The sequence below is a fragment of the Pogoniulus pusillus genome, chromosome Z (assembly GCF_015220805.1).
Source record: "Pogoniulus pusillus isolate bPogPus1 chromosome Z, bPogPus1.pri, whole genome shotgun sequence".
Taxonomy (NCBI): Eukaryota; Metazoa; Chordata; class Aves; order Piciformes; family Lybiidae; genus Pogoniulus; species Pogoniulus pusillus.
Window position 1 is genome coordinate 3,487,411 of NC_087309.1, and position 71,765 is coordinate 3,559,175.

The 71,765-nt window shown below is 45.4% G+C and overlaps 1 protein-coding gene across 1 annotated transcript; it reads left to right on the forward strand.

The window, feature by feature from the left end:
• Positions 1-5,555: 5,555 nt before the first annotated feature.
• EMB (embigin) lies at positions 5,556-48,392 on the forward strand. The gene is made up of 10 exons (XM_064140283.1): positions 5,556-5,918; positions 16,647-16,733; positions 26,377-26,466; positions 30,366-30,540; positions 36,028-36,116; positions 40,421-40,548; positions 42,844-43,126; positions 44,239-44,272; positions 47,241-47,314; positions 47,879-48,392. The coding sequence occupies exons 1-9, from the start codon at positions 5,828-5,830 to the stop codon at positions 47,296-47,298; spliced, it is 1,035 nt and encodes a 344-aa protein (XP_063996353.1). The 5' UTR covers positions 5,556-5,827; the 3' UTR covers positions 47,299-47,314; positions 47,879-48,392.
• The last annotated feature ends 23,373 nt before the right edge of the window (positions 48,393-71,765 follow it).

The following is a 71,765-nucleotide window of genomic DNA, read 5'->3' on the forward strand; positions in this document are numbered from 1 at the left end:
AGGAAAACTACAGAGACCAAGGACCATCCCAGTGGGTGGATCTGGGTGTCCCAGGATGTTGCAATACTGTTGTTTCACTCTGTTTTCCAATATCACAGCTTATTAAGCCAGTGCCTGGCTGATATGTCTCTCCTTTCCTCCCTGCTTCCTCTCCCTTTGCCTCTCTCTCCGGACAGAGTGCATCCCTTCTTATCTTACAGCTGGTGTGTGGGTTATGGCTTCTAGCTGGCAGGGAATTTTGACCTGCATCATGCAGCCTGCTGAGGCCTTGTAGACCTAAAATGGGGGAGTGGGGGTTAGCATTTATGGCCTACTCTCAGGCCTGCCAAGGTTGGAACAGGTGGATGGATGGATTTAGTCTGATAAAATTGACTTAACTTGTGGATGTATCCATTCTGCTTGATTGCCTTTAGCTTTTATCCACAAAGATGCTCAGGAGGACTGCAGCAGCTCTGCTGTGAGGACAGGCTACGAAAGTTGGGGTGCCGCAGCCTGGAGAAGAGGCTTCCAGGAGACCCTGGAGTGGCCTTCCAGAATCTGAACAGGGCTACAGGAGGACTGGGGAGGACTACTGACAAGGTCTTGTAATGACAGGACAAGAGGACAAGGGGTAATGGGTTTAAAGTGGCAGAGAGGAGATTGAAACCGGGTGTTAGGAAGGAATTGTTTGCAGTGAGTGTGGTGAGACACTGGAACAGGCTGCCCAGGAAGGTTGTAGATCACAGAATGTGGTTGAAGATCATATTCTGTGATTCTGTGCTCCACAACCTCCCTGAAGGTGCTCAGGACCAGGTTGGATAAGGCCTTGAGCGACCTGTTCTAGTGGGAGGTGTCCCTGCCTATGGTGAGGGGATTGGAACTGGATGAGCTTTGAGGTCCCTTCCAATCTAAACCATTACATGATTCTATGATATATGCATTAGTAGATAGAATCTCTCTTTGAACTTCCAATCTGTGTGCAGTATTTTCATTCTTACTCTCTAGAGGGAGTAAAAAGTCACTCCTGTCATCCAGTCCTGGTTGCTTGTGGCCTCAAAGTACAACGGTTGGTTTGTATACTGTTTTAGTCATTAACAGAAATAAATGAATGCCAAAGGCTGGGCTTCAAGGACTTGGACCTGACTGCTAGGGGAAAGGAGCTATAAAGGTACACATTACCATCTACATTTTTCTTCAGTCAATAATCAACATCAAAGCAATTTTAAGAGCTTTATTTACTTTCCTTCCACCGCAGAAAGACAGATGTTCAGCCTGAACAAACTAGCAATTTCCCTGCTTTAGAGGGTTTATTAAATGTAAAAAAGTTTTCTTCTAAGCCAGTACAACATATGAGTCCTTGTTCCAAAGTGACTGTCACATTTGCCAACTAATTACCACATGATAATAAATCAAAGTTTCTCTCTGAACGTGAGTGAAAAGAATTAGCTTGGGTGAAGAAAATATGTTGCATGCTAAGAGATGGAGCAGATGGGTTTTAGTATGTAAAATTTAAATAGAGATACTTCTCCTGAGACTCCTGATTACTTGCCAGTCATTGTTCCCAAATGCAAGCAAATATAGCAGCTGATTTTTTTTCTAGTAACACAAATGTTGTGTTTGACTTAGTTTCTTCTCTCTAACCTCATAATTTCTGAAACCTCTCACTCCTGCATTTTAAATCACGTACTGAATCACAGAATCAACCAGGTTGGAAGAGACCTCCAAGATCATCCAGTCCAACCTAGCACCCAGCCCTAGCCAGTCAACCAGACCATGGCACTAAGTGCCTCATCCAGGCTTTGCTTCAACACCTCCAGGGACAGTGCCTCCACCACCTCCCTGGGCAGCCCATTCCAATGCCAACCACTCTCTCTGCCAGGAACTTCCTCCTAACATCCAGCCTACATTTCCCCTGGCACAACTTGAGACTGTGTCCCCTTCTTCTGTTGCTGCTTGCCTGGCAGAAGAGCCCAACACCACCTGGCTACAGCCTTCCTTCAGGTAGAGAGCAATGAGGTCTGCCCTGAGCCTTCTCTTCTGCAGGCTGTACACTCCCAGCTCCCGCAGCCTCTCCTCATAGGGTTTATGTTCCAGGCCCCTCACCAGCTTTGTTGCCCTTCTCTGTTGAGGTATGTCCCAGTACCTCAACATCTCTCTTGAATTGAGGGGCTCAGAACTGGACACAATACTCAGTGTGTGGCATTAGGACTTGGGAGATGATGTAGCACTAGTATAGTATTAGGGTAAGGCAATCTGTGGAGCACTGGAACCTTTAAGGGGCTGTTTGGGTCTTTGATTGATTCTTCTAAATTCTGCTTCATCTTTGTCTTTATCCCTTCCATTGCTTCGTGGCTTCTGTATGTCATGAGCACACGAAAAGACAAGAACAGTTTAATAATTGTTTGCTTTCTTTCCACTGTGATGGTTTGGGTGTCCCCCCACACTTAAGAAAATCACCCAGACTAGACTCTGCCAAACTGGAAATTAGAATGAAGCTTTATATTTACAGCTTAGCACAAAATACAAGCAGATAGTTACAATCTATACAGCTATAGACAGAAATACACAAGTTAAAAAGGCAATGCAGAAACACAGCAGCCCTCCCAGAAAACAGAGTGCCCAGGAGGGGCTCCCAACCACCCTTCCACATCCTTTCCATTTGTCTACCTTATCCCAGACTTTGCCTTACATTTAAGGTGAATTTGGAGGATCAGGCAGGTGGGTTAGGAAGCAGAAGGATTAGTTAGGCAGCAGGGAGAAAAGTGCATGCAGCCAGAGCCAGAGAGCAACTCTGTTATCTATATTTATGTTCTTGTTCTTACCCATCTCAGCAAGCCTCTGAGTGCAGCAGACACCACCATTGTTTCCTTTTCACAACCTATCATCTAATTCTTCTCACCAAAATATTCCAACTACCTCCAAGTAGAATACCCCCTCAACAATAGATAAGCGTGGGATGTACCACTGGGAGATGACAAGCCCTGCAGTTGAGAAGGAATGCTGCAAAGCTGTTCATCATGTCTTCAGGCCGCTTTGATAGCCACCTCAAGATTACTTGGTGGAAAACACAGAAGCCAGCCCTACATAATATCAAGTCATTCAAACAGTGTCTTCAGAACCTCTACAATTTCTACTGAGCTGCATCCTTATTCACCCTGACAAGAATACGGCTAGGACCTAGAGCAGACTGTGCCAGCCAGTTTTTCTGCTAGATGACAGACGTCAGCCTTAAATTTCTACATAGGCTTGCCTCACACTAACCCATCCTTGTGGTTTCCAGGTGAGTAAAATCTGCCCCACCAAAAAGACGCTGCAGACTGAACTGATACATGAGGTGAAGAAGAGGTTTTCTTCACACAGGTTTCAGCTAACTGGAACTGCAAACCAGTCCCTTCATATGTAAAGGCAGTTGACATACCTCTTCCCCTCCCCCCCACCCCGCCAAGAGATAAGTCTCTTCAGGCCTAACTGGTTCAGATAACGCAGGTTTCAAGCTCTTTTATTAGACGCTGAATGAAGATCTTCTGCCATTCTCAAACAGCCTTATCTGAATTGGATTCTCTCCCTGAACCATACTGCCCTGTGCAGCTGTAGCAAACTGCCAGATTAACAAAACTTTGCAGGTTCAATTTGTCCTTAAAACACACTGGTGCTGCCTGGCCATCATATCGCAGAGCTGTAGATTTCAGAAGCAAAAGATTTAGAGCTGTTTAGGCATCACTGCACATTGACTACTCAAGGTCATAGAATCACAGAATCAACCAGGTTGGAAGAGACCTCCAAGATCATCCAGGCCAACCTAGCACCCAGCCCTATCCAATCAACCAGACCATGGCAGTAAGTGCCTCATCCAGTCTTCTCTTGAACACCTCCAGGGATGGTGACTCCACCACCTCCCTCTTATATATGTGACTTCCTACTTTTATTACACAAACTAAACAACCTTAAAAGTTGGAGTACAGAAGGCTCCATCCCATTGCTCCAAATACGTGAAGGACGTTTCATTCACTCAGCAGCAACACTCCTACCTATACATGGTCCTGTTTAGGCAGCAGAAATCCTGACTCTTCCAGAAACACATAGCAAGGGCTTAACAAAACAGTCCTAATGCCAGCCTTCTGGCATTAATTTATTGGGAGCTTTTTATGCCAGAAATTTTTAATCTGAAGGACATGACACTGGTATTGGGGGTTGTGCTAGTTAGAAGCAAGCTGGAATGTTTTGGTAAAAGAACTTGATAACAGGCAGTGAAATGAAAAACAATTGATGTCAACTTCTCTCACAGTCTCGCTGAGAGCTCTGGGAAGAAGAAGAAAACTTTCTCCATTTTGTCCTTTCTTTCTGCCTTTGCCTTCAGACCTGGTCACATCTCATTAACCTTGCTCCTACTAACCTTGCTCCCTAACCTCTTGGCCGCACCTCTCTTCTTCCTGAGAACTGGGGTGAGAGGGCAAGGGGAGGTGTTGGGGTGGTTTTAAAGCCCCTCCTGGGGACTCAGGTTTCTGGGAGGGGAGTTGTGCTTCTGTATTGTTTATCCTTTGTAAATTCTGCTAGCTGTAAATAAATTGCTTCATCTATATTCCCAGGGTCCGTCTGAGTTAGCTGGGGCAAATACAAAGTGTGGGGGGGCGGGTAAGAGCCCAAACCATCACAGGGGTCATGAACAGCAGCATGAACATGGAAATGGATGGAAATAACAGAAATTTCAATGATGAAAATTATGGCAATGATGGAAAAATCAACACACACAGAGCATTTGACTTCTGTTTGGCATAAACTGCTACAGCTCTGCCAGCACAGGAGTATTAAGATGATGCAAAGGCTTAGTTGTAATGACCTTTTTGCATTATTAATGCAAACCATGCACACAATTCAACTTTTGCATCATCTGAAGTAACTGTATCTCTATAGGAAGGAGGAAGCATCAAGCACCCCACCATGGGGGGAGCATCTCCTACAGAGCATACCACCCGGACATGTTTTATACTGCAAAATCCAAATGCAGCTATTTAACAAGCAACAAATTGAAATTCATATACATACACATATGTGCATTTATGCATATATACACACACACACAACTAATGTGTGCGTACATGTATAGGCAAGAAGCAGCAAAGCCCTGAATGGTATTTGCTACAAACAGTGCTCCCTGGGCACTGCTGCCCAAGCCAGGAGATGTATGAAGAGACGTCAAAACCCTCAGCTCTTGTACAGTATAACCCAACCGCCCTGGAGCCACTGACCCTCAAAGCTGGGCCACCCAGATCACCATCCACAGGGCAGAGACCATCTGCCCTCTGCCCTAGGCAACCTTCTCTAGGCAAACCCTACCAAAGCCAGCTGCCTTGGAGAGTTGCTGGAATCGCAACGCTCCCGCAGCGATCTCTGCTTTTGTCCAAAATTCAAATACAGCCCGAACTCCCTACGTGCTGCTGCGGCTGTGCCCATCGAGGCTCCGAGCCGGATCAGCTGCGAGGCCCCTCTCCAATTAGCCCCCGGCGCTCACCCCCGCCCTTCTTCCCGCCGCATAAAGCCCGGCGGGGCCGAGCCGCCCGCCACCGTGCCAGCGGTGCTACAACCTCCCTGTGAAGAGGAAAGGTGCTGCCTGTAGCCGCTGCCGGCTTTTTTTCTGCCGGTGGCTGCCTGACGTCTGTCCTGTTCGCGGAACTAGGGCTGTGCTGATCTAATTTTGATCCCTGTCGCAGCTGCCGACTCTCTCGGGCCCGCTTGGGGCTTCCACAGCAGCAGCCGCCGCTGCCCGCAGGCAGCGCACGGACGAGCCAAGCCAGCTGCCTGGGTGGCGCCGGGGGAGCGGCAGTGGGACTGCGGCAGCAGCTGGGGGACCATGCCTGTCGTCTTTGCGAAACGCTTGAGGCGGCTGCTGCTGCTGCTGTTGCTCTGCCTCAGCCCCAGCCCCTCGGACGAGAGCCCCGCAGGTAAATCTGACTGCTCCCGCGGGTTCTCCCGGGCCTGCTGGGCGGCCGCCGCCCTGCTGCCTGCCCTCCGCCCTCAGCGTCGGGGTGGGCTGCGGCAAGGGGAGCAGGGGCAACGGCCGGGGAGCTGTGACTGAGCAAAGGTTCTCTCTGCCTGGAGCGTGTCCCTGCCTCCCTGGGAGCGTGACGAGGTGCCCCGGCAAGGCGGCTGCTCTCGGCCCTACTGAGGCGTTTCTTCTTCGCAGCAACTCCGGCGCGCCGTGGGGCTGGAGCCCGACAGCGCTGCCCGCTGCTCGCCTCCCGCGGCGGTGGCAAGTGCCGCCCCAGCCGCTCGGTGCTCTCGTCTTTAGCATCAAAAGAAGCATGTGAGTTTCTCGTAGGCCTGCGGGAAAGTTGGATTCCTCCTCTGCTTTTCTCCGGTGAACCGTAACGTGGTCGCTAGCGTTGCCTTCCCGCATGTGTGTGCGGAGGCGCGGGTATGCTGACTGCGGTGCTGAACTGCCTCCTGTCATCGTCCAGCCGCTGCTCTACCGTTTCTCCCTCTTTTTTTTGCCTCACAGTCGGGAGGATTTGTTAGTTCACAGGTGCAGGACTCGGAGACTGAGGCGTAGTGCTTTTCTGCTGTGCTCTCCTTGTCGTGAAAGGCATTATTTTAAGTTCTGAAAAATCCTGGCTCTGTAAGCTGCGTTACCAAAGTATCAGCGTGCCTGGGAAGTTCTGAGGAGTGTTCCTTGTGCGGTGGTGTCGTGTTGCGTGCTTGAACGCGACACAGTTAAAACCCACAAAGGAAGGGGGTGTTCAGTCTTCTGGACTCTGTTCTTCCTCGAGTGGTTTACAGTGTTTGAGGAGTGGGCTCGGCAGCCCTATGGAAATGGGAATCTGCCTCTCAACCTTGCGGTTTCTGTTATTGATCGCTCGTTTTGCAGTGTTGCAGAGCAGTACAGAGCTGTAATGGAAGGAAACACCAGGTCGCTGGTCTTTGCTCTGGGAGATGTGACTGTTAGAACACGTCTTGCCAAGGGAGAAAGCTCTTCCAACGCTTACATGTGAACCTTATTGCTGTGACTAAACTTAATTCAACGATTTAGCTGCTTTTTCAGTGCCTTGGCGAAGCAGTTATGTTTGTTCTACCCTCTGTTGGCATTCCTAATACCAAGAGGAGCAAGGGAGGTTCTCCTTCCCCTCTTCTCTGTCCTGGTGAGACCTCTTCTTGAATCCTGTGTTCAGTTTTGGGCTCCCCAGTTTAAGAGGGACAGGAGGTGGCCCAGCAGAGGGATAGGAGGATGATTAGGAGGCTGGAGGGCATGGCTTATGAGGAGAGGCTGGGGGACCTGGGGTGTTCTAGTCTGGATAAAAGAAGACTGAGAGGGGATTTGATGAATGTTTATAAGTATCTGAAGGCTGCCAGGGCGGGGGGACACACAGGCTCTAGACACTTGCTCCCTGTGATAGGACAAGGAGCAATGGATGTAAATTGAAGCAAAAGAGATTCTGCCTGAACACAAGGGGGGACTTCTTTACTGTAAGGGTCATAGAGCACTGAAATAGGCTTTCCAGAGAGGTTGTGGGGTCTCCTTCTCTTTCAAGGCCTGTCTGGATGTGTTCCTGTGTGATCCATGTTAGAGAGTATTGTCCTGCTCTGGCAGGGGGGTTGGACTGGATGCTCTGCTTGGGTCCCTTCCAACCCCTAACATCCTGTGAGCCTGTGAATGCACCGTGTATGGTGATACCTTCTGTGAAGTTTGTGGTAGTTTCATTATGTGAAAGCACAGAAAATGTGTTCTGCAGTTCTCAAGTTCTCAGGGCTTTTAAAAAATGCTTTTATTTACGTGTGCACACAGAAGAAAACCTGGTTGATAGTTCTTGAACCTTCTTCAAAATGCACGTTTATGCACACAAAGATCTTAAAGTCCCTTAACACCTTCATTGATCAAAACGTTTTGTGACTTTGAACACTGTGGTATTTGTAGTAGTATGTGAGTCACATAATGTAAACGTGGTCTTTTTGATGACTTTTACTCCTGAAACCTGTACCTGATAATTGTTTCACTCACCGTTAGCTTATGTAAAACTGTTAGTGAAATAGTATCCTTTCGGGAGAATGTTGGGTAATTTGGTGGTAAGAAGAGAGCAAGAAAAACAAATAAAACAACCTAAACAAAAGCTCCAAACCCAAAAAACTACTTAAAACCCCCTGGGCAAAATCTTCTTTGTCTTTACAAAGTCTGTGGCGATTTATCTTCCTGAAATGGTGCATAGGTTTGGGTTTTAGCAGCCATATACTTTAATGCCTCCCTTTTATCTCTTAAAGTTGAGACTGTTGGTTTTTTTTTCCAGACTTCTAGTAAATGCTTTTATGTTTGCATGAACGAAAGGGAGGCATTATGCTCTGATATCCACGGTATTTTAAACGTGAGGGAGAGCATTTTGCTGTTCTATTGGCTATTAATCGTGTGTAAAGCTAAACAAACAGAGACTATCTGTGCAAGTGCAACGAAGGCAAGTTCGTGCTCCCTTTGGGGAAGGAGAACTAAAGTTGTCTTCTAGTGAACTCCACCTGTGTGTTCTGGAGGTCTGTTAGTTCAGTGGCATTTTCTAACCAAAAGAAATGCTTGGGGTAGAAGTGACTGAAGGGAATAGTAGGTGCACAAGGTCTGAGCTGCAGAAAAGTGAGTTAGCCTTTTGCAGCTCTTCAGTTAGTGTTAAGGAGGGGTTTGAACCTGGGTTAGGAGTGAATTGTAACGAGGCCGATGCAAAAATTATTCAACAGTTCATTAGTTATACAAAGAGAACTTCCCCAAACTTACTTACAATTAACACAGACAGATGCCATGATGCGGTTGGTAAAACTGTTTGCAGAATGTGATTTTATATATGTACAGTCAAATGATTTAGGAAAAATCTTTAGAAACGTTTATAACTGGAGAGATTTGCAGCACAAACTGCTGATGAAAGGTTAAGCATAAACCTTTACAGAGTTGAGTAAAGAGAGTTGGGGTACTCACTGGCTGCAAGTCTCAATATATGCGCTCCAAAAGCATAAACAGGAAAATACATATAGCCAGGTGGTGGACTTCACATGGTAATGATGCCATGGGGCTGTGCTGCTTGTTCAAATTGAGCACATCGTCTGAGAAGGCCCACGGGCACGAGAGGTCTCCCGTGGCTCTCAGGAAGTCATCAGGTGGTCAGCAGCCACCTGGGCAAAGCAGGGTCCAGGCTTGTGGGCTGGAGCAGTCTGATTGAGTGCTGTGTACAGCAAAGAGTGGGCCCTGGGGTCGATGGCAGGCTGGCAAGTCCCAGTGTCCAAACTCGTTGCTGGGTCATTACCTATCTTTGGGCTCGATGAGGCAGGGTCAGGCTGCCGGTCGTAGTCAAGTCCCCACTTAGGCACGGTGCAAAGTGTGGTGGCACACAGAGGCAGTAAGGCAAACAGGTAGCGAACAAACCAAAAGCAGCAGCACACGAGCAGTTTGCCAGGGGTTTGAAACATTTTGGCGAATGTATTTGAGCAACAGCAACAGATAAAACTACCCCTGGAACCAATCCTGAGCTATCTCTCCAACAAAGGAAGATGCACAGGCCTGGAATGCTGACCTGTGTTTATCACAAGCAAAGCAAGCTGAAAAACAAGGCCAAACACGGGGTCTGTGATAGACTGAGAGGAGCCAGAGCTTTTGTCTGCTTTCCTGCTTCTTCCACCTGGGAAGAAGAAGCAGGAAAGGGGGGGGGCAAAATGGGTACTTGGGCAGGTGTTTAGGGCATGTGATGGGTATGTGTTCTAGCCATAATTTGGACCTTCTGCCACAAATAGGTACTACAGAAGACCTCTTACATTTTCAGAGAATCAGTCAGGGTTGGAAAGGACCACAAGGATCGTTTAGTTTTAGCCCTCCTGCCATGGGCAAGGACACCTTACCCTGGATCAGGCTGGACCTGGTTGAGGCCAGATCTCAGGCCTCAACCAGCCTGGCCTTAAACACCTCCAGGGATAGGCCTTCAGCCACTTCCCTGAGTATTCCCATTCCAGGCTCTCACCACTGTCATGCTGAAAAACTTTGCCTTTGCATCCAGTCTGAATCTCCCCACCTCTAGCTTTGCTCCACTCCCCCTAGTCCTGTCGCTACCTTTTGTTTTGAGAGAAGTAGCTACAAGTGAGTTCTTACTATTACTCTTGTCTTTCCTAAACCAATTAACATGACTAAATTATTGTTTTCTTTTTTAATTGGTTTGAAGGTAATTTTAAAGTGTTTCAGCATAGTTCTGCCTAGTTCAGTTGCAACGTATGCTGCCAGGTTCTTTCAGGAAAAGCAAACCTGCAGCATCTCATCTGCCCTCTGCTGCCCCTACCAAGGAGGTGTACAAATAGAGGATACGACTCATTTCCTAAAGACTTGCTTCTGGTTTGGATTTTTCTGGTTTTCCTGGAGGCTTCTATTAGACTGCTTGGAAGTCTTTCATTTGGATTTTCTGGTATTTCAGAAGAGAGAGCTCAGCCTGCAGCTTTTCCCTGTTCTAGGAGATTGTGGTGGCTGACTTTCAGTAATAGTGAATGTTTGTGTGCTTGCACAGAGTATAAAGTTGATATTCAATTAACTGACATTAATGATGTTAAATTAAGCCAAATTGTGTCTTAACCTTTTCCTGCTCAGTCAGTTTTCTGGGTGAATGTGCAAATAGATTTTTTTAAAACCTGAAATTGCTCTTGTGATGTCAACTGTGAACATCCAGGGATAAACATCCTTCAACATCGACTGCAGTAGGGAGTAGAGATAAACAACAAAAACATATCACACAGTATCACAGTATTATCAGGGCTGGAAGAGACCTCACAGATCATCAAGTCCAACCCTTCACCACAGAGCTCAAGGCTAGACCATGGCACCAAGTGCCATGTCAAATCCTGCTTTGAACAGCTCCAGGGATGGCGACTCCACCACCTCCCCGGGCAGCCCATTCCAGTGTCCAGTGACTCTCTCAGTGAAGAACTTTCTCCTCACCTCCAGCCTAAATCTCCCCTGGCACAGCCTGAGGCTGTGTCCTCTCGTTCTGGCGCTGGCCACCTGAGAGAAGAGAGCAACCTCCCCCTGGCCACAACCACCCCTCAGGTAGTTGTAGACAGCAATAAGGTCTCCCCTGAGCCTCCTCTTCTCCAGGCTAACCAATCCCATCTCCCTCAGCCTCTCCTCGTAGGGCTGTGCTCAAGGCCTCTCCCCAGCCTCGTTGCCCTTCTCTGGACACGCTCAAGCATCTCAATGTCCCTCCTAAACTGGGGGGCCCAGAACTGAACACAGGACTCAAGCCTGGAGAAGAGGAGGCTCAGGGGTGACCTTATTGCTGTCTACAACTACCTGAAGGGTGGTTGTGGCCAGGAGGAGGTTGCTCTCTTCTCTCAGGTGGCCAGCTCCAGAACAAGAGGACACAGCCTCAGGCTGCACCAGGGGAAATTTCGGCTCGAGGTGAGGAGAAAGTTCTTCACTGAGAGAGTCATTGGGCACTGGAATGGGCTGCCTGGGGAGGTGGTGGAGTCGTCGTCCCTGGGGCAGTTCAAGGCAAGGTTGGATGTGGCACTTGGTGCCATGGTCTAGCCTTGGGCACTGTGGTAAAGGGTTGGACTTGATGATCTGTGAGGTCTCTTCCAACCTTGGTGATACTGTGATACTGTGATACTGTGTGGTCTAAGCAGTGCAGAGTACAGGGGCAGAATGACCTCCCTGCTCCTGCTGACCACACCATTCCTGATGCAGGCCAGGATGCCATTGGCTCTCTTGGCCACCTGGGCACACTGCTGGCTCATGTTCAGGTGGGTATCAGTCAGCACCCCCAGATCCCTCTCTGTCTGGCTGCTCTCCAGCCACTCCCACCCCAGCCTGTATCTCTGCATGGGGTTGTTGTGGCCAAAGTGCAGCACCCTGCACTTGGAGCTATTGAACACCATCCCCCTGGACTCTGCCCATCTGTCCAGGCGGTCAGGGTCCTGCTGCAGAGCCCTTCTGCCCTCCAACCCAGTCACATCTGCCCCCAGCTTAGTGTCATCTGCAGACTTGCTGATGACTGACTCCATGCCCTCATCCAGATCATCTATGAAGGTGTTAAAGAGGATGGGGCCCAGCACTGATCCCTGAGGGACACCACTAGTGACAGCTGCCAGCTGGATGTGGCACCATTCACCACCACTCTCTGGGCTCAGCCCTCCAGCCAGTTCCTAACCCAGCACAGAGTGTTACCATCCAAGCCACGGGCTGACAGCTTAGCCAGCAGCTTGCTGTGGGGGACAGTGTCAAAGGCCTTGCTGAAGTCCAGATAGACCACATCCACAGGCTTCCCCACATCCACCAAGTGGGTCACCTGATCATAGAAGGAGATCAGGCTGGAGAGGCAGGATCTGCCCTTCCTAAACCCATGCTGGCTGGACCTGAGCCCTTTGCCATCCCTCAGGTGCGCTCTTATCACCCCCAAGCTAACCTGCTCCATCAGTTTCCCTGGCACTGAGGTCAGGCTGACAGGTCTGTAGTTCCCAGGTTCCTCCATCCCACCCTTCTTGTGGATGGGGACCACGTTGGCAGTTTCCAGTCTCCTGGGACCTCTCCGGTGAGCCAGGACTGCTGGGAAATGATGGAGAGCAGCTTGGCCAGCTCAGCTGCCAGCTCTCTCAGCACCCTGGGATGGATCCCATCTGGTCCCATGGACTTGTGGGTGTCCAGGTGGCTCAGCAGGTCCTGAACTAATTCTTCATGAATTTCCAGGGGAACACACTGCTCTCCGACCCCATCCCCCAGTTTAAGAGGCCACTTGCCCTGAACTTCTCCCTCCTTGCTGTTGAAAACTGAGGCAAAGAAGGCATTCAGGACCTCAGCCTTTTCTTCATCATCAGTTATAGTATTCTCCTCCTGGCACAGTAAGCAGTGGAGGCTCTTCTTGCCCTTCCTTTTAGCATTGATACATTTATAAAAATGCTTTTTGTTATCTTTCACAGAAGTGGCAGCCTAAGTTCTAGCTGGGCCTTAGCCTCTCTAATTTTTCTCCTGCATAATCTGGCTGCCTCCTTAAACATGTCAGGAGAAGCCTTCCCCTCCTTCCAGAGGCGATACACCCTCTTTTTTGCCCCAATTCCTTCAGGAGCTGTTTACTCATCCAGGCTGGTCGCATTCCCTGCAGGCTCATCTTTCGGCACATGGGAACTGCCAGTTCCTGTGCCTTCAGGAACTCCTGTTTAAAGTAGGTCCAACCATCCTGGACCCCTTTGTTCTTGAGGGCTGCTGCCCAGGGGACTTTGGAAATAAGTTTCTTAAGCAAATTAAAGTTTGCCCTTTGAAAGTCCAGGGTGTAGGTTTTGTTGTAGTGCCTCCCTACCTCCCTGCATATTGAAAACTCCACTAACTCCTGATCACTACACCCCAGGCAGCCTCCCACTGCCACATCTCCTACCAGCCCTTCTCTGTTGGACAGCAGCAGGTCAAGCTGAGCTTGACCCCTAGTAGGCTCACTTAACAGCTGGGTCATGAAGCTGTCCTCCATGCACTCTAGAAATCTCCTGGACTGCCTCCTCTCTGCTGAATTAGGTTCCTAGCAGATACCTGGCAGGCTAAAGCCACCCACAAGGACAAGATGTGAAGATCTTGAGACAGCCTCCAACTGTTTGTAAAATATGCCAGGGTGTTGGGAAAAACCGTTCGGTGGAGCGCTATGGAAGATGAGTCTTTGGTCACCAATATGGTTAGATGGTCAAATCCACTTTATTTCCGTGATGCAGTGACTTATATTCACTTCTAGCAATAGGCGTGCTCCACCAAGATTGGTTACAGTCAGAGGGTCCAGAGTTACATGTAAGGCATCAATAGGTCAGCATACCATAACAATCTGAGGGTCAGCCTCTGGGGCTGGCTAAACTCTGCCTACCTGCAGCTGCACTCCACCCCCTACAGCTGCATGTGGGGGGAAGCTACCCTGTGCCTGCTATCTAAACTCCCAAGATGGATTCAAGGACATTCCCAGCATGGGTTGCTCATGTTTATCAATTCTTGTGTGCTCTACTACCAAGAATTTCTCCAACACCAGGGGAAGTATAGGCTGGATGTTAGGAGGAAGTTCTTCACAGAGAGAGTGATTGGCTTTGGAATGGGCTGCCTGGGGAGGTGGTGGAGGCACCGTCCCTGGAGGTGTTGAAGCAAAGCCTGGATGAGGCACTTGGTGCCATGGTCTGATTGACTGGCTAGGGCTGGGTGCTAGGTTGGACTGGATGATCTTTGAGGTCTCTTCCAACCTGCTTGATTCTATGATAAATTAATGGCCTTATTCTCTCACCTCATCAGGGCAACAGGAACTTGGCAAGGTACCACAATGCTGATTAAATCTAGCAGAAATCAATTACAAGGTGAGGCATACAGCCATGACTCAATAGTTTGAGAACTGATTTCACATGACTACCTTACAGAACTGCCTGGCCTGATAGCACTAATCATGCAGTGCTGGGTCATCCTGATCTCAGATGCTGTTCAGTAGGTGTGTATGATAGGAGAATAGAAGCCTAATGCTATTTCTGTGTTGTGTAGTTTGACGCAGGGACAGATAGCAGCCAGGATGTGGAAGCAGAAATAGCATCTCTTGACTTCTTTTGCTTCCCATGTGAACTGATGAAGAAAGCCAAGATGAGAACCATATTAGTATGTAAACCATGTTGCAGGCTATCTGCCTTCCTTGCAGTGAGATAGCAGAACTGCTGTACAGTTTGGCACTGGTACCTTCTATGTTTATTGTCTTTGAGAATTTTAATTACTGTGCTGGTGATGCATCTGCTAAACTGGCATAGTCAGGTGATCCATTGCATCCATATAATGCCTCAAGATGCTGCAGATATAAAAATTCATGAGCCTTTCTTTAACCTCATCATGAATATCAAGTGCATAATCACTCTCTGTGCTCTCAAAACCTCTGTCCAGCAGAGACTCTGTCATCTCAGTTGCTGTGTTATAAACCAGTAGATACTTAGTGCAGTTTTCTTAGGTTCTTTGCTGTGGTGAAGAGTTGGGAGAGAATGCCTGGCTGTGGGACCACAGGACTAATGTGAAAAAGTATGAATAATTAAGAACATGTTGTTGAGAACCACTAATGCTTAATTTTTAAGAGTGTTCTTTGATTAAGTTGCCCCAACAGTGTGCCCAGGTGGCCAAGAGAACCAGTGGCATCCTGGCCTGCATCAGGAATGGTGTGGTCAGCAGGAGCAGGGAGGTCATTCTGCTCCTGTACGCTGCACTGCTTAGACCACACCTTGAGTACTGTGTTCAGTTCTGGGCCCCCCAGTTTAGGAGGGACATTGAGATGCTTGAGCGTGTCCAGAGAAGGGTGAGGAGGCTGGGGAGAGGCCTTGAGCACAGCCCTACGAGGAGAGGCTGAGGGAGCTGGGATTGGTTAGCCTGGAGAAGAGGAGGCTCGGCGGAGACCTTATTACTGTCTACAACTACCTGAAGGGTGGTTGTGGCCAGGAGGAGGTTGCTCTCTTCTCTCAGGTGGCCAGCACCAGAACAAGAGGACACAGCCTCAGGCTGAGCCAGGGGAGATTTAGGCTGGAGGTGAGGAGAAAGTTCTTCCCTGAGAGAGTCATTGGACACTGGAATGGGCTGCCCGGGGAGGTGGTGGAGTCGCCGTCCCTGGAGCTGTTCAAGGCAGGATTGGACGTGGCACTTGGTGCCATGGTCTAGCCTTGAGCTCTGTGGTAAAGGGTTGGACTTGATGATCTATGAGGTCTCTTCCAACCTTGGTGATACTGTCTTACTTTTCATCTGAACTGGTTGAAATATGAAGGACAGATAGAGAAAGGAAGGTGATGGAGTTGCCATCCCTGGAGGTGTTCAAGAGAAGCCTGGGTAAGGCACTTAGTGCCATGGTCTGATTGATTGGACAGGGCTGGGTGATAGGCTGGACTGGATGATCTTGGAGGTTTCTTCCAACCTGGTTGATTCTAGGAAGGGAAATGGAGTGCAGGGTGGGCATGACTGATGTTGTCAGGAGTAACTGTGTCCTGGAGTGGGACAATCTAGTGGGAGAGTGGAGTGGGAGAGTCTGTAGGTTGTCTGTGGTTATAGTGCTGGAATGAGGTAGGAGCATTAGAAGCTTTGTTCAGTAGGAACCGGCAGGATACTTTTCCACAGGGCTGCTGTGGTGTGTATTGATAATGAGGATCATTCTGGCCCAGGTTCAGGACCTCCTCAGACACCAGTTGTGCTTACCAAGGTGATAATAGGAAGGAGGTTGTTCACTGCTTCACAAAACCAGCTAGGCATGTAAGGTTGCAATGAGGTCCTTTAATCTGTTAGTGAATCCCTAATGTTTAAAAGTAGTAAGCTAGTGTCATGAAATGTGATGGTCTTAAGGCCACAAGGGGGACAGAATTTGAGTATAGGTTATACATGTTTTTGTTCTGCTGGAATATTCTGAATAATAGCTGTGCCTGACTGTAGCCTAACTACAGGGAAGAAGTCTGTATACAGAAACTTCAGCTCAAATAAATGCTGCGTCAGTTATTTTTTACCTTTTCTAGCACAAAGAAAGGTAAAAAGACTAATGAAAAATAATTGTCACATTTTGTCTGTGTATTATTTGGTTAAAAAATGGAGGTATTAGGCTGGGGCATGTAGGTTCTGTTTGAACTTTTTTATAAACTGATTTCAACTTAGCCCAATGAAGAGAGAATAAAGTTTCTTTAAATGTTTTGGTTTTTTTTTTCCTTTGTAGACACAGCTATGACAACACAAGATGCAAGTCAGTCTCAGGCAAACTCTATGACTAAGATGCAAGCTGGATTCAATGAGTCATCTCCTGGTAATTGTTTTATTTTCATACACTAAAAGTTACTTTTTTTCCCATAATGATAGTAAGCTACTATGTAGAGTTTACGTTTTCCTACTGAAGTCCTTGGAAAGAAGATGACTACTTTTTGGTAGGAACAGGGGTAAGTACAGGACTAGGGGGAATGGAGTGTAGCTGGAGGTAGGTAGGTTCAGGCTGGATGTGAGGAGGAAGTTATTGAGCATGAGAGTGGTGAGAGCCTGGAATGGGTTGCCCAGGGTGTTGTGGAGGGCCTGTAGGCCTGAAAACAGGCTTGTTTATGGCTTGCCTTGCCTGGACATGTTTTTCTGCCCAAACCAGAGGTAAACACATTAAAAGCATAAAAGGGGTGCAATAGGCCTGGTGTCATAAAATCTGGTCTGCCCAGAACTGCTGTTTGTAAACATGTTGTGTAAGCCCCCACATGCCTAGCTCATGCTTCCCTGGTGTAAGCCCATGTGATTCCTGTATTTGGGGAAAGTCCAGGCACTGTGGCTTTTGCCTATATGGTAAGGTTTGGCTGACTGCCAACCTGATTGGTCATTCTAGTGGCCAAGAGGCCATTAATCTCAGCCCACATTTAATAAACAGGGGTACACAGGTAAACGACATGTTCAGACTCCCTGCATAGCTCTGACTCACTTGCAGCTTGGACTCCCTTGCCTGTGTACCTCACTATCAGAGCTCACTTAAGCCTGCCTATATATATGTGGATCCCATAGTCTCCGAGCCAGCTGTGCACATCTGCACGACACTGTGTTATCAGCACCAGATCCTGTATTGCCTGCCTTTACAGAGCTCAGACTCCCGAGCAGCTGTTCAGCCTGTTACATGCCCACTGCCTATCATTGCCTGGTAAGTGCCATTGCTGCCGAGTTACCAGGAAGCAGACTTTGGATTGTCTGCACACAATTGGCCTGCTAGCCATGTGAGAACCATGCTCAGACTGCACGGCATCCTACTCTTGCACCTGAGGTCCTGCCTGAGAATCCCTGGACGGAGCATATAGAAGAAACCAGGAGACAAGGGCAGAGACTGCATCCTTTGCCAGGAGAACCAGCTCAGAGACTGTTTCCCCAGAAGCCAGAGGAGGATTCCAGCCTCAAAGTCCATGGGCAAAGACTGCCCTGAAGTTTGGATACTTGTAATAGGCTGTGACGTAGGCCTGGAGGGTGATTGATAATTAATAATGCTTTAATGCCTTTCTAATATCTGTTAACTCTGCCATAGAACAGAAAGTTTCCAGCTCACTCTGCTGGCCGAATAGCATATAGACCCTGAGCGGCATTAACCCACGGGGAAAACTCCTCTCTCTGTTTACAGTTTGAATGTTTGCTAGTTATTAACAAGTTACTGTAGATACTTAGCCTAGAATGTTTTCATGACCATGTAGAATCATTTTAATGTTAACATACAGTGGTTGGGGGTAGTGAGAGTTCAGAATATTGAGTTTAATAAATATATATTTTTTTAGAGAACATTATCTCACACCAATTTCTCCCCTCTGCCAAAATCTGCATAGGTGGCAGAATACCCCTCTGTGACACAGGGAGGTAGTTGAGGCCCCATGCCTGGAGGTGTTTGAGGCCAGGCTGGATGGGGCTGTGTCCAGCCTGATCTAGGGTAGGGTGTCACTGGCCATGGCAGAGGGGTTGGAACTGGCTGATCCTTGTGGTCCCTTCCAACCCTGACTGATTCTGTGATTCTAAGTGCATCATCTAGGCCTTTTAAAGCCACTTCAAGTGTTGCAAGCATCTCAAAGACTGTTGAAAAATTTATCCAACTGCCAGTTGCATCATCATTTGTGCTTGTGCACAAATACCCTAAAAACAGGCAATGACCCTGGCGATGGGAAAATTCCCAAGCTAGAATCAGTGCAGAGATTTGTGTTCTGGCAGTTTTAACTGATATTTTTTCATGTGAGGAGTCCTCCTTATGCTCTTGTATTGTTAAGAAGTATAATAATGCCCTTGCATCACTGTGTGTGCTATTTTGAAGCTAGCTAGAATGTTTTGGTGAGCAGAACTAGATTACAGGCTGTGAGAAGAAAACAATAGTGATGTCTACTTCACTCATAGGCTTGCTGAGATGTATAAGAATAAGAATGTAAATATAGATAAGACAGATGCTCTCTCTCTGGGCTTTGGGCTACATCTCTAACCTGCTGTTTCTGTGATTAATCCACCTGCTTCCTGACTCCCTGGCCCACCCTCCAGTCTTCCTTGGGCATAAGGCAAGATCTGGGGTAAGGGAGAGGGGTGGAAGAAAGGTGGAATGGCGGTTGAGAGCCTTCCTGGGGACTCAGGTTTCTGGGAGGGGAGTTGTGTTTCTGTATTACCTTTTACCTTGTCTATTTCTGTCTGTAGCTGTATATATAATAAATATCTGCTTGTATATAGTTCTAAGCTGTAAATACAAGCTTCATTCAATTTCCAGAGCTGGCTGAGTCTAGTCTGGGTGGTTATACTAAGTGTATGGGGGAGGATGGGTAACACCCAAACCATCACACTGTGCTAACTTCATTTATCCTTTTTTAATTATGGATGTGTCAAAATCTTCTGTCTCCATACTCTTCTCCACCATATTCTGGATTTCCTTGTGGTTTTGATAGGAAACAAAGTAAGCTCCAGGCTGGAGAAGAAACAAATTGTTCATTCTACCTCTCCTTTCTCCATATAGATCAGAGAAGCAAGATTTCAGTGGCGTACCTGTGATGTTTGAGTGTTACCTGCCCCCCAACACTTAAGAAAATCACCCAGACTAAACTTGGTTGATCTGGAAATTGAATTAAGCTTTATATTTACAGCTTAGCACAATATACAAGCAGATATTTACAGTATCTACAGCTATAGACAGAAACATACAAGTTAAAAAGGTAATACAGAAGCACAACAGCCCTTCCAGAAACCAGAGTCCCCAGGAGGGGCTCCGAACCACCCTTCCACCTTCCTCCCATCCCTCTACCTTACCCCAGACATTGCTTTATGTTCCAGGTGAGTTTGGAGGGTCAGCCAGAGGGGTTAGGAAAGCAGGCAGATTAGTCACACAGGTGGTTAGAGAGAGAATTTCATGCAGCCCCAAAGCCAGAGTGCAAACTCTGCATTATCTGTGTTTGTGTTCTTATACATCTCAGCAAGCCCATGAGTGCAGTAGACATCACCATTGTTTCCTTTTCAGAGCCCTACAATCTAATTCTTCTCACCAAACTATCCTAGCTAGGCTCAAACTAGCACATTACCAAAACTCATGCCAATCAGTGCAAATTAAGCATAGGTTAAAGTTATAGAAGAACTCAAGTAAGTTCTGACAAGTTATTCCATCTATGGTTTAGTCACTGAAGATAACAAGGCTATTTACCTAACATTCACCTTCAGAACTGGAGGGAGTGCAGTAGCTAGTAGACATAATAATTAGTTCCCTATGTAAACATATATATGTGCTGAAATCTACCTAATACCTTGTATAATATGAACTAACCTGACTACTTTCATTTGATATGTGGATTGAAGAAGGAAGTCAGCATGAGAACCCTGTTAATGTGCAAGATATTTTAAAGGCTGCCTGGTTGTTTTTTGTCTTATAGACTGGCAGTGGTGCCTTCTGAATGTATCATCATGAGGGATTTCAATTACAAACCAGATGATGCATGCACTAGACTGACAAACTCAGGTGGTCCATGACAACCTTGGTATGCTGCCAAGGTGTCTGCATACACAGAGGAAGATGAGCTCTGTCAGCTTTCATGTGTTATTTCAGGGGTAAACACTTGGACTAGTTTGATTCTCCATAAAGCAGAGATGAAGGCTTGCTTATGCTGTCTACAGCTGTTTCTTTTCCTGCAAAAGCTTGGTCTAAAGTTATATATATATTTTTTAATTATTAAAAAGCCATTTTTAACTAGAGGTTGAGATTGACAACTGTTTGCTGTCAACAATCACCAAATGAACTACCCTGAAGCTCTGTTCTTCTGCATCATCCCTTTACCATAAAGGTTTATTTTTCATTAAACCAGTTGAAGCATGTGGGAAGGTGTGAAAGTGCAGGTGAAACAAGCCAGGCAAAAGGTTGGTTGCCTGTAGCATAGCATTCCTTGTGTTGAGCTGACACGTAGATAAAGAAACTGCCTCTTCACAGAACAGGCCAACAACTTAGAAGGTGTGGCTTAAATCTGCTCAGGGACCTTCTAATGTACTCCACTAGCAGGGACCTGCTTCAACACAGCCAGATGCTCTCCATTGTAGCAGAGAGGCATGTGTTTAAGGACTTTACCTCCAAGTTCAGTTTATGAAGAAGGAGCAATTCTGAGAAGATTCAGGTTTTCAGAGATGCTGTTTCTGTTTTAGTGTTCAACTCTGCCTCCCAGTGCTTGTCTCAGTGAGATGATTGAGGATTCTGCCCAATTTTCTGTCTTCTCAGCTGAGTGCAAACCTTTTTAATCCATCAACAAGAATGATAATAATGAATCCCCTTTCTTTCTAGGAAAGCCTGGAATAATTTTATGCTATATAATTAGGCAGATTCAATCCCTAGTTACTGTTTATTTCTTAAATGCATTATCAAATAACTGCCAAAGTTACTTTGTAAACATGTAAACCATGTAACTTAAAACACATAGTGTATTGAATTTGTCATGGGGTGAGAGGATCTATTTCTTTAGTTTCATCACTAAATTGAAAGAAAATATTTTTTCTATTAACAAGTTTGTCTTTTTCACCTTTCAGAGCCTGTGACAGCCACACAAGCTGTCAACTGGCAAACTCATGGGAATCCTTCAGATCATTTGAGACTTGAGCAAAATAAGTCAACAGCTGGTAAAAGTAATCACATGTTAAATTTTGGTTAGCCTAAGATTCTACCTTTATATTAATCAAATGGTTATGAAGGATTTATATTGGTTGAGAACTGCCAAGACAATTTGATATTGACAACTGCTTTGCATTAGTGAATCCACTTGGGGAGACTCTAAGCTAGGGTACTTGCAGGTGCTAGTCAGCTTTGAAGCATTTCAGGAGTTACAGCAAGGATAAAACCCAAGATCTGCCTCTTCCAGAAGTAGATGTGAATATTCAGTTGTCAAGAACAACTTACAGCTAATTAATTGGGCAACTGGAAAAACCAATCTGATTGAAATCTCTCACGATTGGAGGAGTTAATTTAGAACTCTGCAGAGTTGTGGTATGACATTTCGAGGACACAGTTGCAAGGCCATTTATGCTGTGTTTTCATCTACAGGGAAAGATAAGCCTTAAATAGTCTAGAGAGTAACTATAGAAAAAGGGAAGAAAAAAAGTGTGGAAAATGGGAAGGAAAAGAAAACTGTTACAACTATATTGAATTCACCTTTAGTCATAAAATCTAACTTCTTTTCCCTTAATGTGCTTGAATTTACGAGGAACTTGTATGTCAATAGTATGATATCAATGAAACAGTTGTGTGTGTGTATATATGAAAAGATTATTCTTCATCTGGGTTATATCTCTCATTAAAACCGTAGCTTATTAATTTGCTTTCTTGAAATGCACAAAGCAGGAGAACAAGTACAGTGATGGGAACACATTGTTTATGCTTACGGTTACCTACCTGGTAACTGTAACAGGCTTTGTGGAGCTGTATAAATGTAGTCCCTAAAGAGGATTACATTTTAGCCAGATGTCTGATGGTCTTGTGGAAGACGATTTCCTGCAGTGCAGCAAGAGTTGTGTGAATGTCACGGAGGGGTATTCTGCTGCCTACAGCGATTGTGGTGGAGGGGAGAAATTAATTGGGGCAAGAGGATATTTATAAAAATACATATTTATGAAACTCAGTATTCTGAACTCTCACCACCCCCAACCACTGTATATTAATGTTAAAAGGATTCTACACAGTTATGGAAGACATTCTAGGATTAATACCACACTATAACTTATGATAACTAGCAAACATTCAAACTATAAACAGAGAGAGGATTTTTTCCCCGTGGCTTAAGCTGCTTGGGGTCTATTCGCCCAGCAGAGTGGGCTGAAAACACTTTCTGTTCTATGGCAGAGGCAACAGATATTACAGAGGCATTAAAGCATTCACTTACGACTCTTATTAATTATCAGTCACCCTCTGGGGCTACATCACAGCCTGTTACTAGTGTCCAAACTTCAGGGAAGCTTTGCCTGTGGACTTTGAGGCTGGAATTCTCCCGGCTTCAGGGGAAATAGCCTCTGACCATATGCTGCTGGCTTCTTCTGGATGCTCTGTCCAGGGATTCTTAGGCAGGATCTCAGATGCAGAGGCAGGATGCCGTGCTGTCTCAGCATGATGTAATGCTGGCTACATAGGCTGATAGCATGCAGACAAGTGGAGTCTGCTCCTAGTTAACTCAGTGGCAATGGTGCTTACCAGGCAATGATAGGCAGCGGGCGTGCAAGGTGTGCACAGCTGTACTGGAGTCTGAGCTCCGTAGGTGAAGGCAGGCAATACAGGATCTGGTCCTGATAACTCACCATAGTGGCATGCAAGTGTGCACAGCTGGCTGGGAGGCTATGGGAGATACTGTCTGTAATAGCTGTGCTGGTGAGTCTAAGTCTAATAATGAGCCTGAATGTGAGTGAGCATGAGCGGGGGAGTCTGAGCACGTTGTTTACCTGTGCACCCCTATTTATTGAATGTGGGCCGAGATTAATGGCCCCTTGGCCACTAGAATGACCAATCAGGTTGGCAGACAAACAATACCATAATAGGCAAAAGCCACAGGCCTGGACTTTCCAGATGTGGGAATCACATGGGCCTAGCACTAGGCAGGCATGAGCTGGGCGTGTGGGGGCTTACACAACATGTTTATGAACAGGGGTCCTGGGCAGACCTGACTATATGGCACCAGGCCTATTGTGCCCCTTTTATCCATCTAATGTGTTTACCTCTGGTTTAGGCAGAAAAACATGTCCAGACAGGGCAAGGCATAAACAAGCCTATTTTCAGGCCTACAGGCCCTCCACGACAGTGAAGCAGTGAGAACAATGTGCTCCAGTGGAACACAAGGTTGTGGTGTCTCTGCATTCGTTAGAGCTGCATCTAGATTTAGATACTCTCCCTCTGGCTTTCTGGCTGCCTTAAGTTGTAGTGGCCAGTATTCTGTTCTTAAGGGTTTTTTCATTTTCTCAAAGCTCAGTACTTTTTCCAAGATCTGCTTAAGCATTTATGTGGTCCTACATGGTTCTAGGACCTACCTGTAAGCTATAGATCTCTCTGAATTAGGCTGTGAAATAGTTATGACCTCTTTAGAGTATGGATATTCAAAAATAAAACACTACATTAAATCTAGAAACCATATTCTAAAATGGCATCATTACTAAAACAGCAATTGCAGAATGCTGCTGCTTTGAGATCATAGAATCAAGCAGGTTGGAAGAGACCTCCAAGATCATCCAGTCCAACCTAGCACCCAGCCCTAGCCAGTCAGCCAGACCATGACACTGAGTGCTCCAGCCTTTTCTTCAACACCTCCAGGCACGGCAACTCCACCACCAACCTGGGCAGCCCATTCCAATACCAATCACGCTCTCTGGGAAGAACTTCCTCCTTGTTGTGGAGGGAATGTCTCTTATTCCTTTCTTATTAGGGGAAGGTGAGAAATTAATTTGAGGTGGTATTAATTTTTTATAAAATTTATTAAAATTAGTATTTACAAATTTGTACCACCCCCAACCACTATGTAATCAAGTTCGTTGTGCAAAGTTATGAAAACAGTTGGGACATGATATTATTAAATGGAAATACCAAATTATCAACAACTATAGACAGAGAGAAAGATTCCCTTAGGCTTAATGTCTCTTAACTACTATACTGTTTGCCCAGCAAGGGCGGAAACTGTGTCTGCTCTTAAGACAGAGATAACTTATTTCACAAAGGAATTAAAGCTTGCTTAGATGTGTTGCTCTTAAAGCTTGCTTAATTATTAATCACCCTCCTGGGATTGTGTCATAGCGTGTGCCCAGTATTCAGGTCTTGGTGAAGTTGGAATCTGTCCCGGCTTGCAGGGCAATGAGAAGTGTTCCCAGTCTCTGGGGTAAACAGGATTTCTCTGACCTTCTCTCCTGGGGTGAAGTGGTGTCTGCCTTGGTGCTGCTGGTCCTTCTGGATGCTGTGTGTGTCCAGGGATGATCAGCTGGCAGGGTTTCCAGGTGCAGGAGAAGGATTTGTCCATGCAGTCTCTGGCACAGTTGTCTCACAGCTAGTAGGCTGTGTTTGTAGGTTAGCAGACAGTCTGGAAGGTCTGCTGATCCTGGATTCTCCAGGCTTACAGGCAGTTGGCAAGCAGTGTGCCAGGCTGCAGGGAGACTTGAGCTCCGTAGATAAATGCAGGATAGCAGCCAGTGTGTACAGCTGCTCTAGGCTTAGGCAGGGGCTCTCAGCTCCCCATATATGTATGAAGTGCAGGCGTGCAGGTGCTCTGCTGCTCAAAGGGTTCACAGACAGCTTAACTGTGCCTTGAGATCAATGCAAGAGGGCTGAGCCTCAGTAATGTTTGCAAGAGAGTAAGGGCCTGACTCTATGTCTAGGCCATGCAAGCAGGTCTGTGCTGCTATGTGGATCAGAGAGCTGAGCTTGAACCTCTGAACTCTCTGAACACTCTGAACACATGGTGCTCCTTTGCACTCCTCTTTATAGACTCTGAGTCGAGATTCATGGCTCATTTGGCCATCTAAAGTGACCAATCAGGCTGGCAGTAAGCCAAACCTTACCTTAATGGGCAGTAGCTGTTTGCCTGGACCCTCCCAATAGGGGATCACCTGGGTGGACCCCAGGGGTACACGGACTGGTTGTGTGTGTGTGTTACACAACCTGCTTACTGCCATGGGTCCTGGCAGCAAAACATGTCCAGGCATGTAGAGGCATAGGGAGGCCTCAGTTTTGGGGCTGCAGCCCCTCCACCACTCCTAGCAGCCATTCTGGCTCACAGTCTCAAAGTACGTGAAAGGATCTCCATGACAGTTAGCCTTTGGCAAGGCCAGTTTTTTTCACCTAAGATTACTATAAGAAACAACTGCAATACTCTATTGACTGTACAGGTTAACCCACCCGGGGCAATGGTCTTGAACTTGAACTTAGGTGGCCTTGACCCCTTCCCAGGCGTGGTTCTGAACACTACCAGGTGTGGTGGTTAGCCCACTTCCCTTTCCTGTCTGAAAATCCATAAAAGCAGGGTTCTTCTCTCCCTCCCTCCCTCCCTGCTCACAAGAAATCACCATTCCTATTTCTCATGCTGCTCTTTGTCTTACCACATGGCCGTCATCACCACAAGGTGGACAAAACCCATTGCCATCACAAATTTGGTTGCATATTTACATGTTTTGTATGCTGTTTTCCCTTCCTTACAACTTTGTAACATCTCTACCTCACATACCTTTCATTTATTGTTAAACTTTTCTTCTTTTAACTTCCAAATCGCAGTGAGATTATTTATTTGGGTCTGCAGACCTTTCCTCTCTCTCCAAATTCCTTTTCATTTTTGAAAGAAAGGGGAAGAGGGAAGGGCATTCTATAAATTGTTATTGGTTCTATCAATTTCTGGGAATTTAAATTAGAACCTAGACATTGACTCTGCTGCATAGTTACATTAATAGGATCATAATATATCACTTTGCTTTCTCCATAACAATGCTAGATCCAGATCCTACCACACAGGAGTTCAAGCAGGCAACTGAAGAAAATGTGTCTAATGTGACTTTTGTGAAGTATGAGGTACTCCTACCTGGTGAGTATGTTATGTTCTCCAACTATGTTATATAGAATGCTCATGGCTGCAGTCTTTTATATACAGAAGTACCTAGGATGAGCAACTTCTTGATAAAGTTAAGATGGTTAGAATGAGCATCTAGTAAGCTCAGTAAAAGGTGACCAAGTTTGATGCACAATTAAGCACTGTGATCTAATAACCATTTTGCAGTGATGAGTGAAATGCTTAACTTTCATAAAAGCTGTAAGTGAAAATGGTTCATAGCTCTGTCCCATTAAAAATCTATTCCAATGAAAATTTCTTTCCACTAGTGGACCCACTTGGAGAGACCATGTAAGCTAGGGAGCTTGTTAACTGGCAGGTCTTAGTTAACTAGCATCTGGAGTTAAGGGAAGAATAAAATGCAAGATCTGCCTCTTCCTAAAGCAGATCTGAAGTTCAGTTGCCAAACAACCTATAACAGATTACTTGAACAACTGATCTCTGAAATCTCTTGCAACTGGAAGTGTTTTATGGCTTGAGTGTTACCTGCCTCCCTACTCGTGTGAAATTACCCAGACTAGACTCAGATGATCTGGAAACTAAGCTTAGCACAGTATGCAAGCAGATATTTACAATCTATACAGCTATAGGTAGAAATATACAAGTTAAAAAGTAATACAGAAACACAAAAGCCCTGCCAGAAACCAGAGTCCCCAGGAGGGGCCCCCAATCGCCTTTCCTCCTCTTTTCCACCCCTCTACCGTATCCCAGATTTTGTCTTATTTTCAAGGTGAGTTTGGAGAATTTGCCATGGGGATTAGGAAGCAGAAGGATTAATTATGCAAACAGCAGGTTAGAGAAGAGAATGGAGGCAGCCAGAGACGGAGGGCAACTCTGTTATCTATGTTTGTGTTCTTGTTTCTATACATCTCAGCAAGCCTATGAGTGCAGCAGACATCCCCATTGTGTCCTTTCACAGCCTATCGTCTAGTTCTTCTCACTAAAATATCCCAGTTGTCCTCAGACTAGCACAAAGTGATTGGTTTAAACTCCTTTGCAAAGTACTTACGTCATATTTTAAGGACACAATTGCACAGAACTTAATGCTGTGCTTTCTAGCAGGAAACTTGAGGTTGTGTCTCTCTCTTGTTCTGGTACACACACTCTTGGAAATAATCTGGAAACAGATACCAGTCTCACTGTAGTTAATTTTCAAGAGTGTAGTTTTCATGTTCTCTTCATTTAAAGCCTATTCTTAATCTCAGAAAGCATGGATTCTGTTTTTAGCTAGTGTAAGTCATCTGAAGAACTCTGGCTACTATGAAACTTGTTCCGTATGTGGAAGTCTTTTGATCATAAACATCTCAACGAGGTGAATTATGTTTGGCTTAAGAGTAACAATTCTAATAAATGAGTTACAGCAATTGTCTTTGCTTCACTAGGTAGACTGGGGTGTTCCGCCTCCAAGTTTAACAGGTTTGTAACATTTTGGCTGGGACCTGGAGTTCTGGGCACACTGTTCTTTGGAGTGTAAATGTCTGCTAGATCTAGTAAAGGTCAAATAATTCATAGAAGTATGTGGTGCTTCCACTTCAGGCTTTGTTGCTTCTCAGGTATCACTTAGATTGCTAAGTCAATGAGCGGGACCTTATCTATCTTTGCTCTCCAAGAATGTGAGTTGTGAAATACAGCTGCACTTCTTCAACTATTATGTACTACAGGGTAGGTCTAGAGTTGAGGCCTAGAATAAATCTTGATGGAGTATTCAGATGGACTAACCACAGTTGATCTAGAAGGCTTGAAAGACAAGGCCAACTGTGAAATAAAATGCCAGTGATGATGGGTACAAAATCAGAGCTGGCATTTTTATTTTGATATTTGTATGGATCAGAAAAGATACTGTGAGGAGCTATGCAAAATTAATAATCTGTACTAGAATCGTATAATAGAATCATTCAGAGTTGGAAGGGATCACAAGGATCAGCCAGTTCCAACCCCTCTGCCATGCCCAGGGACACCCTGCCCTAGATCAGGCTGGCCAGAGCCCCATCCAGCCTGTCCCTAAACACAATGATTGTTAATAACTATGAAAACTGTTTATTAACATTGAAACTCACTGGAACTTATTCACACATTCAAAACTGCACAGGCTGGAAATTTATACATGCAAGGCACAGGCAAAACTAAGGCACTTATTGCTTAAAGTGGCAAACACAAATATTATACTGGAAGAGGCATTTAAGTATCTACTTACAAAGTATAAACCAGACAGTACCCGTAGCATGTGGAACTCTTGTCTTGGTGGCCACTAAGATTTGATTCTTCCCAGGCTTCTGGGGAAAGGAGGCTGACATCTCTGGATGATGTGTGTATCTCCAGGACTTCTAGTCTTGTCAGGAGACTTTCAGATCTAGGCAGGATGTCTTGCCATGTGCAGTTTCAGCACAACCTCTGGCTGGCTATGCAGGACTATCGTGCAGGCATTTAGAGCTTGTTCCTGGTAAGCTCTCCTGGAAAATTCAGGATGCAAAATGAAGCAGCAGCAGCCATTCCTTAAGCCATTGCTTATTCCTTTTACCAGTATCCAGCCCGAGACTAATGGAGTGTTGGACACAGATTAGCCAATCAGAATGGTACTTTGCCAGGCTTCACAATGTTAGATGAGGCCAGGGCTTTTGCCCTCCTCTCCCTTCCTTGTTTTCCCCAGCACAGAAGGAAGGGGGATAGGGGAACACATCTGGACATGATTAAGCCCACGTTAGCTCTAGTGTCCTAGGTTAGGGTGGATCCCTCCCCCAGTAGAATAAACTGACTACAGCACAGCCTTTTTTGGACGGACAGGGAAAAATGAATTTGTATTTCTTACAGTTTAAATATAACAGTGTAAGGAGAGATAAACTACTAGAGAAATATAATAACCTCAGCAAAGATGGGGAAGGGGTCAAGCACCAGCAAAGCAGCAAAAGCTGCAGCGGGGAAAGATAGCAGCAGGCACGGCAGAAGCAGCAAGAGCAAGGTACAAGCTGTGCTTCTAGACATAAAACTCTTGATGCTCCAACGAAATGACATTAACTTATTCATTGTTGCCATTCTATGGCCTGTCCCTAGAATGTTCACCTTTCCCCTATGCCTAAGCTAGAAATCTAGTTCAAACAGCCACATCTAGCAAGCCTACTGCTACAAATACCTGTTATTGAAACCTGCATTTTTGTTATGTTCGTTTTATGCTTCTGGAGCCTGTAAAAATCACAGTTTTCACTGAGTGGGAGTATCTTCACACTGCAGTGTACAATGGGTTTGTAAATAGTTTTATTTCAAGTTGAATCGCCATAGCATGAAAGGCCAGATCACTCAATGCTGAGGACAAACATCACTATCAAGGTGATGTTACCTGTGACACCAAAAATCAGCAGCTGGCTGAAACCTGAATTCTTACAGATATTTACAAGCACAACACTTTAGTAAATGCATTTTAAAAATAATATGCTTAATAAAATCCTTTTTTTTAAATTGGCAAAAGCGAAGTCAGAAAAGAAGCTTAGACAAAAAGCAGACATATTTTCCCCCCCCACACCCCTGCTGAGAGCTAAGTACTTATTGTATTTTGGTTTGGGTTAATTTATACAGAAGCATAAGTCCATCTTGTTTGCAATTAAATGACTTTTTGTGCTTCTGGATTAGAGCCCACCAGTAAGTCTACCTACAGAGTGGAGTGGATGTCATTTCTGTAATGGATGTGTGTCATAAATCACAGTTTATAGCTGTCAAACAACTCTGATTGGAAAATATAGCAGCAGCAGCACACTGTAATCTAACATATGTAAAACAGTCTTTGATTTCCTCTTATCCCTCTCTGCCCCCCCCCCCCCCCCCCCCCCCAAAATGAAGAAATGTGTGGGCTTTTTTATAAAGATTTTTGTTTTAAAACTTTGCAGGTGTTTCTGGTAAACCCATGGAGAAAAACATCACTTTGGACAGTGCAACTAGAGTTGAACTTTCATGCAAATTGGATGCTAAGTATTCGCATTTGAAAAGCCTTCAAGTGACTTGGAGAAAAGGAAATGAAACCATTGGGCACGTTAATAAAACTGAAAACAGCTGGAGCATCCAGTAAGTAGCATTCTGCAGTGAGGTGTGCAGATTGAGTTATCACACTCACATGCACTGCACAGCGCTAGCCATGTGTATGTTAGGAAATAGTCAAATACAGTAACCAGTGTCCTTAACTGATGTGTTGAAGCTGCTGGAAAGCAATCATGGAATCATAGAATGATTTAGGTTGGAAGGGACCTCAAAGCTCAGCCAATTCCAACCCCCCCGCTATAGGCAGGGACACCTCCCACTAGAACAGGTCACTCAAGACCTCATCCAGCCTGGCCTTGAACACCTCCAGGGAAGGAGCAGCTACAGCCTTCCTGGGAAACCTGTGCCAATGCCTCACCACCCTCACTGGAAAGGATTTCTTCCTCACATCCAGTCTAAATCTCCCCTCTGCCAGTTCAAACCCATTACCCCTTATCCTGTCATTACAAGAGCTTGTCAATAGTCACTCCCCAGCCCTCCTGTACCCCCTTCAGATACCAGAAGGCCACTGCAAGGTCTCCTCCAAGCCTTCTCTTCTCCACTTGTCGTGGAGGGGTTTTCTCTATTCCTCTCCTGTTAGGGGGAGGTGAGAAATTAATTTGAGGAGGTTTTGATTTTTTTATAAAATTATTTATTAAAATTAATATTTACAAATTTGTACCACCCCCAACCACTATGAAATCAAGGTTCATATGCAAAGTTATGAAAATAGCTTGGGATATATATTTACAGGGATTGATTATTAAGTGGAAACATCAAATTATGAACAATTATAGACAGAGAGAAAGATCCCTTAGGCTTAATGCCTCTTAACAACTATACTGTCTGCCCAGCAAGGGCTGAAACTGTGTCTGCTCTTTAGATAGAGGTAACTTATATTACAAAGGAATTGAAGCTTTCTTAGATATTAATCATTAATCACCCTCCCGGCATTCTGTCTCAGCGTGTGCCCAGTGTTTGGGGTCTTTGCAGCTGGAGTCTGTCCCAGCTTGCAGGGAATGATAAAGGTTTTCCCAGTCTCTGGGGTAACAGTATTTCTCTAACCTTCTCTCCTGGGGTGAAGTAGTCTCTGACTTGGAGCTGTTGCTTCTTCTGGATACCGTGTCCAGGGATGATCAGCCATCAGGAATTCCAGGTGCAGGAGAAGGATTTGTCTGTGTAGCTTCTGACACGGTCTCACAGCTAGCAGGCTGTGTTTGCAGGTTTGCAGACAGTCTGAGGGTCTGCTGGCTGTGGGCCTTTCCAGAGTTACAGAATAGCTGGCAAGCAGGGTCTATGCTGTGCTGCAGGGAGATGAGCTCCGTAGACAAATCAAGATAGCTCTAGGCTTAGGCAGGGGGTTTTAGGCTCCCCATATATATATGGTGCAGGCATGAATGTGCTCTGCTTCTCAAAGGGCTTGCAGGTAGCTTGACTACGCCTTGAGATCAATGCATGAGGTCTGAGCCTCTGTAATGCTTGCAAGTGAGTAAGGCCTGATCCTGTGTCTAGGTCATGCAAGCAGGGTCAGGGCAGCAGGATGCTGCTGTGGATCAGAGCTGAGTGTAAGTGCTGTAAGCTTCTGAATGGTTGGAACCTCTGGACCGTCTGACCACGTGGTGCTGCTGTGCACCCCTCTTTATAGGCTCTGGGCCGAGATTCGTGGCTCATTGGACATCTAACATGACCAATCAGGCTGGCCGTAAGCCAAACCTTGCCCCAGTAGGCAGTAGAGACGTGCCTGGACCTCCCAATAGGAGATTATCTGGGCGGACCCCAGGGTACACAGGCTGAGCGTGTGTGTGTTACACAACTTGTTTGCTGCCTCGTGGGTCCTGGCAGAAAAACGTGTCCAGGCATGCAGAGGCATAGAAAAGCTTCAGTTTTGGGGCTGCTGCCCCTCCACCACACCACTCTGCAGAGCCCAAACTCTCTCAGCCTGTCCTCAGAACAGAGCTGCTGCAGCCTTCTCAGCATCTTTGTATCCTCCTGTGGACTGGCTCTAACAGTTCCATTTCGTTCTTGTGTTGGAGGTTCCAGAACTGTACACAGAGCTCCAGGTGGGGTTTCATCGTATCATCTGGGAAGACAGGTTGCAGTTAACTTGAGCCCACAGGAAGAACTCTTCTTCTTCCTTTAGTACTAGAGAAACATGATTTTCTCAAGACAAGAGTATATAGAATAATGACACAACTCTCTGAGGTCCTGTAATTCACTTCAGTAAATTAAGTAGTAATCTTACTAAGACTGATAATATCCCTCTGCCTTTCTTCACTTTACCATTTACAACGTTCTCTTTTCCACCTCATTCCTGCTTTGTAGAACTCTGAAAGGCTTCAATGGCTCTATTCTGTAATTAGCATGAGAGAAGAAATTAGCTTTGCAGTAAAGTTTTTTTGATTGTTTGAAGATTATTTTATAATTCTTTCAAACCTATATAGAAACTTGAATCTTGTAGAACATTGTTTCAATTGATAGCATTTACAGCTGAACTTGAAAAATGTGTAAATAGGTTAATCTTGACCAAGCAGTCTCCAACGGGTTCCTGTATAGCTTTGATTTCTTAGCATGGAATCAGTGAGGATTGACTGGATGATCTTGGAAGTCTCTTCCAACCTGGTTGATTCTGTGATTGGAAGGGACCACAAGGATCATCTAGTTCCAACCCCCCTGCTATGGACAGGAACACCCTACCCTAGATCAGGCTGGCCAGAGCCTCATCCAGCCTGGCCTTAAATGCAGCAATGATACTTATGTAGAACTTTTATGATGGAAAATATGATCAGAATGTTCTGCCACTTTTCTCCTAGTCCATATACACAAATGACCAGGTAAGCCTTTTCCAATAGCACCTGTGCAATGTGTAGTTTGCCAGCAGAGAAGATGCTGGACTTCATTAGAGATCAGTCCCTTAACATTGTTTTATATTGAAGCTGTAGTAGTCATGGGCTGGCTTTAGGAAGAACAAACCGTTTAAACAGATGAGGGAAGTTCCAAGGAAGTTTCCTACCTGGGCTTCAGTAAAGCTTTTGACACTGTCTCCCATAGCATTCCTCAGAAACTCATGTCACAAGACTTGGATAAATGTACTCTACACTGGGTGAATTGGTTGGGTGGCCAAGTCCAAAGGGTGGTGGTGAGTGGTGCTAAATCTGGCTGATGCCTGCTTGCTTGTGGTGTCCCCTGAGGTTCACTACTGGGGCCCGTCCTCTTTAATACCTTTATTAATGATCTGGATGAGGGGACTGAGTGCACCCTCAATCAGTTTGTAGATAACACCAAGCTGGGTGGCTCTGACCTGCTAGAGGGTAAGTAAGCTTTGTAGCAGGATCTGGACAGGCTAGAGCAATGAGCCAAGGCTGATTATATGAAGTTCAGCAAGGCAAGCGCCAGGTCGTGCTCTTGGGTCACAACATCCCCATGGGAAGTTACCAATCTGGGGATGTGTGGTTGGAAAGCTACAACTTGGAGAGGACCTGGGGGTTTTGGTTGACAAGTGTTGCAGAGGGGCATTCTGCAACCTACACCGATTAGGTGGAGGGGAGAAATTAATTAATGCAAGAGGATATTTATAAAAATATATATATTTATTAACTTCCAACATCTCAACTCTTGCCACCCCCCACCACTGAACTTTAATATTAAATTGTTCTTTACATGGTTATGAAGACATTCTGGGAATATATATCTACAGAAACTTATTAATAACTAGCAAACATTCAAACTATATACAGAGAGAGAGTTTTCCCCACGGCTTAATGCCGCCTGGGGTCATATACTATTTGCCCAGCAAAGCTGAGCTGAAAGCTGCTTTCTGCTTTATGGCAGAGGTAACAGAAATTACAGAGGCATTTCAAGTATTTACTCACAGTTCAGATTAATAAGAACTCACCTTCCGGGGCTATGTCACAACCTATTGCAAGTGTCCAATTCTTCAGGGTCTCTGTCTGTGGACTTTGGGGCTGGAATCCTGCAGTTTCAGGGGAAATGGCAGTCTCTGACCTTATGGTGCTGTCTCCTGCTGGCTGCTCTCTCCAGGGGTACACAGGCAGGCTCTCCAGGTGCAGAGGCAGGATTCCATGCAGTCTGAGCACAGGTCCAACTCTGACTAAAGGCAGGCATACAGCTGCAAGGAAGTACGCACGCAGGCAGGCAATGTGGCGGAGCCGCAAGTAATGTGGGGGAGGGCCTAGCACCTTAGCCTGTGCACCCCTATTTATTAACTGTGGGCTGAGACTTATGGCCTCATTGGCCACTCAAATGACCAATCGAGTTGGCAGTCAGCCAAACCTTACCATACTAGGTAAAACCCACAGGCCTGGACTCCAAATATGGGGATCACGTGGGCCCAGCACCAGGCAGGCATGAGCTGGGTGTGTAGGGGCTTACACAATCAGGTGTCCTGGGCAACTGAGTTTATGGCCCCGGTCTGTTGTGCCCCTTTGTGCTTGTTTACCACTGGTGCAGGCAGAGAGACATGTCCAGGCCAAGCAGGCATAAATAAGCCTGCTTTCGGGCCTGCAGGCCCTCCACAACAAGAAGTCAACTGAGCATGAGTTAGCAGTGTGCCCAGGTGGCCAAGAAAGCCATTGGCATCCTGGTTTGTACTAGAAATACTGTGGTCAGGAGGAACAGGGAGGTGATGATCTGCCTGTACTCAGCACTGGTGAGGCCACACCTTGAGTACTGTGTTCAGTGCTGGGCCCCTTGCTCTAGGAAGGAGAATGAGGTGCTGGAGCCTGCCTAGAGAAGAGTACATTATGGCTTGTGAAGGGCTTGGAGCACATGGCCTGTGAGGAGCATCTCAGGGAGCTGGGGTGGTTTGATGGAGAAGAAGAGGCTGAGGGGAGATCTTACCACTCTCTACAGCTACCTGAAAGGAGGTTGGAGTGAGGAGGGAGCAGCCTCTTCTCCTTGATTACAAGAGAATAGAATAGAGGAAATGGTTACAAGCTGCTCCAGGGAAGGTTTAAGCTGATATTAGGAAACTCTTCCCCGTGGAAAAGGTTATCAAACATTGGAATGGTCTTCCCAGAGCAGTGGAGTCCTCGTCCCTGGAAGAGTTCAAACAGCTTGTGGACCTGGTGCTTAGGGACATGGCTTATGGTTGACCTTTCAGTACTGGGTTGAAGGTTTGACTGGATGATCTTTGAGGTCTCTTTCAAACAGATACATTCTGTGACTCTGTAATCTCTACATGGGTTTGGCTGTGTGGTTTGTACGGTGAACCCACATCTAATTCAACAACCTGTACATCATGCTGCTCATGGCTTTGTGACCAAGGAGAGTGAAAACTATTTGTTCCCAGGTGTTCTTGTGCTCTTGTTTCCATACTGTCAGGCTGCTCCTTACGCAGTACAAAGCTCATATCCTAGTTTCAGTGATGTGTGTTCTGTGTTCCTCTACTGATCTCTGCTGGTTTCGTCAGAATGTTTTAGCAGTCACCTATAGCTGTAGAACAAATACAAGCCCCTCCCCACCTCCCCCCCCCCAAAAAAAAAAAAAAGGAAACAAAATGGAGAAACTTTTTTGAAGTTTGCAGATCCTGGATAACAGTAAACTGGGAAGTTACAGCTGTACTCTGCAAGGTAAAAAAGAAATCAGCGCTAAGTTTCACTTACAAGGTAAGCACAATTGATTTTACTTCAAAGTTTGTTTTCCTTGACAGTTGAAATCCTGTCCTGTATTAAAATGGTTTTTGTGTAGTATAGAAATTGCACTTTAACTTGATAAGCAGTGACTGACAGAAGTACTCAGGCAGATTGGCCCAGTCAACAGCATTTCTAAAGCATGGAAGAGGAGTAATTTTGGAATAAAAACTAAACACACATAACAAAAGAGCATACAAGCTCCTCAATTCAAGAAAGATGTTGAGGTGCTGGAAGGTGTCCAGAGAAGGGCAACAAGGCTGGGGAGGGGCCTGGAACACAAACCCTATGAGGAGAGGCTGAGGGACCTGGGGGTGTGCAGCCTGCAGATGAGGAGGCTCAGGGCAGAGCTCATTGTTGTCTGCAACTACCTGCAGGGAGGCTGTAGCCAGGTGGGGTTGGGCTCTTCTCCCAGGCAACTAGCAACAGAACAAGAGGACACAGTCTCAAGTTGTGCCAGGGGAAGTATAGGCTGGATATTAGGAGGAAGTTGTTGTCAGAGAGTGATTGGCATTGGAATGGGCTGCCCAGGGAGGTGGTGGAGGCACCATCCCTGGAGGTGTTGAAGCAAAGCTTGGATGAGGCGCTTAGTGCCATGGTCTAGTTGACTGGCTAGGGCTGGGTGCTAGGTTGGACTGGATGATCTTGGAGGTCTCTTCCAACCTGGTTGATTCTATGAATAATGTTGCCCCTGACAGCAGTGGGCAAAATCTCACTGGAATGGAAGACCTGTGGAAATGAGGCAAACCAGCTGCTGGGAAGCATTGTTTCTGAGAGCTGTTCCCTTCTCTATTCTTTAACTTTATCTGACCTAACCAGCAGTTAATTCTCGGTATTGTGAGCTGCCATTGTTGAGTGGGATATCTGTTCACACAACTTGAGGAAACACAGGTATGCTTAAATCTTGTGTAACAACATGTTCAGACCTTCAGCCGGGAAGAAAGACAAAGATGTAGTTTATTCAAGACTTTTTAATCTGTGGAACTTGTCAATGTGTGGGTAAGGTCTAGCTGAGTGGCTGCTTGTGCCTGTTTAGATTGTGAAAAGGCAAAGGAGACCTTATTCTTTTGGAAGCATACACTGACTATTTCATTAAGGGTAGGAATGACTCAACAGGGAAGTCATCTTTTCCAGAACAGTGCATAGGACTGGTTGATTTATTGCTAGAAGATGGGAGAATTGCTTCACAGTGGTTGAATGCTACCACTTCTGATGCCATAAAAAGTACTGGCTTGACACTTTTAAAGATTAATGCAAGAGTGAAGGAAATGGGAAAGAAGTCCTTGAATCCTCCAGTCAATGTGGCGAGAGCAATTCTCAAACTGAAAGATGAGTAGTGTGTTGGTACAGACTCAGTGGCTAAAGTCATCACTGCTGTAACTGCAGTAGCTTTTCCACCAGACAGTTAGGTATTATTGGATGTTATCTCTCATCCCTTTCCCCCTTGTTCTGGCTTGGCATAACCCTGCTCATTTTGAGGAGCTAAGCTTTCACCCAGGTCTGCAGAAAACAGTAAGAGATGCTCACAGGAAGTTCAACTTATTAAATGTGGAGACTATTCACAGGTGTTTTTAAATGGTATGGAGTGCTGCAATAGCTGTATTAAAGACTGTAATCTACCAAATGTATTTGCTGTTTATGCAGAGGCTGTTGCAGAGCTGCCCTAGTATACACACTATTCAGGAGCTCTGGCCTTTAAACCAGTGTGGAAATCTAGTTGGTAGAAATAGTCCTGCAAGCACAGAATCAGAATCGTCAGGTCTGGAAGAGACCTCAAGGATTATTTAGTTCCACCACCCCACCCCCACCATAGGCAGTGACACCTCACACTAGATCAGATTGCTCAGACCCTCATTCAGCCTGGCCTTGAACATCTCCAAGGATGAGGCTTTCACCACTTCCTGGGCAACCTGTTCCAGGGTCTCACCACCCTTACAGTGAAGAACTTCTTCTGAACATCCAATCTGAATCTACCTGCTTCTAGTTTCACTCCATTCCCCCCAGTCCTATCACTATCTGACATCCTAAAAAGTCCTTCCCAGCTTTTTTTGTAGGCATCTTCAGATACTGGAAGGCCACAAAAAGGTTTCTTGGGTGCCTTCTCTTCTCCAGACTGAGGAGCCCCAAATCTGTCTCCACAGAAGAGGTGCTCCACTCATCCAATTATTTTTCATTTTTCTTGTGAAGCAGAAGTGTTTTTCTCATCAAATTATAGGGAATTTATCTGCAGAAACACCCAGAACCAAGTGTAGTATTTCCTTATGTACATTCAAGGATTAACAACTCTTACATAACCTGATCCCACAAGTCATGATGGACATTCATGTCCTAAATCACAATTAGTACTGTCACAAGTATTGTTGGTATACCTGTAGCTGTGCTTTGCCACTTGGTCAGCATGGCTAAGTCTCTTGACCTGTTGTGAGGGGTTTTATTTGTTTTCATATGTTCCATCTTTTACCAACCTCCTTTTTTTTCCTTCTATAAATTAGAAAGGAGGCAGCAGCAATAAGAGGCATATTTATCCATGCTATCAACAACAAGAAGATACTCTGCCACTACTGCTTAGGAGGATAGTGTTAAAAATGATTAAATATGGAGTGAGAAGACCTCTGGTAATGAGTCTGGACTGATGCATTTTCCTACCTATTTAAGTTATACTGAATCCCCTCTTACAATAGGATACAGTAATGAAGTGGAGTAAAACTTAAGTGGAGCTGAGGAAAACATGCTGCTAAACATCCTAATAAAGAGGGAAAGAGTGGGAAGGGGAAGTACCCTATCCTGCTCCTTCCCAGGAACTTCAGCCTGGAGAAAAGCAGGCGCTGTGGAGACATAGTGGCCTTCCAATAAACTGAAGGGGGCCTACAGAAAAGCTGGTGAGGGCATGTGATGATAGAACAAGGGGAAATGGTTTTAAACTACATCAGGGTAGATTTAGATTAGACATGAGGAAGAAGCTCTTTACTGAGAGGGTGGTGAGACACTGGAATGTGTTGCCCCAAGGTATGAAAGCCTCATCCCTGGAAGTGCCTAAAACCAGGTTAGACATGGCTTCAGCAGCGTGATCTAGTGGGAGATGTCTCTGCCCAGGGTAAAAGGTTTGGAACTAGATCACAGTATGTCAGAGGTTGGGAGGGACCAAAGAGATCATCAAGTCCAATCCCCTTGCCAGAGCAGGACCTATGAGTTCCCTCCTAGCTCAAGCCATTCTGTGATTCTATGATTATTACGTGCATGATGTTTATTCTGTCTGTGAGGTTTTACTCTTGGTAGGCTATGAGGCATTTACAGTTATAAAGCCTGGAACATGCAGCTCTGATGCTGTAATCTGATGTCTTCTTTCTTGTGGATTTGTTCTGTCCTCAGCAAAATTGAACCTGAAATCCTGCACACAAAAGCCACAACTTTGTCTTAGAAAATGTTTGTAACTGCCGAAGTTCCCTGAACCTGCAGTTTTGTCTAAATTACAAAAGAGTTCTCTGGTCACAGACACTATTACATGATAGCACTGTGGCTGGGAGAGACTCTCAGGCTTTTTTGAGGGAATTAGTGTGCTTCTAGGTGTACTAGAATCAACCACGTTGGAAGAGACTTCCAAGCTCATCCAGTCCAACCTAGCACCCAGCCCTAGCCAGTCAACCAGACCATGGCACTAAGTGCCTCATCCAGGCTTTGCTTGAACACTTCTAGGAACAGCAACTCCACCATGTCCCTGGGCAGCCCATTCCAATGCCAATCACTCTCTCTGACAACAGCCTCCTCCTAACATCCAGCCTAGACCTGCCCTGCCACAACTTGAGGCTGTGTCCCTTTGTTCTGTTGCTGGTTGTCCTGGGAGAAGAGGCCAACCCCACCTGGCTACAGTCTCCCTTCAGGTAGTTGTAGACAGCAATGAGCTCTGCCCTGAGCCTCCTCTTCTCCAGGCTAAGCAACTCCAGGTCCCTCAGAATAAAGCATGTAGCTTACAGCTGTCAAAGAAGGGAAAGAGGAAATGGGTGAGGGTAATTGGTTTGATTATCACTTAGAAGATGCCAATTAATACTGAAAACTAAGATGATGCAGTGACTGAGAACAGTATTCTGTAGTCTTCAAATTCTAGATATGAAATACTGTATTGAATAGACTCTTCTTTTAGATCGTATCATGAGTAATAGAATTGCCTTTTTAAGGAAGAAAGGAGCGAACAGACCTACTGTACATATGTCTAAATACCTCTTTTGTAATACTATAATTAAACTGTAGCTCTTATTTGATTTTTTTCCTATTTTTTTTCATAGTACCAGAAATTGAAGGAAAAGAAAAACCCATAGTCAGCTATGAAGGAGATACAGCTGTAATGATCTGTAAAATTTCTGGCTATACACCCCTTGCTTGGACCTGGTATATGGCCAATGGTAGTGAACAGGTAAGGTTTCTGTCTATTGACCAAGCAAAACAATGTGGCAAAAATGTGACAGGCACTCTGTCAAATATGGCACTTCTTTGTAGGCTGTACAGGTTGCATTTCCCTGGAAGTCAGTGTAACTCTCTATGGATGGAAAAAGCAGCCATGCTGTTTAGAAGTAGTCATCATTGCAGAGGGTGTGGAATTATATAGAATCAAGCAGGTTGGAAGAGACCTCCAAGATCATCCAGTCCAACCTAGTGCAATCCACCAGCCCTGTCCATTCAACCAGACAATGGCACTAAGTGCCTCATCCAGGCTTTGCTTCAACACCTCCAGGGATGGTGACTCCACCACCCCCCTGGGCAGTCCATTCCAATGCCAATCACTCTCTCTGACAACAACTTCCTCCTAACATCCAGCCTAGACTTCCCCCAGCACAACTTGAGACTGTGTCCCCTTGTTCTGTTGCTGGTTGCCTGGCAGAAGAGATCAAGCCCCACCTGGCTGCAGCCTCCCTTTAGGTAGACAGCAATGAGGTCACCCCTGAGTCTCCTCTTCTGCAGGCTGCACACCCCCAGCTCCCTCAGCTCCTCATAGGGTTTGTGTTCCAGACCCCTCACCAGCTTTGTTGCCCTTATTTGAACACCTTCCAGCACCTCAACATCTTTCTTGAACTGACACAGTACTCAAGATATGGCCTGACCAGTGCTGAGCACTTCCTTCCCTACTGGCCACACTGTTCCTGAGGCGGGCCAGGATGCCATTGGTTTCTTTTGCCCAGCTGGGCACTCTGCTGGCTCATGTTCAACTGCTCTCTACCAGCACCCCCAGGTCCCTTTCTTCCTGGATGCTCTCAACCAGTATGTCCCCAGCCTGTAGTGCTGCTTGGGACTGTTGTGGCCAAAGTCTAGAACCCTGGTCTGGTTTATATGGTGTTTTTTTTTCTATGCCATACTCTTACAATCCAGGAAAAGCATCACACTGGTGTTGGGATGTGTGTTTTTACTACATCATTGAGCATTATGTTGGTCAAATATTATTCATGTATTAAAAATAATTATAGCAAAATACTTTTGAAGACATGGAAAGTATCAGTGGTTTGAGGGAGAACTTCTTTTTCTTCCAAGTAAAAGCAGTATTTCTCACCCTGTATGGCCTCTCTGAGTCACTGGACTTGAAGGAGACTGCTAACACTTGGCTCTGCAGGACTTATGTCAGCTCTTTCTTTAAAGTCTGTGAGGAAATGTTTTTTCTCAGTAGTTTCTCTCCTTCATGTACCTACCTTTCAGAATCTCCTGTAGCCTTGAAGGCATAGCCACTTTGTTCTAGCCCTTTTCCAGGGAAAGTACTGTCAAGTAGGGAAGAGGTAAAGCAACAGTGACGTAACTCCCAGCGAGGCAGCATTCCCATTTCCACTTCTTTGAAAAGAGTATGCCCTGTCCTGAGGTTAAAACTGGATGTTAGATCCTGACATCTGGGGCCACCTTTGTCTGTGGGCAGTCAAGAATACCATTCAGCTGATCTCAGATGGACTAAAACAGGTCAGACAACTTGCTCATCAGAAATGCCTTGTTTTTTTCCATTGAAAGTGGAAGGAACTAGAGTGACCAGTTAAGGCAAATCACAGTATCACCAAGGTTGGAAGAGACCTCATAGATCATCAAGTCCAACCCTTTACCACAGAGCTCAAGGCCAGACCATGGCACCAAGTGCCACGTCCAGTCCTGCCTTGAACAGCTCCAGGGACGGCGACTCCACCACCTCCCCGGGCAGCCCATTCCAGTGTCCAATGACTCTCTCAGGGAAGAACTTTCTCCTCATCTCCAGCCTAAATTTCTCCTGGAGCAGCCTGAGGCTGTGTCCTCTCGTTCTGGTGCTGGCCACCTGAGAGAAGAGAGCAACCTCCTCCTGGCCACAACCACCCCTCAGGTAGCTGTAGACAGCAATAAGGTCTGCCCTGAGCCTCCTCTTCTCCAGGCTAACCAACCCCAGCTCCCTCAGCCTCTCCTCGTAGGGCTGTGCTCAAGGCCTCTCCCCAGCCTCGTCGCCCTTCTCTGGACTCACTCAAGCATCTCAATGTCCCTCCTAAACTGGGGGGCCCAGAACTGAACACAGTACTCAAGGTGAGATCTAACCAGTGCAGAGTACAGGGGCAGAATGACCTCCCCTCCTTCCCTTGGAGGTGAACTAAATGTCATTCACATGTCACTTGCTCTTATCGAGCTGCCTGCCTATGTAGTGCTGTGTCACAAAGGTAAATAATTTGATTAGTTAATTCATCATTGTGCTAAGAGTTACCTTTTTTTCTTTCAGATTGCCATTAATGACTCTTTGCTGGCAGATAAATATGTCATTAATGGAGGATCTGCCAATGTAACCCAACTGAAGATACTGAACCTCACCAAGGAAGATAATGGCATATATCAGTGTGAAGCTGCATTTCAATTAGGGAAAAGCATAGGAAAGCTGAAACTTAAAGTTCTTGACCTCATGGTGCCTCTCAGACCCTTTCTAGCAATTGTGGCTGAAGTTGTTATTTTAGTAACCGTCATTTTCCTTTATGAGATGTATTCAAAGAAGAAAGAGAAATGTGCAAGTAAGTCTCTTCTAGACTGTTCTATCTGTCAGCTGCAATTGTCACTGATAGTAGAAATCTGTCACCTGTAGTGCTTCATATATAAAGTTCAGGATGACTTTTATATCTGCATTTCTTACTGGTAAAATACTTTGTTCTAGACCACTGCATTGTTTAGACAATAAATCCTCTGAGCTCAGGTGCAAAGTGCTTTCCAGAATACTTTTTCATAAATGGGTTTGTTTCCTTATGAGGCAGGAGATTAATATTTTATTGGGAATGCTTAGGAGTGGAAGCATGTGTTAATAGTCTTAGTAGCAGAAACTTCCACCGAGATTGAGCAAGGAAAATGCACTAATATTGGTGGTTGAAAATAAGGCAGGCACAGGTGAGCTGAAATAGATGTGCAGAGTGAAACAGAAGCTTTTAAGTAGAAATATAGATTTTTATGTGTATATGTCTTCCGAAAAACATATCTATACATAGGTGTATTTCATAGAATCAGGGTTGGAAGGGACCACAAGGATCATCTAGTTCCAACCCCCTGCTATGGGCAGGGACACTCAACCCTAGATCCAGCCTGCTCTTAAACACCTCCAGGCATGGGGCCTCAATCACCTCCCTGGGCAACCCATTCCAGCCTCTCACCACTCTCATGTTCAAAAACTTCCTCCTCACATCCACTCTGACTCTCCCCACCTCCAGCTTTGCTCCATTTCCCCCAGTCCTGTCACTTCCTCAGAGCCTCAAAAGTCCTTCCCCAGCCCTTTTGTAGGCCCCCTTCAGGTCCTGGAAGGCCACAAGAAGGTCCCCTGGGAGTCTTCTCCAGACTGAACAGCCCCAACTCTTTCAGTCTGTCCTCACAGGAGAGGTGCTCCAGCCCTTTGAGCATCCTTGTGGCCCTGATACACATATTTGATATGCATATTATATAATGTGATATATATTAACATCAGGTTGATAAATCTCAAAGCAAGACTTCTGACAGTTGCAGGTAATTACACTGAGTAAGGGGAGAAGATAACATGAATTACAAGTTAAAGAAAACTAATGGAAAGCTTGTTCTGCTTATGGAGTAAACATAATAAACAGAACTTACCCAGCTTTTGAGACTTTTTTTTTCTGTTTTGCAGCAGATGAAAAAGAATTTGACCAAGTTGAGCAACTGTAAGTTAAATATTTCTTTACTATAGTTAAATGCTTGTTTTTTATGTGTATTACAGTGTTATATAAATACATCCATAGAATCAACCAGGTTGGAAAAGACCTCCAAGATCATCCAGCCCTCTCCAGTCATCTAGACCATGGCACTAAGTGCCTCACCCAGTCTTTTCCTGGATTCTTGTTGATACAAGGTTAACGTTGTTGATAAGGGTTAATGACAAGTGTGAAAGTACCATTTATTTCTTTCTTTAAGACTTCCTAATTCCAGAGTGTGCACAGTGCTTCTCTGTGCCTTGCACTTAATTTTGCTATTTGAAAGATACTTCACTTCTGAGGGCATCACGTGTCCTTAGAGGATGTCATATTGAGTTTATGTCTGTAAGGAAAATCTATTGCAGGAGGAAATTTTACAAGAGGCTTTGCTTTTTTTCTCTTTTTTTTTAATATAATTTATTTGTTTATATTAAGATACATTTATCACTTGCGTGTGGTCAAGCCCTAACTGTGGTCAGCGGGTGTGCTGAGAACTGGTTCTGTTGATTTGTGTGGTGGTAGGTCATGTGTCTTAGAGGAGGTCTCTCACTGTGCTTAAGCTCCCTGAGCACAGGAATGGCTATGCTACTGGAGTCACAGGACCAGTTGTAGCCTCTTCTGTTGCTGTTTTCTGCTGCTTAAGGGTTGGTGCTCCTATGCTGCCTCTCCACGTCTCAGGATGATGCATTTCTAAAGGCTTGCTTGCTTCTCTCTTTCTGTCTGTCCTTTGAAGTTCATTTACTTCATTTGGTCTGTGAACTTCTGTTTCCAGATGCAGCCTAGCAGATTTTTTCAGATATGCCCAGTCTAAAGTTGTGGGAGGGGAAGTATAGGCTGGATGTTAGGAGGAAATTCTTCACAGAGAGTGATTTGCATTGGAATGGGCTGCCCAGGGAGGTGGTGGAGTTGCCATCCCTGGAGGTGTTGAAGCAAAGCCTGGATGAGGCATTTAGTGCCATGGTCTGGTTGACTGGCTAGGGCTAGGTGCTAGGTTGGACTGGCTGAGCTTGGAGGTCTCTTCCAATGTGGTCGATTCAATGATTCTAATCCAGTTTTCTTCCCCTCAGTCCTTTTTCTCCCCTTGTGTGTGTTTCTTACTTGTCTTGAGTAATGCTGTCTTCCCCTTTTTGAATTTCTTCCTGCAGTGACCTTCTCTGTTTCCTTTTGTTGCATTCACTTTCCCATCCATTTTTTCCACTGCTAGCTGAAAAATATTTTAATGCCTTTTCACTTTATCTAAATGGCTTTAAAACTGTAATTCAATTACACTCTAAAGTGAGGATATGTCTTGGGAATATAGTGTTCCATTATAATGCTTAGTGTTTGGGGATATGTCTTGGACTGAAAAATGGAATAATTGCCCTTGTCACACAGCCCTGCTCTTTATAAACATGCTGAAACTGTATTACAGTAAGATCATAACACTGTGCACTGAAATGTCTTCATGTTTGGTGAGATGGTTATGGCTTTGATCAGCTACTTGATCTTTACATGGATAACACATTCAGTGAAAAATCTATTAACCCATGTCATTCTTACCTATTTTTTAATAACTAAAAGCTATTTTAACTTCATTTTGAACTAGTTTTTGCTGTCTGTTTATAAGATAGCTGTATGTAACAGAGAATGACCCCAAAGGAACTCCTCTGGTTATGTCAAGTGATGGCCATGCAGAGCTTAACTTGGTTGATGAGGCTGTAATTAGAATGTGACATCCAGCAATACATTACCTGGTTATTCAGAAAGAGACCTTTTTGTAGCAAGAGAATTGTTAACTCAGGTCTTGACTGTGACCGAAGCTATGTAGCTTGTTGTAGGTATTCCAGTAGGAGCAATCATGACTATTTGAGTCTATGTTCTGAGGATTGTTGCTTGTTGTGGTGATTGGAGCTAGATTTCTAGCTCAGGCATAAAAATATTCAGAACAGAGAAACTGAGATGTAGAAGCTCTGAGGGGAGAGGTGAACATTCTAGGGATAGGCCATATGATGGCAACAATGGATAAGTTCATATAGTTTCATCAAGAGCTTTATGTCTGGAAACACAGCTTATAACTTCTCCCTTGCTGCTTCAGCTGAGCCCGCTGCTATCTTAGAATCATAGAATCAAGCAGGTTGGAAGAGACCTCCGAGATCATCCAGTAAAACCTAGCACCCAGCCCTAGCCAGTCAACCAGACCATGGCACCAAGTGCCTCATCCAGGCTTTTTCTTGAACACCTCCAGGGATGGTGCCTCCATCACCTCCCTGGGCAGCCCAATGCCAATCACTCTCTCTGTGAAGAACTTCCTCCTCACATCCAGCCTATACTTTCCCCGGCACAACTTGAGACTGTGTCCCCTTGTTCTATTGGTGGTTGCCTGGGAGAAGAGGCCACCCCCCACCTGCCTACAATGTCCCTTCTTCCCCCACTGCTGTTTTGGCTGCTGCTGCTTTTGCTGCTTTGCTGCCATTTGACCCCTTCCCCATCTTCCTTAAGGTTATTATATTTCTCTAATAGTTTATTAATCCTTACGCTGTTATATTTAAGCTATAAGAAATACAAATTCATTTTTCCCTGACATTCCAAAAAAACATGTTGTAGTGAATTTATTCTACTGGGGGAGGGATCCACCTTAACCCAGGACATATTTGAGCATTCAATTGTATACCTATTCTGTACACTAAAAGCAACGATAGCACAGCAATCAATTCTGAGAATGCCATCACTGCTATAACTTCTGCCTAGAACTTTGTGGGATTTTGGAGGTTTTTTTTGCTGAGCTTTACTGCTTTTCTGAGAAGCTTTGTCAGTTGCTTAATTTCTTTTCTTATAACTTTATATAAGAAGAGAGAATCAAATACATTTTAGATGTATTCTCTGGTTGGATTGTGGGATGAGATGATTGTGCCCATTTGTATACTTAAAAGTTTTGGAATCTAACCTCTTGTTCTTACAGTAAATCAGAAGAAAGCAATGGCCTGGAAAACAGTGGTGCTAGGCACAGAAGAATTTAATCTGGTTCCTAAAAAGGTGAGGTAAAGGTGAGACAAGCTAATTTACATTTGTCTTGAACAGCCTGATACAAAGAATTTCACTGTGCCATGCCAATTTCCTTTTGATGTGGGAACGTGGTAATGGAACCATTGTTTATATAAAACAATATGATGTATTATTGGCAAGAAAATTAGTCCAAAACGTCTTAGTTCAATGATACCATCACTGTGGTTTAATAGTGCTGTTCACCCATGCAGTGTTTTAATGTAGAGCTCAGATTGACCTGGTTAATTGCTTGACTTCTGATCATGAATCACTATTGCCAATGACAGGGTAGCTGCTGAGATGCATTAGAGCTGCTGATGTATCCAAAACTAGGCTGCTCCTCCAGGCTGTGTGTTGGGTGTGAGGAGAGTTTATAGAAGAAAGATACAAGCAGGGATTGTGAAAGTGATGGAGACATGAAACAAGGGATTCTAGGAGTCTAAGCAGCTCTTTATAGTTGGTGACCAAAGGGATTAACAGCAGAAGGAAGCAGAGGATATGTAGCCCAGAGGAAGCTATATAATGAACTTCCTTGATTCTCTGCTCTCTTTACAGCCTAGTGACAGGCAGCTTCTGCTTATGCCAGCTGAAAATGCTTGTCAGAGGACAGTCTGTTAGTTGAGGACCAATTCAACACACTTCTGCTCCCTCTCCACATCTGGCATCCCAATCTCTCACCCAAACATGAGAAATGAGTGACTGCATTCTTGTTACTGCTGGTAGTTTATCACACGCTGTCCCCCTGAGGGAAGATTTGCCATGCCATCTATATTAAAGAACCAAAATAGAAGTATCAAATGAAATTTATACAAAGAGTAACAACCTTTGTCTCTTTCTCTTATGTTCCTCTACTTGTTTAGTGCTGTGACCTCAGTTCCAAAAGACTTACCCCCATATTGGAGCTAAAGTCTCATTTTCATGAAGTCCTTTTGGCGCACGATACTCAGTGAATCACTAAGGATTTGGATTGGCAAATTGTAATATATACATTAGAATTAATGTAATTTTCAAACTAATATGAAATGGAAATAATGCAATAATAATAGTGGGAAAATGATCATGTTATAAGAAGGTGTGTGTTTTTTTTTTTCTTTAATTCAGGAGTTTTAACCCAATGGGAGTGGAAATCATCATAAAGCTAAAGAAGATATATGCCGCTATGCCTCTTAAACATCCACTGTGCTTCTAGGTGAAATCCTCTGTGCTTATGAAAGAAGAAGATGCTTTTAAGATTGCTGTACAACTGCTCATTTTTACAATGACAATAATGCATTCTGATACAGTGTGGTTAGAGCTTGTTAGCAATGCTGCCTTTTTACTAAAGGAAGGTCTGGGATCAGACTTCCTGCTATTTTATGACTGAAGGGTTTTCTTTGTGTGTCCTAAATTGAAATCAACTTCACACAGAATCAGCCAGGCTGGAGGAGATCATCCAGCCCAACCTCTCACCCAGCCCTATCCAATCAACAGGCAATGCAGGATGGGTCTATCACCTGAGTGTTTGTAAAGATTGACTTGAAAGATGAAAAATATTTGTACCAAAGACAATGCCTTTTACTAGCAGGTTAAGCAAATGACACAGCTGTTTTCACCAAAGAAATTGGCAAAGAGAGTCTTTATTGTTATTTAAGTGAAATAGTGGCTTTGCAGTTTGCTCTGAACAGTTGACATGTCTTCATTCTAACTTCAAGCTTCACTCAAATGAGTGATATAGGTACATTCTGAATACTCAAGATACAGATTTTCCTAAGATGTTCTGCTGTGCCTGTGCTTCTCCACTGTAGTTGTAAGCAGGCTACGCACAGATCAGATTTCAGCTGTACTTCAGAACAGACAAAAAGCAAAGGGGATAAAATGCTGTATCAGATTATAACTGAAATAATAACTTATGCTTATAGAAATTGCTGTGTGATGGGAGGGCTGCAAAACCAGTTGTGAAATTACATAGAACACTGAAATCTCACAAATATATGGTTCCTGCAGTACATCCTGTCTTGATGGTGCTGTTACTTCTTGCAGTGTACTGTATCGTTTCTTAATCTTAGAGCACAGAGATTTTGAGCAGCTAAAGCTAGTAGAATAAAGCAGCATGAATGTCACCAGTTCCCTTACACAAAAATGGTGGCATTGCTGCCATGATGTTACTTTAGAAGAGCTAGTTGCCATAGTTCTATATATGCCATTTCATTACATTAGCATTAGTCAGCTGAAAAATATGCAGCTAAGAGTAATGCAGTTGATTGTATTAATTGCTTTTGCTTGGTAATCCAAAAGAAAAAGAACTCAAATTTTGCAAAAGGATATTGCTTCTCTCTACAAAAGCAGGGAGAAAACAAGTAGCATTTGCAAACTCTCTAGGGAAGCAAAAACCCCAAACATCTAGATAGAATTGCATCAAATTGGTCAGTTTTCTTTGAACATAAAGGAATAGAGAAAGATGGAAGATAAGATAGTTTTAATTCCATTTTTTTTGCTTTATTGCTCCTTTAAGTTTGAAATATTGAAACAGCTTTGGCTGTTTTGTTAGAGAAGTGAGGTAAAATTTGGTCTGCTCCATGCTTTTCTGGTTTTCATAATTCAATTTGCAGCTTTAGCAGCTACAAGTTGAAGTCCAAATAATGGGAAGCATATAAGCATGATGTGATTAACCATAAGGCCTGAACACTGATAAAGATAAGCCCTTGCCAATAAACTCTGTCTTTTGTACTTTGCCTTGGAGTTTCTATGCACTGCAAAAACCAGAATGCATTTGCACATTTTCATATCAGTTTATCATTGGTGTTACAGCATTTTTTCTTACAGCAAATAAATGCTTGCCATTTAAAAATGCCTACTTCTGTAATATTGTATGAAGCTATTTTCTGCTTAGAACTTCTTGTGGGGGAGGTAGGGAACTCCGTAGTAAAAATAAGTTTGCAGGTGTGAAGATTGGATCCTGAACAAAGAATTAATAACGAGGAGGAGTTTAGATACTATTGGGGGAGGTGGAGGAGGGGAAGGCCAACTTTTAACCAGAAATGGTGAAAACTTTTACTTCTACATTTAATGGGCATTACTACCTGATCTTGAAATTGTGGTTGGCCATCATAAGCAAGTATGTGATTATAGTGCTGCTGAAGGCAGGCAGGAACTGGAGAAACTGGATTAAGCATAGGGGTTAGATCTATGTTTCCTGATAGCAGGACTCTGTTTATTGGGTCAGGTTAGCTGCTGTAACTGTCATTTCTTCTTGGTCTCCTCTAAGATGTTCTGCTTGCCATGTCAGCAAGGTGGTGTTTTTTTCAGTTGACAAGCAATGATTTTTGTTTTTTAGTCATAAGTGCTCTTGTTCCTCATACGTCTATTGTTGTTCAAATCTTATTTGGCTCCCCCAGAGAAGGCAATAAGAAATATTAGATAAGTATAAATGCATTATTAGTGGTCATAACATGAAAGAGATAAACTCAAACTTTTTCCATCCCAAAGACTACATAGCTCTGGAAATCTAGAAGTGTATGCTTCATGAGAAATATGTTGTGTATGTCCAAAACATTCCCACTACAGCTGCTTTGCATATCTATTTTACTATGTAAGCAGAGCCTTCAATAGAAGAAAAAGCTGACCACCTCAGGAAATGCAGAATTCCTAGGTGTCATTATTCTTCTACCTCATTCAAGCTAAAAGATACCAAATGAAAGCCAACACAAGTTAGTTCCTTCATGCAGCAGTTAGAGCCTAAGTGGAAGGGCACCCAAATTAGTTTTAATAACAGTCTGTAATAGATGACTCATGAGTAGGCTGAGACTGTTACATTTGTCTTCCAAGCTTTAATCCTTGTTTTCTTGCAAGAGCAGATATATTATTGGTTTGCAAATCAGCAGGCACCTTGCATTTCTTAGAGGAATACATTAAAAGTCTGCAAAAGAATCCTGAGTGGCTGTTGCCTAATGGTTCCAACTGGTCACTGCAAATTCTTCTTTTCCTTAGATCCAAAGTAGACAAGCAGCTGTGAGAATAGATTTGTAGTGAAGATTGTCAATTATTAGGAGAGTTTTCAAGCTAAGCTTGGGCAGAACTCTGTGAGTGTTTCTTTTAGGATGGACACCTGAAGAATTACTCGATAGTGGGCCAAAATAATGAAGTGCTCAGCTTAGCTGTAAGACATTTGACACACATGATGCTGAAGGAAAGGGGAAAACCCATCAGTGTTTGTTGATACTGAGATCAGCATCTATGTGCCTCTAACTTTTCATTTAAAGGAAATGTAGCTAATACTCTGCCTTTGGGTTCACCCTTAAAACTTTCCAATGCTGACTGCTGAGCAATTAAAATTAGAAAAAAAAACCTGATTGGTATCTTAAGTATTATAGGGAAAGTTTTTTTTTTAGCTGAATGGTCTAAGTGTTGAGCTACCCAGCATATGCAGGCTGTCCACAGTTAACCACAGCATGTTTCAGCTCAGAATGGGAACTCCCCAGAAGTAGGAAGAGACAAAGAGTAATGAAGAAACCAATTTACAGTGGGCTTAGTGATATGGAAAGGTACTCCACAGAGGTCCTAAGGGACAGAGGACCAGGAGCTGAGAAGTCCTTCAGTCAGACATATACAGGGAAGAGAATATTCAGATCTGTAGGTAGAAACATTTGTGTTCTTGGTGGGGGTGTTCTGTTCTGTGGGAGTTGTGGTTTTGGAAGAGGAGTGGATTGGTTTCTTTGGGGTTTTTAAATGGGTTTGTGAAGCAAGTTCTGTGCAGTGATTAAGAACTATCTGCTATTGCTAAGCACTTGTGCAGGTGAAAACACAGCCAAATGATAAAAGTTTCATAAGAGAACTGGAAATTAAATCCCTTGATTTTTTTTTTCTTTTTTTCTCCACGAGTTTTGAATAGTCTTGATACTTTCTCATTCCAGAACATGCACATATAATGCATTAAACAATCCCTTAGGGAAAAAATAATCCAGTCCCCAACCTTTTTAATATCTTGTTGCTAAAACTTTGAGTTGTCTAATTTTAGATTTGATATCCAAGTTAAGTTTGTAGCTGGTTTTTTTTGTAAGACTTTAAATTCATATTATTTTGTTCCATCTTAACCAAACCCAGTTTTTCTTCCATATAGAAACTACATCTGGTTTGCTTTTGCCTTTTATTTAGCCAAAGGTTTTTTTTTGTTGTTGTTTTCATTACCAAGGTGACATTTTTACCACACTGACTTCTGAGTTATTTTCAAGTTGTCATTAAAAATTATGCAACAGTGCCTTGAAGGAACGAATTTGTTTACCATAGTTAAGTTACTTTTTATCTTTTTGCAATATATTTAAAAGTTTCAGGGCAAACTTGAGAGCAGAATCTATTTTTTCTTCTATTGAAAGTCTACTAAGCCAAATGCTTTTGTCACACTTGCCTTATTTTACACTGTGATTTTATACTCTGTGCTCACTCAACTGTTTTATTCTTTTTGCTCGAGCAGTAGAATGTATACAGAAAATGAAGCAGCTTCTGTGTGTTTAAAATGTATGAAATTACAGTAATCATGACTAGTGTGAATTGATCATATTATACTTAAAGATAATTCCAATAAATTCTGCCATGAAGAATCCACAGAGTGGAGAGTGAATTTTTGCTCTGTTTCAGAGAAAATCCAAATCAGACCTTCTGACTTCTTTTCACTTGTCCATACACTCATGTTTTAGACCTGAACTGCTTGGTTCCTTGGTGTAATGGTTTGGGAGTTACCTGCCCTCCCACACAATGAATTAACTCAGACTAGGCTCAGATGGCTAGAAGTTAAGGAATGAAGCTTTATATTCACATCTTGGCACAATATGCAAGCAGATATTTACAGCTATAGGCAGAACTCAGTCATAGAATCAAGCAGCTTGGAAATAACCTCCAAGATCATCCAGTCCACATTAGCACCCAGCCCTACCCAGTCAACCAGACCATGGCACTAAGTGCCCCAACCAGGCTTTGCTTCAACACCTCCAGGGACGGAGACTCCACCACCTCCCTGGGCAGCCCATTCCAATGCCAATCACTCTCTCTGACAACAACTTCCTCCTAACATCCAGCCTCGACCTGCCCTGGCACAGCTTGAGACTATGTCCCCTTGCTCTATTGCTGGTTGTCTGGGAGAAGAGACCAACCCCCACCTGGCTACAGCCTCCCTTCAGGTAGTTGTAGAGAGCAATGTGGTCACCCCTGAGCCTCCTCTTCTCTTAAAACAGAAACACAATACCCCTTGCAGAAATCAGAGTGCCCAGGAGTGGCTCCCAACCACCCTTCCACCTTCTTTCTACCCCTCTACCTTACTCCAGAATATGCTTTACATGCAAGGTGAGTTTGGAGGATTGGCAAGGGGAGTTAGAAGCAGGACTAGTTACACAGAAGCAGCCCAGGGAGAAACACAGACTCTCAGAAACAGGCACACACTTTCAGTCTTATCTGTGTTTGTATCCTTGTTTTCATGCATCTCAGCAAGGCTACAAGTGAAGTAAACATCACCATTGTTTTCACAGCCTAAAATCTAATTTGTCTCATTAATATATTCCAATTAGCCTCCAGCCAGCACACTTGGGTATCAAACTGTCTTTATTTACATCTAGAACATTCCATGAGGAAATCACCAAGGATAAATTGATCATGGGATATTAGAGGTTGGAAGGGACCCAAGGAGATCATTAAGTCCAACCCCCTTGTCAGAGCAGGACCACACAATCTTACAATCACAGAATCAGTCAGTGTTGGAAGGGACCACAATGATCATCTAGTTCCAATCCCCCTGCCATGAGCAAAGACACCCTACCCTAGAACAGGCTGGCCAGAGCCTCATCCAGCCTGGCCTTAAACAACCTAGCACAGATCACAGAGGAGCACACCCAGACAGGCCTTGAAAGGCTCCAGAGAAGGAGACTCCACAGCCTCTCTGGGAAGCTGTGCTATTTTGAAGCTAGCTAGAATGTTTTGGTGAGAAGAACTAGATCAAAGGCTGTGAAAGGAAAACAATGGTGATGTCTGCTTCACTCATAGGCTTACCGAGATGTATAGGAGGAAGAAGACAAAAGGCCTGGAGCAACTCAGTCTCTCTTGTAAACAAGATGCATACATTTGTTTATGCATGGCCTGTGTTTCCACAAATCTGGGTGAAGCAAGCCCCTGGCGTCATCTAGTATGGGTAGTTTTGGCAAAGTGCCATTCTGATTGGTGAATCTCCATGGCCAGATGGAGCCATCAGACTCAGGCAATTGATAAACTCTGAGTGGAGTTGTAAACAGCGTGCTCTGCCTCGTTTTGCTCTGCCTTGTCGTGCTGTTGCCATGCTTCACTCTGCTTTGGACCAGCTTTGGTGCATCAAGCTTGTCCACCTGGAAACTTTGTTGTGCCTCAGTTTACCAGGGAAAGGCATTAAAGTGCCTTCATGCAATAGGCAAGAATCATTGCTGAAAGCTGCCCAAAACCCAGGCCCAGCCTAGTGTGAACTGAAAGTGATAAGCTGCTCCTAGATGGAGAGCTCACTTAGAGAGACCTCACTGCAGCCTGTGTGGTGAAACAGAGAAGGTTACTGCCAAGCAGCAGGACACTCTGCTTGTCTGCACACCTGTGAACCTCTGTGCCAAGTCCAGAGCCCTGGAAAGGACACCATCTGCCTGAGAAGGGACCAAGACCAGGTCAAAGACCATGCAAGCCCCCAGTGCCCTGCCAGAGTCCTGGGGAAGCTCCATAGCCTCCAGCGGGTACCATACCACTGACAGCAACCCTCCAAATGGTTTGGGTACTGTCTGGGACTATAACAAAGGATGCTGGAGATACTATTTTGTGAGTAAGTAATCTAAAAAGCCTCTTTGTAGTTAAAGTCCTTTGCTTTGATTCTGTTTATTCTGTAACTGCCTTCTGCTTCAGCAGAAAGGAGCCTCTTAAGGCCCCCTAGAGGACAAGCATCATATTGCACCAAAGGAATCTCCAACAGCTCAAATGAATGTTGGCGTTTCTGGTTTTGCTTGACTGATAAATTGCCTGTTCCTTGTGTAAATATCCACAACTGTGAATTCAAACCTTATAAATAAGAGTGCTGGTGAGATTCAATATTAATAAATAAATTCCATAGTTAATTATTATGTTTTCCTGGTTATTAATAATAATAACCATACTTAATATAGGCATGACAGTAAGTACTGATCAGCAGCTGGCAAAATAATTGCTGTGGTTTCTGCACTGTTTTAGCTACAGTTTTGAAGCATAACACTGTATGAGCTGCTGTGAAGGACATGAATTCCTTCCCAGACAGACTCAGTGCACCAATATCTTACCTTTCCAGCACTAGTCCTGAAACACCATAAAATCTCAAGGTTTTGCTGAATAATTCTCATAAAGCTTCCAAGCTTGTTGCTGTCCAAGTAAATTGACAGTAAATTTCTAGAGGCAGCCAAAATCTCCTAGGTCTAAGAAACACAATAAATATTCTTATTCCTCCCCCAGAAAAGTCTGAGTGCAAAATCATAGAATCAGCCAGGTTGGAAGAGACCTCCAAGATCATCCAGTCCAACCTAGCACCCAGCCCTAGCCAATCAACCAGACCATAGCACTGAGTGCCTCATCCAGGCTTGGCTTCAACACCTCCAGGCACAGCGACTCCACCACCTCCCTGGGTAGCCCATTCCAATGCCAATCACTCTCTCTGCCAACAACTTCCTCCTAACACTCAGCCTATACTTCCCCTGGCACAACTTGAGACTGTGTCCCCTTGTTCTATTGCTGCTTACCTGGCAGAAGAGAGCAACTCCACCTGGCTACAGCCTCCCTTCAGGTAGTTGTAGACAGCAATGAGCTCTGCCCTGAGCCTCCTCTTCTGCAGGCTGCACACCCCCAGCTCCCTCAGCCTCTCCTCACAGGGTTTGTGTTCCAGGCCCCTCACCAGCCTTGCTGCCCTTCTCTGGACACTTTCCAGCACCTCAACATCTCTCTTGAATTGAGGAGCCCAGAACTGGGCACAGCACTCAAGGTGTGGCCTGAGCAGTGCTGAGTACAGGGACAGAATAACCTCCCTTGTCCTACTGGCCACACTGTTCCTGATGCAGGCCAGGATGCCATTGGCTCTCTTGGCCACCTGGGCACACTGCTGCCTCATCTTCAGCTTACTATCTATCAGTACCCCCAGGTCCCTTTCCTCCTGGCTGACTCCAGCCACTCAGTCCCCAGCCTGTAGTGCTGCTTGGGGTTGTTGTGACCAAAGTGCAGAACCCTGCCCTTGGCCTTGTTCACTCTCATCCCATTGGCCTCTGCCCACCCATCCAGCCTGGCCTGGTCCCTCTGCAGGGCTCTCCTACCTTCCAACAGCTCCACAGCTGCTCCTAGCTTGGTGTCATCTGCAAACTTACTGATGCTGGACTCAATGCCCTCGTCCAGATCGTCAATAAAGATATTGAACAGGACTTACATACTAACTTGGAAGAGGTGTGCAGAGCTAGCTTAGAATCGTAGAGTCATAGAATCAACCAGCTTGGAAGAGACCTCAAAGATCATCCAGTCCAACCTAGCACCCAGCCCTAGCCAGTCAACTAGACCATGGCACTGAGTGCCTCATCCAGTCTTTTCTTGAACACCTCCAAGGATGGTGACTTCACCACCTCCCTGCACAGCCCATTCCAATGCCAATCACTCTCTCTGCCAACAACTTCCTCCTAACATCCAGACTAGACCTGCCCTGGCACAACTTGAGACCATGTCCCCTTGTTCTATTGCTGGTTGCCACAGAGAAGAGACCAACCCCCACCTGGCTACAACCTCCCTTCAGGTATCTGTAGTCAGCAATAAGCTCTGCCCTGAGCCTCCTCTTGTGCCAGCTGCACACCCCCAGCTCCCTCAGCCTCTCCTCATAGTGTTTGTGAGACAGGACCTGCCCTTCCTAAACCCATGCTGGCTGGGCCTGATCCCTTGGCCACCCTGCAGGTGCTTTGTGATGGCACCCAAGATTACCTGTTCCATGCCTTTGCCTGGCACTGAGGTCAGGCTCACAGCTCTGTAGTTTTCTGGCTCCTCCTTTCGACCCTTCTTGTGAATGAGTATCACATTGGCAGCTTCCAGTCTTCAGGGACCTGTCCAGCTTTGTTAAGATTGGCACACGTGGAAGGCACAGATAGGCTTAAGGTTATGTGTTAGGTACAGATAGGTTAAACTGATGTAAACAACTTGGAGGGTCAGCCTCCTGTGGCCAGCAGCCCCTGCCTCCTGCAGCTGCATGTGGGGGGCTGTTATCACTGCCTTAGTTCCTGCCTCCGGGATGGACTCAAAGACACTTTGCAGCATGGATTGCTCATTGTTTATCAGTTCATGTCCTATTGTTAGCAAGAAGTCCATCCACACTGGTGCACTGTGCATTTGGTCATCAGTTGCTTACTAGATTTTGGACATTGAAAGGTATGTTCAGACTTGAGCTGAGCTATGTAACTCTGATGAGACCAGGATCTGCTGGAAAGAGTCCAGTGGAGAGCCATGAGATGAGTGGGGGACTTGAGCATCTCTGCTATGGGGAGAGACTGAGAGCTCTGGGGCTGTTAAGTCTGGAGAAGAGAAGGCTGAGAGGAGATCTGATCAATGTGCACAAATATCACAGAGGTGGCTGCCAAGTGGCTGGGGCCAAGCTCTTTTTGGTTGTCAGCAGCAATAAGCCAAGGAGTAACAGCTAGAAACTGGAAGAGAGAGGGTTTCAACTCAGCATGAGGAGAAACTTCTTTACAATGAGGGTGACAGAGCCCTGGAACAGGCTGCTCAGAGAGGTTGTGGAGTCTCCTTCCCTGGAGACTTTCCAAACCTGCCTGGATGCATTCATGTGTGAACTACCCTAGGGGATCCTATCTTGGCTGGTGGATTGGACTCAATGATCTCTGCAGGTCCCTTCCGACCTCTAAGGTTCTGTCATTCTGTGATTTGTCAGTCTGATGATTTCACTCACCAAGGTACTGAATGTTTAGATGTGTTTATCCAGAAAATAAATAATATATTGTTGTTGTCCAGATTAAACTGGAAAACTGTTTCTGCAATAGTCAAAAAGACACAAAAAATCACCTGTAAATAGAGCTAGGTCTTTCTCCTTCTTTCAGGAGGCTGAGACCACGTTGTTGTCTACAGTGACCTGAAGGGATATTGTAGAGAGGCTGCTGCTGGGCTCTTCTTGTGGGTAACTGGAGACAGAATGAGGGGCAATGGTCTCAAGCTGAGTCTGGGGAGATTTAGATTTGACATGAAGAAAAAGGTTTTGGTGGAGTGAGTGGTCAGGGTCTGGAATGAGCTGCCCAGAGAGGTGTTGGAGTCTCCCAGCCTGGATGAGTTTAAGGGTGATTTGGATGTGGTGCTTAGGAATATGGTTTCACATGAATCTTGTACAGTAGGGTTATAGGTTGGGCTTGGTGATCCTGAGGGGCTTTGCCAGCCTGCATGTTTCTGTGATTCTGATTTTGTGATTCCTCTTATGTCCTGCCAATGCTATCCATGAATCCAAGTAGCAGAAGACCCCCCAGCCTATGAAAAGGATATTCTCACAGCATGACACTGAATGCTGCAGAAAGGTAGACAGCAAATCATGCAGTCCCAAACTGCATGGACTGAGTAAGCCAGCAGTTAAGTTACTTTTACAGGATGAAGCCAGTCAAGAAACAGGATGTGATGCTTGGTTTGAATCTCGGAGGACATTGTTTAGAAATAAACCAATAAACCAAAAGCCAAACAACCAATGAACCTTGGATCCTATTTATCAAAATCTGGTAACTGAAGGGAAAATACTGCTTCCTTGTTATGGCTGTGTCACGCAGCATGGTGAAGAGAAAGATGGCAAAAGGTCATTTGCATCCATGGGAAATTTCACTCCATTTCTTGCCATGTCACTGTGATGGAAGGGCAGCAGCCCCAAAACTGAGGCTTCACCGTGCCTCTGCATGCCCAGACATGTTTTTCTGCCAGGACCCACGAGGCAGCAAACAAGTTGCATAACCCACACACGCCCAGCCTGCGTACCCCTGAGGTCTGCCCAGGTAATCCCCTATTGGGAGGGTCCAGGCATGTCTCTACTGCCTACTGGGGCAAGGTTTGGCTTACTGCCAGCCTGATTGGTCATGTTAGATGTCCAACGAGCCACGAATCTCGGCCCAGAGCCTTTAAAGAGGGGTGCACAGCAGCACCACGTGGTCAGTCCTGTTCAGTCCGATCAGACGACCCAGGCTGTTTACCAGTTCAGAAGCTTAGAGCATTTAGACTCAGCTCTGATCCACAGCAGCATCCTGCTGTCCTGACCTGCTTGCATGGCCTAGACACAGGATCAGGCCTTACTCACTTGCAAGCATTACAGAGGCTCAGACCTCATGCATTGATCTCAAGGCACAGCCAAGCTATCTGCAAGCCCTCTGAGAAGCAGAGCACATTCATGCCTGCACCATACATATATGGGGAGCCAAGAACCCCCTGCCTAAAGCCTAGAGCTATCTTGATTCATCTGCAGAGTTAAATCTCCCTGCAGCATGGCATAAATACTACTTGCCAGCTATCCTGTAACTCTGGAAAGACCCAGAGCCAGCAGACCCCTTTCCAGATGGTCTGCAAACCTGCAAATGCAGCCTGCTAGCTGCCCAAACCGTGTCAGAAGCAACACAGACCAAATCCTTCTCCTGCATCAGGAAAAACCCTGCCAGCTGATCATCCCTGGACACAGCATCCAGAAGAAAGGCAGCACCGAGACAGAGACTACCTTCACCCCAGGAGAGAAGGTTAGAGAAATACTGTTACCCCAGAGACTGGGAAAACCCTTATCAATTCCCCTTGCAAGCCAGGACAAATCTCCAGCTCCATCAAGTCTCCAGAGACTGAGGCACACGCTGAGACAGATTCCCGGAGGGGTGATTTAATGATTAATACTCAAGAGCATCACACCTAAGTAAGCTTTAATACCTTTGTAATATAAGTTATCTCTATCTGAGGAGCACACACAGTTTCAGCCCTTGCTGGGCAAACACTAGACTTGTTAAGAGGCACTAAGCCTAAGAAATTTTTCTCTCTGTCAATAATTGTTGATAATTTGATATTTCCATTTAATAATCAATCCCTGTAAATATCCCAAAGATGTTTTCATAAGCTTGCAAATGAACCCTGGATTTCATAGTGGTTGGGGGTGGTACAAATTTGTAAATATTAATTTTAATAAATAATTTTATAAAAAATCAAAATTGCCTCAAATTAATTTCTCACCTCCTCCTAACAGGGAAGGAATAGAGAAATCCCCTCCACGGCAGTCACTCAATTGGAAAGACTTTCTTATCATCATCACTGAATGGAAGGAATCAAAGAAATGGGTTCAAAAGACAAAAATGTAACCGAGGATGAGACAAGATGGAACTGTTAGAGCAAGTCTAGAGGAGGCCACAAAGGTGCCCAGAGGGATGCAGCAACTCTGCTGTGAGGACAGGCTGAGAGAGTTGGGGCTCTGCAGCCTGCAGAAGAGAAGGCTTTGTGAAGACCTTGGAGTGGCCTTCCAGTATCTGAAGGAGGCTACAGGAAGGCTGGGGAGGGACTATTGACAAGGTCTTGTGGTGACAGGACAACGGATAATGGGTTTGAACTTGAAGAAGAGAGATTTAAGCTGGATGTTAGGAAGAAGTTGTTTGCAGTGAGGGTGGTGAGACACTGGCACAAGTTGCCTGGGGAAGTTGTGGCTGCTGCTTCCCTGGAGGTGTTCAAGGCCAGGTTGGATGAGGCCTTGAGCAACCTGTTCTAGTGGGAGGTGTCTCTGCCTATGGTAGGGGGTTGGAACTGGATGATCTTTGAGGTCCCTTCCAACCTAAACCATTCTATGATTCTAAGAGGCAGTGGCTTTGCTGAAGGGATTTGTGGAAGCAGTCAGTACTTACATTTGAAAAAACAAACCCTCTAGGCAGAAGCAAGATTGCCATACAGAGATCTGGTGAATAACTGAAGATGAGGTCTCTTCCAACCTTGGTGATACTGTGATACTGTGATACTGTGATCCCCAAGGGGAGAGATACAGAAGGAACATGGAGAAGAATTTGAAAGCAGTAACAAACCAAAAGCATTTCTAACTAGGGGTATGATCAAGGTTATTTGGTTATCAATATATGGTTACAATTATTTGGGTTTCTTTTTTATGGATTTTTTTTAGTCACTAACAACCTCAAACACTCTACTTCTGAAAAAAAGTAAGATGCCAGTCTGTTTGATTTCCTTCCTTTCTGCTGTCACATCAGGGCAAGTATGTTAAAGAAAATCACCACACTGACTGGGTTATTAACTGCCAAGCCATTTTTTTTCCTCAGAGAAGCCAGTTTTCCATTACAGTGCTCAGTTGATCTAAAGGTATAGAACTGACACATCATCTGAGTCAGCCAACAAACCCCCCTGTTATTCAATTCCCTCTGTTCTCACCACCAGTTCTATTCATCAGTGCTTACATTGATGGGTCACATTTCAATCAAAGAATTCTTAGGGTGACTTTCAAAAGTCTTCAATCAAATTCAGTAGGTAGAAAGAATAATATAAGGTTTATCTGAACGAGATTATTCCTGTGCACTTGGAACACTGGGCAGCCTAACCTGTCTGTTCATTTTTGGGCAGTAAAAGAAGCTAGGTGTGGAATTTGCCAGGTTGGCTGGGGCAAATCACTTTTCAGTTGTCAGTATTGTAGGGTCAGAAGAACTGCAACACAGGCCCTGGGGCAGACTGCCTGAGTCGGAGTGTTCTGATGAATATGCCTGCCCTTCTCACCTGATGAATATGCTGAGACTACTGCACTCCGGGAGCTGATGTGGCCAACAGAACTTAGATTTTGCATGTGATAAAATGACTAATCAATAGATAAAAATGTTAAGCCTTCTGATACTCCCTGAAAAGAAAACATACCCTTGTATGTTGCCTAATAAAATCGGAACTTAGCTTGCATCAAGCTGCCTCCCCATCTCTTCGTCGCAGCACCGCATCAATAAGACAAGGAGCAACTGTGACAAACTGGAAGAGAGAAGGTTTCGGGTCAACACGAGGAAAAGCTTCTTTACAGTGAGGGTTACAGAGTCCTTGAACAGGCTGCCCAGAGAGATTGTGGAGTCTCCTTCTCTGGAGACCTTCCAGACCTGTTCCTGTGTAAAATACTCTGGGTAATCCTGTCTTGAGAGGGAGGCTGGACTTGATGTTCTGTGGAGATGCCTTCCAAACGCCTAACTTCTGAAACCTATGATCTCTGTGCACATGAAGCCCCTTGTTGCCTAAGAAGTTAAGCATGTGTCAGGTCGAGCACTTATTTGCTTGTCAGACAGCATTAGGACTAAGTAATGACCATAATGTTACCATACATAGAACCATAGAATCAGCCAGGTTGGAAGAGACCTCAAAGATCATTCAGTCCAACCTAGCACCCAGCCCTGGCCAAGCAATCAGACCATGGCACTAAGTGCCTCAGCCAGTCTCTTCTTGAACAACTCCAGGGATGGCGACTCCACCACCTCCCTGGGCAGCCCATTCCAATGCCAATCACTCTCTCTGACAACAACTTCCTCCTAACATCCAGCCTAGACCTGCCCTGCCACAACTTGAGACTTGTCCCCTGGTTGCCTGGTGGAAGAGCCCAAACCCACCTGCCAATGGCCTCCCTTGAGGTAGTTGTAGACAGCAATGAGTTCACCTCCGAGCCTCCTCTGCTGCAGGCTGCACACCCCCAGCTCCCTCAGCCTCTCCTCACAGGGCTGTGCTCCAGGCCCCTCTCCAGCCTTGCTGCCCTTCTCTGGACACCTTCCAGCACCTCAACATCTCTCTTGAATTGAGGAGCCCAGAACTGGACACAGCACTCAAGCTATGGCCTGACCAGTGTTGGCCTCTCTGTTAATTTAAGTAAATTAATATTCCTTAAGAGATTTTTTTTTAAATGTAAAAAAAAATCTTTAAAAACACAAAACAACTGGTTTTCATTTATTGAGAGCTCATTTCTGGAGTCCAGGCCAGCTACAAAGTACCAAGTGGCCAGGTACCAGCCGCAGACCATTAAGACTGACCGCATTAGGAATTTCAACCGTACCTGCGGGAAGTAATTAGGTATCAACGCTTTAAGAGCAGAGGCAGTGGGAGGGACCGCAGTCCCTTCGCCCCACCCGCGGCACCCGAGCCAGGAGGGGCGCGGGGGTTGTGCACATCTCTCCTATGACCGGAAGGTGTCGCTCTCACACCGCTGTTTGCGCCGAGGGCGAGCCCCTGCCGGTCTGCGGAGCGCAGCAGCACTCCGCAGCTGGAGAGCGCCGGCACCCGCGGCCGCCGGAGCCAGCACCCCGGGGAGAGGGATGTCCTAGGAGAACATAGGGATGCGCTGAGGAGCGGTCCAAGAAACAGAGCCAGGCCACTTAACAGCAAAGGCGAAACTGGGCTCACACACAGGTGTGCCCATCACGATCCTTTCTAATACTTTTAAGGGATGCTACTATTCTCTGTTCTGAGAAGACACGGTTTCTACATCCACTTTAGTAGCCAGGAACAGTGTGGCCAGTAGGACAAGGGAGGTTCTTCTGCCCCTGTACTCAGCACTGCTCAGGCCACACCTTGAGTACTGTGTCCAGTTCTGGGCCCCTCAATTCCAGAGAGATGTTGAGGTGCTGGAACATGTCCAGAGAAGGGCAACAAAGCTGGTGAGGGGCCTGGAGCACAAATCCTATGAGGAGAGGTTGAGGGAGCTGGGGGTGTTTAGCCTGGAGAAGAGGAGGCTCAGGGGAGATCTTGTTACTGTCTACAACTACCTGAAGGGGCATTGTAGCCAGGTGGGGGGTGGCCTCTTCTCCCAGGCAACCAGCAACAGAACAAGGGGACACTGTCTCAAGTTGTGCCAGGGTAGGTATAGGCTGGATGTTAGGAAGAAGTTCTTCACAGAGAGTGATTGGCATTGGAATGGGTTGCCCAGGGAGGTGGTGGAGGCACCGTCCCTGGGGGTGTTCAAGAAAAGACTGGATGAGGCACTTAGTGCCATGGTCTGGTTGATTGGATAGGGCTGGGTGCTGGGTTGGACTGGATGATCTTGGAGGTCTCTTCCAACCTGGTTTATTCTATGATTCTAACATCCAGCCTATACCTACCCTGGCACAACTTGAGACTGTGTCCCCTTGTTCTATTGCTGGTTACCTGGGAGAAGAAGTGCCATGGTCTGGTTGACTGGCTAGGGCTGGGTGCTAGGTTGGCCTGGATGATCTTGGAGGTCTCTTCCAACCTGGTTGATTCTATGATTCTATGATTCTATGATTCAGCTTTCTTTCTGCCAGCATTCAAAGGCTGCTATCAGTAACGTGCACATTACAGGAGATAAGACTCCTTTGTTTGGCTGTTGTTTGGGTTTGTGTATGGGGTGTGTGGGTTTGCCTTTATTTTTTTGTTTGTTTGTTAATGTTTCTTTCTTTCTTTGGTTTGGTTTGGTTTGGGCTTTTTGAACAAAAAAATGAAGTTACGCAAGTTTTTGGCATGTTTTATTTTATTACAAGCTAGAAGAGATAGTGTGGCCCCTGACAGCTTACAGATGATAAGAAAGCCAGTGACTACAATTCTATGATTCTATGACTGAAGACAGCAGTGCCACTGAGAAGCAAACAGAATATTACAGAAGCATAGCAGCAGCACTCCATTCTCTGCCCACAGGTTTTCTTTCTTGACTTTGGGCATTTAGCCTTAGAAGTGGTCCAAACACAGGTCTCTGAGGAGCACCAGTGGTGACTCTCTGCCACAGCTTTTTTTTCAGTATCATGGCTTTTATATGAAAGGAACTGTTACTCAACAGGAAAATACAGGCATCAGCTCAGTGCAGACTCCCTTGCAGGTGTTCTCGGGAGTAATAGCTTTTAGATAATCAGCTTCTGCACAGCCTTCATACCCCCCACCCCCTAAGCAGATCCAATTAGAGTCATTGTGAATAACACTACTGTGTTATCCCAGCACTATAACTCACAGTCACTAGCTGTGATAGTACACAAGCCTTATGAAGAGAGGCTGAGGGAGCTGGGGGTGTGCAGCCTGCAGCAGAGGAGGCTCAGGGCAGAGCTCATTGCTGTCTGCAGCTCCCTGAAGGGAGGCTGTAGCCAGGTGGGTTTGGGCTCTGCTGCCAGGCAAGCAGCAACAGAAGAAGGGGACACAGCCTGAAGCTGTTCCAGGGGAGGTCTAGGCTGGATGTTAGGAGGAAGTTGTTGTCAGAGAGAGTGATTGGCATTGGAATGGGCTGCCCAGGGAGGTGGTGGAGTCACTGTCCCTGGAGGTGTTACAGAAAATCCTGAATGAGGCACTTAGTGCCATGATCTAGTTGATTAGATATGGCTGGGTGATAAATTGGACTGGGCATCTCTTCCAATCTGGTTGATTCTATGATTCTAACAATAGAAAAGACATGACCTTCCAGAATGGAGTTAACAAAGCATTAGGCTAAATCCATGGCACATACTCACTGTATAAAAGCAGAAGGATGCAGCATGTGCTGCACAATATATACAGAAAAGTCTCTACTTGCTATCTTTCATTCTATGATAAACAACAACAAGATGACTCTCAATAACACTCATTGAGTATCTGTGCTCCTTTCCATCCTGATAAAGGAGAAAATTTGTTCTCTAGCTCATAATTCCATTGAGATAGTATCAGAGAGCAAAGGTAAGTCACTATTCATCTTAAATAATGCGTCATGAAAGTGTTGAGAAGTGTTGAAAAAAATACAAGGAAAGCATTGGACTTATGCAGCACACTGAATTCAAGACTCTCCTGATCTTTCCAGTGAGAATCATGCTGTATCTCAAGCTTAGTTTAGAGTTTCTAAAGGACAAGAGGAATCATAGACTGGTTTAGGTTGGAAGGGACCTCAAAAAGCATCCAGTTCCAGCCCCCTGCTGTAGGCAGGGACACCTCCCACTAGAACAGGTTGCTTAAGGACTCATTCCACCTGGCCTTGAACACTTCCAGGGAGGCAACAGCCACAACCTCCTCAAGCAACCTGTGTCAGTGTCTCACCATCCTCACTGGAAAGAATCCTTTCCTGGCATCTGGTTTGAATATCCCCTCTGCGAGTTTAAACACATTGCTGCTTATCCTGTCATCACAACACCTTGTCAGTAGTCTCTCCCTAGCCCTCCTGTAGCCCCCTTCAGACACTGGAAGGCCACTCCAAGGTCTTCTCGAAGCCTTCTCTTTTGCAGTCTGCAGAGCCCCAACTCTTGTAGCCTGTCCTCATAGCAGAACTGCTGCAGCCCTCTGAGCATCTTCGTGGCCCTCCTCTGGAGTCACTCTCACAGTTCCATGTCCTTGTGTTGGGGGCTCCAGAGCTGCACACAGAACTGCAGGTGGGGTCTGAGAAGAGTAGAGCAATGGGGCAGAATCCCCTCCCTTGCCCTGCTGCCAACACTGCTCTTGCTGCAGCTCAGCACACGGTCGTCTGTCTGGGCTGCACATGCATGTTACAAAGTGAATATTGTAGGACTGTTCTTTCTTCCTCAGTACAGAGCATATTCCTATTTTGCTTTCTTTAACTCTGGTAAGAACCAAGTTTTCTCTGCTGAAGTCTTATGTAGCTAAATGTACTCTTTGTAGAGTAAACTCACTTACTTCTCCCCGGTGTCTCAAATACAACCAGATATTACCACCTTTTATCACACAGCTACACTGGGATTTTGTTTGTCGCTGGTGATTAGTACAGGCGGAGGTTAGAGAGGACCACAATGCACCAAATGTGACCTTGCAAAGCTGTTTTATCCTCTAGCAGCTCACAGAAAACAGTCCCTTCTAGTTTGCAGTGAGTCATTAATTTTAGCTGACAGACCTGAAGGAAGTGTGCAGCCTGCAAGCCACCTCTGTCTGCTGACTCAGCCAGTGAAATCACTCTAATTTCTGCTGTCTTCTCCAATTTATCAGCATTTCAGAAAGAAAACCCTGCCCACAACCCCAGAGATGCCTTTTCAAAGTGGCATGAACCTTACCGCAGTACATTTGTGAGGGACTCCCAGCTGCCCATCCTAATACACAGGGACAGTAATTAATATTTCATATGATGTATCAGCAATTAAAGAGGGAAATATCAAACTGGTAATAATTTATTGAAGAGAAGCTGCAGTTACTCTCAGGCTTGACGGTTGATTGTTTGGAGGGGGATAGGGAGGGGGTTGGTACTGTTGTTTGCCCATGAGGAGACAGAAATTGGGAGATGATTAAAAGACTTTCATCATTATCTGCAGTGCACACCACTCTGACTTATTAGTCTTGATGTGTTATATTCCATTCCTCAGTGTCCCACCAGGTGTCACATTATTTCTTCAGAGGCTTTAATAAAATTACAATGTTAATATGCATGGAACTCTGGATGGCAGTAACAGCTGCATGGAGTAGTAGCACACATTGATTAAGTTGCACGACTGATAGCTTTCTCAGTCCAAACAAATTAACATGAAACGGTGAAACAGAGATAGGAACTTGAAATGGTAGAGCAAGGACATTGTTTTTTTGAATACAAAGCCTATGAAGAGAGGCTGAGGGAGCTGGGGTTGTTTAGCCTGGAGAAGAGGAGGCTCAGGGGTGACCTCATTTTAGCATAGGTAGGGCAGTGACTACACATATGATTTGTTGTACTACTACGGACCTAATACAGCAGCTCAGTGTCTCCTTCTCTGGAGATCACAGAATCATAGAATCCTAGAGTCAGTCAGGGCTGGAAGGGACCACAAGGAGCATCTAGTTCCAACACCCCTACCATGGGCAGGGACACACTACCATAGATCAGGCTGCCCAGAGCCCCATCCAGCCTGGCCTTAAACACCTCCAGCCATGGGGCCTCAACCACCTCCCTGGGCAACCCATTCCAGCCTCTCACCACTCTCATGATCAACAACTTCCTTCTCATGTCCAGTCTCAATCTCCCCACCTCCAGCTTTGCTCCATTCCCCCAGGTCCTGTCACTTCCTGATATCCTAAAAAGTCCCTCCCCAGCTTTTTCATAGGGCTCCTTAAGATCCTGGAAGGCCACAAGAAGGTCACCTGGGAGCCTCCTCTTCTCCAGCCCACACAGCCCCATCTCTTTCAGTCTATTCTCACAGGAGAGGTGCTGCAGCCTCTGAGCATCCTCATGGCCCTGCTCTGGACATGCTCCAGCATGATCTTCAAAACCTGCCTGGAAATGTTCCTGTGTGACCTGCCCTAAGTAGTCTTGCTTTGCAGGGAATCTGGACTTGATGATATCTGGAGGTCCTTTCCAACCCTTAGCATTCTATAATTCTATCTTTTGTTACAAGTCAGTGTCCTGGAGTCCTGTATACACCTAAATTCCTCTCCTTCCGTGGCTTGAATGGGAGAGGAAAAGGCGCTAAAAAGACCTGTTCTCCCCCACCCTGCCCTGCAGGTGTGAAGGGGGGGAGCAAGGGGCCCTTACGGCGCAAGGGGTGCTCCGTGCAGTGCCCGTGCTGGAATCGGGCTGGGATTGGCTGTGGTCTTCGCGCCTAGGAAGTGGCAACTCTGCTCTTTGTCTAGAGAGGGTATAAATATTGGGGGGCTTCCCGCCATTGGGGTTCCTGCCATAGAGACCATGCCTGCCTGAGCGTTTGTGCCTGCCTGACTGTTCATACCTGCCTGAGACTTCTCCCCCCGCTCTTGCCTGGCCTGGATACAGAAGGAGCCCAGCGCTCCAAAGGACTGCTACATCCATTAACGTCCTTTGTGCACCCGAATACCTCTTAAACGGCCTTCTTAACGACGGCATCAGAAGAGAGAGTGAGAGCGCAGGCTGCTGGACCAAGTCAGCCTGACCGTGAGTTATTCTGGCTCAGCTTTATCATTAAGTGGGAAACGCTATCATTAATAGCTGAAGCCTTTTCCAGCTTCTGACTTCCAAAATAGTCAGATGGTCTATGGCACCCTGTAGATTTTCTCAAATGAACTGAATCCGGTAACTGAATTAATTTCTGTGTATAGTTTTGGGGGCAGGTTTTCAGGAAAATAGAATAACTTTGTTTTTATATAAAACTCCTGACTCGACCACATTAATTTCCTGCCTCCACAACAGTCAGGATGCAGAACTAGGCTGTGGGCAGTGTCGGCTGTCAAAGGCAGAGAGGTTCTTTTCCCCTAATTTGCTTCTGCCCAGATCAAACAGCTTGGCTTAGTTTATTCAGATGTCTGAGCTCACATCACTAACAGTCCTTGCAGGTGTGCACCTTGAATATGGCAGCAGCAGCTTTACAAGTGCTGCTGCCTTTAGTATTTCCTGGTAGAAAGCTCAACATGTCCTACAGGGTGCAGGTGGTTCCTACCTTGACACAATAGATATTTTCCGTGCTATCTCAGTGCTTAAAAAGGAGACAACGCAACATCCATTGCTGCAAGTACTAAGCCCTCCTCTGGGTTTAAACTGCCACATGGGCTCAAACTGTTGACTGAGCCTTTGTCACACAGCCAGCAGAACTAATGATGCCTGGAAGCGATACTGTGTAGGTGGTAGTGGAAGGATGCTGAGAGATGATAGGAGTACAGCTATGACAAGAATCATAGAATCATAGAATCATAGAATGGTCTGAGCTGGAAGGGACCTCTAGAGGTCATCCAGTCCTGCCCAGCCCTGCAGTCAGCAGGGACATCCCCAGTAGCCCAGGCCATCCGGGGCCCTGTCAAGACTCATCTTGAATGTCTCCAGGGAAGGGGTCTCAGCCACCTCCCTGGGCAACCTGTTCCAGTGCTCCACCACCCTCATAGTAAATAATTTGTTCTTAAATCTGCTCTTCTCAAGCTTGAACCCGTTGCCCTCGTCCTGTCACCACAGCCCTTTGTGAACAGCTTCTCTCCATCCTTCCTGTAGCCCACTTTCAGGTACTGGCAGGCTGCTATTTATTCTCCCCAGAGCCTTCTCCTCTCCAGACTGAACACCCCCAGCTCCCTCAGCCTGTCCTCAGAGCAGAGCTGCTCCAACCCTCTGATCATTTTTGTGGCCCTCCTCTGGACCTGCTCCTTCTGCTCCACATCCTTCCTATAATGAAGGCTCCAGAACTGGATGCAGTACTCCAGGTGAGGTCTCACCAGAGCAGAGCAAAGTGGCAGAATCCCCTCTCTGGCTCTGCTGGCCACACTTCTTTAGATGCAGCCCAGGATGTGATTTGCCTTCTGTGCTGCAAGCTCACACTGTCTGCTCATGTCCAGCTTCTCACCCACCAGCACCCCCAAGTCCCTTCGCACAGGGCTGCTCTCTAACACCTCATCCCCCAGCCCATACTGAGGGTGAGGATTGTTCCATCCTAGATGTGGGACCCTGTCCTGCTTATGAGCATCTGATGTTTCTGCCCATGACCACTAGGCATAAAGCTCACAAAAGTACAGAGAGATGTAAAGGAGGAGTTCTGGCTTGAAGGACAACATCAAGATCTATCTGCTCCTCTGTGCAGGAAGACACAAAGGTGATAGAAACTAATCAGAGGAGTCTCTGTAAACTCTAGCTCTATAATGAGGAATGATGCTCTTAAACTTTACCTTGATAGAAAAACAGTTTATTTTGTGCTTTTAAACTTGTCTATAAGGCACAACCTTGTTTCTGAAGGAGCTCAGAACACACACTGTATCATTCTCAATGCAAATCTCAGGTTTTGAAGTGCCTGAAAACTGCAGTGTGTGCTTCTGTCTCGATTCAAGGACAAGAGCTCAATATCATAACAGACTGTGTCACACAGGGGAGATAAACTGGTCTAGCGGTACTTAAAGCCAATTTGAAAGTGAGATGAAAATGAGGAGAGACTAAAATTTAGGGCTTGCATGGTTCCTGTTTGGTGGAGTGCAGGCTTATGCTCTGGCTTTGATGCCATAGATGCCACAAGTGGAATGGTCACATCTCCCTGTTTCTGACCCTTCCTATCTGCTGCTGCTTCTGACAGCTCACAGTGAGACCATCCAGAGGCTTCATCCAGCAAAAAATACTTATTTTTTTCAGAGTTAGTTTTCTAGAAGTGTCTGTCTGTAAACTGATGCACAAGAGTAGATATTTCCAAAGATCATTTCATAGAATCATAGAATCAAGCAGGTTGGATGAGACCTCCAAGATCATCCAGTCCAACCTAGCACCCAGCCCTAGCCAGTCAAACAGACCATGGCACTAAGTGCCCCAGCCAGGCTTTGCTTCAACACCTCCAGGGTGGGATGGCCACTCCACTACTCCCCTGGGCAGCCCATTCCAATCCCAATCACTCTCTCTGCCAACAACGTGGGAGCAGGTGTTGATCTGTTGGAGGGTAGGAGAGCCCTGCAGAGGGACCTGGCCAGGCTGGATGGGTGGGCAGAGGCCAGTGGGATGAGATTGAACAAGGCCAAGTGCAGGGTTCTGCACTTTGGCCACAACAATCCCAAGCAGCACTCCAGGCTGGGGCCAGAGTGGCTGAGAGCAGCCAGGAGGAAAGGGAGCTGGGGGTACTGATAGATAGTAGCTGATGATGAGGCAGCAGTGTGCCCA

Coding starts and splice junctions, on each gene's coding strand:
- EMB (XM_064140283.1), top strand. CDS start 5,828: ATGCCTGTCGTCTTTGCGAAACGCTTGAGGCGGCTGCTGCTGCTGCTG. Junction 26,467..30,365: donor GTATGAGGTACTCCTACCTG/GTGAGTATGTTA, acceptor AAAACTTTGCAG/GTGTTTCTGGTAAACCCATG. Junction 43,127..44,238: donor GAAGAAAGAGAAATGTGCAA/GTAAGTCTCTTC, acceptor TCTGTTTTGCAG/CAGATGAAAAAGAATTTGAC.